Here is a 72,089-nt window from a genome sequence, read left to right on the forward strand (position 1 = left end):
ATTAATGTTCATAATGTCCAAAATTCATGTTCATAATACATAAAATTCATGTTTATTGTATCGTGTTTATGTGTATGTGTATTATGAACATGAATTCTGTGTATTGGACCCGAGTCCACGATATAACGATTGCAAGAGATATTAGAAAATCTGTTAACATATTCCCCCAATCGTTATGCGTTGGACCCGTGTCCAGCATGCTTGCTGGACACGGGTAACAGTGCCGTTAGGCACTGTTATCTCTTTTTTTTTTTTTTTTTTTTTTTTTTTTTTTTTTAAATTTCAGACCGCTTCATTGTAATAGTATATGTTCATAATTTTATTACTATATGTTAATAACTATACATTCACAACTCCATAACTGTACGTTCATAACTCTATAACTGTACATTCATAACTCCATAACTGTACATTCATAACTCCATAACTGTATATTCATAACTCCTTAATTGTACATTCATAATTTTCGAAGCTCTATGTTCACAATTTTAGAGCTCTATGTTCATAATTTTATCACTATATGTTCATAATTGTAAGTTCATAATGTTAGAGCTCTTTGTTCATAATTCGATCAATAACTGTACATTCATAATTCCATACTGTAGATTCATAATCTCATAACTGTAGATTCATAACTCCATAACTGTAGATTCATAACTCTATAACTGTACATTCATAACTCCATAACTGTACATTCATAATCTTCGAAGCTCTATATTCACAATTTTAAAGCTCCATGGTCATAATTTTATCACTATATATGTTCATAATTGTAAGTTCATAATGTTAGAGCTCTGTGTTCATAATTTCATAATTGTATAACTGTATATTCATAACGGCATAACTGTACATTCATAACGGCATAACTGTACATTCATAATCAAAAAAAAAAAATAACGCCGTTAACGGCAAAACGCGCGCGATTTTTTTTTTTTAACTAAATGACGCTGCCCGTGTCCACAATTCAATGTGGACACGGGTCCAGGGCATAATTTGCCATATTCCCCCGCCCCCCATTTTCCAAAGGGAATCTCATGCTTAGGAAAGAAGTCCAAAACTCAAATTAAGAAGGTTGTGTAAATTAAATTTGTAAATATTTTCTTTCCTTTCTTTGGGCTAGCCGCCTTTATAAGTATTACCGGGAACACATTGTAAGGAGTTCGACTTTGGCTCCCTATTAATAAAGACTATTATTGCACTTTCTCTTGCATTGTTACGATAATATTGACCTGCTAACCGACTACCTAATAGTCGTAAAACCAACATCACTAAAACAAATTTCATAAAAATAAAATATACTCAGCAACTTATAAATGTAATATTAGAATTTTTCACATTTTTTGGTCACACAAGTATTGTGACACTAACAGGATTGCTCAACGACTTTCGAACCTTGCAAAATTGGTCCACGACTATCATTTTTTTTAGCACAAATGGTCCGGCTAAATCTCCGTCCACGGCTCAACCTTGCTATAAAGGAGATTTTTTTTTTCAATTACAAATGGACGAAAGTTGAGTCAAAAGGACCATTTGTGCTATAAAAAAAAAAATACTCGTGGATCAAATTTGCAAGGTTCAAAAGTCGTTGAGCAATCTGTTAGTGCCACAATACCCTGAGACCAAAAGTGCAAAAAACTTCGTAATATTATAGCTCAAAGTTTTTTGCACTTTTGGTCCCACGACTATAGTGGCACTATCAAGATTGATCCGCGACTTTCAAACCTTGCAATTTCAGTCCACGACTATTGTTTTTGTTGCAAAAATGGTCCTTCTGGTCAATTTTCTGTCAAAATCTCGCCGGAGAAAAAAAATTCCCCATTTCAAGCAGGGATAAAATAGACATTTACATTGACCTTGCAATCTCGGACCGCTATTGGCCTCTTATATTCTACTAAAGTGCGAAAAAATCAAACAAAAAAAAAACCAATTGTCATAGACCGAAAATTGGGTTTGAAAATGGCAATCGATATAGCCATTATGTTTTCCTTCAAAATAAAAAAGATGAAGATCGACAACGGATGACGTGTTGAAGATGACAATCAATGTGTTCCTCTTGTTCGGAGATGGGTTGATGAGATGAGAGCAGATTAGTGTTCGTCTCTGGCAATTGAGGTTTTTGTTTTTATATTTGATTTTTCGCACTTTAGTCAGAATAAGAGGTCAACAGCGGTCTGAGATTGCAATGTCTATTTTACCCCTGTTTGAAATTAGGAATTTTTTCTCCGGTGAAATTTTGACGAAAAATTGACTGGAAGAACCATTTTTACAACAAAAACAATAATCGTGAACTGAAATTGCAAGATTAAAAATTGTAGATCAATCCTAATAGTGCAATTATAATCATGGGACCAAAAGTGCAAAAAACTTTGCTCACATACAATTCTCAATCTATCTGTAATTCAATATTTGTCCCCAAAAAAAGTAGTGTGAATACAAAATAATAAAAAGGGGCATAAAGCCATAAGGAAAAGACAACATTAAGCATTGATACTGTGAACAGTGGTCCCTGACAAGTTGAAGGAACCAACCCGCCCACGTATCTCTCGCAGCCACGCAGTGAAACCCTAATTGAGAGCCCTTTGATGACTGATAATTGTACTTTCATTAACCGACGCCAACCCAAAACCCGAACCCTCTTTTTTCCCAATTCTTTATTTGGGGCTTTTTAGATTCTCCTACGCGCTGTAGCGGTGCATATATGCATCATCTCTGAGCCAAAAGCCAAAAGCACAGAGACCCATCAAAGGCGTTTCTCCTAAGCTGATTCCTTCAGTCTGTTTCCCTTTATACCTCTGTTTTCAAGAGGAGAGATTCAGGGTTCTGCGACCTATACACACACACATATATATTTATAGACGTGTGGAGAGGGTGACGCGGCTGCGGCGGTGAGTTGCCGGTTAAGAGGCAGAGAGAGGACGGACAGAACGGTGAATCTGTGTCGGTTGAAATGGAGGATGCCAACAACAACACCAACGCCAACGCCGCCGGTGATAAAGGGGAGCAGTGTTTCTCCTCTGTTATCCCTGGCTGGTTCTCTGAGATTAGCCCAATGTGGCCCGGTCAGTTCTCGAACCATTGATTATTAGCAGGCCCATATATGCGTTCGTTTATTTGTGTTTTTTTTTTTTTTTTTGTTCATCTCTATAGGGTTGTCTGATATGTGATGAATATTTGCATGTAGGTGCTAAGGGGTTGTTTAGAGCTTGTATTAAATTATTAATGTCTCTCAAATTCTCTATGCTTATAATTTTGTATTATGATAGTATGAATATGTTCTTTGATGAGGTGACGAGGAAAATCGAACCCGCCTTGTGATCCTAATCCGCAAAGGACCACGGGGTGGTAAATCAGCCTAGGTTGTACCAAGAGCGCTAGGATTTGCACTCGTGACCTTATGGTTACAAGCTTGTATCTTTAGCCATCGTGGCTCGGGTTACCCCTATGATTCTGTTTGGGGGAGGGGGGTGGGGTGGGGTGGAGGGAGGTTCGAGTAATGTTACTTGATGGTTCTAATTTGCAAAATATATAATTTTTTTAATGTATCTATGAAGTTTGTTCCTATGGTATCTGGATGGGTTGGAGTAGAACTAGAAAGTAACATTGTCAAGCTAATTTTATAATCTTGAATGACTAAGAAATATGTTCTTAGTATGTTGAAGAAACAGTGTCTATTTTTTTAAAGGAAAGTTTACATATTGTTTATTGTTTGACTTGTGGATACAGTTCTTCTATCAGGATGCTGCTCTGTTGCCGCGATTTAAGTGTACTTTAGAAAAATATTCTTGTGATATACACTTATACAGTATTCTTTACCTGGAAGCTGAAGGCAATATTTCTGAAGCTCCAGGGCTCCAGCCTTCATGTTGGTGGCTGCGATGCATTGCTGTTTCTACTGAACAAATGATATTAAAGATCATGGGAACAATTGAAATTTTGTTGGTTGTGCTTGTTGTTTTTCCGTGGTTAAGGATTGTGTAGCATATATACTCAAAATACTCGTTAGCTTCTATAATTATTTGCTATAAATTAAGTTGCAATTTGGGTCTTGATTTTGCAAACATTATTGGCCAGTAAGTGGTTCTGAGACCTTTGCTCCAGGATTGATATTATTTGGTGTTCTTTATTGGAATTGTCACATAAACTAATAAATTTGAAAGTTTATTATTTATGAGGTCCAGGCTGTCTGCATTGTGAAATGGCACAAAGTTCTAAATTCTGCTCAATACAATATACATGTGAATGCCTTCTATGTTTATTAGATTTTTATAATTTTGATAAAGAAGTCTTCAATTAGTCATTTCCTTTCCTTTTTATTTTTTAACTAATGTTGTTTAAGGTTTATTTTATTTTAATTTTTTTACTTACTATTCTTATTGGTGCGAATTGTATAGGAGAGGCACACTCATTGAAGGTGGAAAAGCTATTGTTTAAGGGGAAGTCAGATTACCAGGATGTCATGGTGTTTCAGGTTTCAAATTCCTAAACCTTTATACACACACACACACACACACACACACACAAACACACAAACACAAACACACAAACACATCTATCAGTTAATGGTGGAATCTCTGCTCTTATGCACTGGGAGTGTCTTAACTTTCCCGGTCCTTTCTGCAGTCTTCTACTTATGGTAAGGTGCTTGTTTTGGACGGTGTGATTCAAATCACAGAGAGAGACGAATGTGCTTACCAAGAAATGATCACTCATCTCCCGCTTTGTTCAATTCCGAATCCCAAGAAGGTGTGTACCCCATCTACGACATATAATTGAATATCTGTTAGGAAGTATAAATTAGGAAGACTTTTTGGTGTCTTTCATTTTCCCTTTTCTTGTGTAATGAGTTTCCATTATAGATGTATGTGTAATGGCTCAACAATAATAAGAGGTACTACTGATATATACACTGGATATGTCTAATATCCATATGATTACCTGTGGTCATGTTTTCAAAAGTATTATTTTCAATATCTATATCCCCTGTAGTTTTCCAATCGGGAAGTAATTCCCCTTCTCCCCAGTTTGTCCTTTATTATAGGGTTTTACCGGCAATTTTTCAGGTATTGGTTATTGGAGGAGGGGATGGTGGTGTCTTGCGTGAAGTGGCTCGCCATGCTTCTGTTGATCAGATAGACATCTGTGAGATTGATAAGATGGTGGTCGATGTAAGTGAGCTGAACTTTATTATGTTTTATTGAATTGAATATATTCCTTTATTTTTGAGGTGACGAGGGAAACTCGTAGCCACTACCCGAGGGTGTGCACTGGGTAAACCCCGCCTTATGACCCTAGGCGGCAAAGGAACACAAGTAAACTAGGCTAGGTTGCTCATAGCTGACCGGCTCAAACCAAGAAGGTTGGGATTCGAACTTGTGACCTTGTGGTTACAAGTTTGTATCCTTAGCCATCTTGGCTGGGGTTACCCCCAAAAATGGGGGAGTGATGGGTGGCTAGTTTTCAATTTTGCATTGGGCATTATCCCTTTCTCATCTGGTTTTCTTTATGCAAATTGCAATCTTAAAAATCACAATATCCTTTTTGTTCCCCAGGTTGCCAAACAATTTTTCCCTGATGTAGCTGTTGGGTATGAGGATCCCCGTGTAACTCTCCACATAGGCGATGGTATCATAAAAACGCATTTTGTTTTGTTTTGTTTTGTTTTGTTTTTGTTTTTGTTTTGTTTTGTTTTGTTTTTTTTTTAAATTCTTTTTTACTTTTTTGAATTGAAATTGAACCTTTTGTTTGCGTGTAGGGGTTGCGTTCCTGAAAAATGTTGCTGAAGGAACCTATGATGCTGTTATTGTGGATTCATCCGACCCCATAGGTAAATATAACTTTGGTCTCAAATTTCACTTTTTGAAATTTTTTTATGAACGAGGGTCTACTCTTTAACGCAGGTCCTGCACAAGAGTTGTTTGAAAAGCCTTTCTTTCAAACGGTGGCAAGGGCTCTTCGCCCCGGGGGGGTTGTGTGTACACAGGCCGAGAGCATATGGCTTCACATGCACATAATTGAAAATATCGTGGCAAACTGTCGCCAAATTTTCAAAGGCTCTGTCAACTATGCATGGACTACGGTTCCTACATACCCAAGGTATTTTATTGTTTTCTTTGTCAAAGATGTATTCAAGATACCCTCGTCCCACCCAACTAACATATTGTTCTTCATCATGTGCTATTTGCATTTTAATTCTGATTGAGGCCACATTATGATGAATTTATCGGTGCATTTTTATTACAGTGGGGTTATCGGTTTCATGCTTTGCTCTACTGAGGGGCCAGCGGTTGATTTCAAGCATCCGATCAACCCAATAGATGAAGCTAATGATGCCAAATCAAAATCGCCCCTAAAGTTCTACAACTCCGAGGTATCATTCTGATCATTCAGACTATTATTATTTGCTTTCCCATTTCACAGAGGGAAGATTGAATCTGTCCCACTGTTGATCATATCATATCATATATATATAAAAGTGCAGTCCAACTATCAGCTTAGACCCTTTAAGCCCGTACCATACTCCTACTAATCTTGAACAAGGCCAGGCCCAATTAAGGGGCAAAGTGCTGGCCATATTAATTTTTCCATACGAGATGAAGTTTTGAATTCCTGACCTCTCAAGACCTTGTAATTTTTTAGTTGAAAAGGAACACACGTGAGGAAGATGCACGTTGAGCATCATATATAAAATAATCGGGCGCTCATTTCTTTTGCTTTTTGATTGTTTTTTTACCAGATTCATTCTGCGGCTTTCTGCTTGCCATCATTCGCGAAGAAGGTGATCGAATCAAAGGCGGAATGAAATGGGAGATAATGGAATGTGTTTTTAGGGGTTTTGAGTTGATGTTATAAGTATGCAGACTCTTGAGTTGCAGCTTGCAAGAAGAGTTTGTATCCATATTCATTTCATGGATTGGTTAAAGACTTGAAATATGAGTCAAGTGTCAAACTCACAAGTAGTTTTATTCCTCCATAAAAAAACAATTACATTGATGTTTTATTTTGGGCATACACTCAATTTGATTTGATTGATTACACCAATACAACATATCCACCGTCAATAAAAATTCTTCTCAATTCTGTGTCCAACTCATAATAAGATTGTTCTTAAAAGGTTGAATCACCAACTGTAAAGATCTTCACATCCTGGCTCGACAAAGCATCAGGGAGGATTACGTTAGACCTTTGTTTATTGTACATAGAGTTCTTCTCACTTTGAGAGGTTGTTTTCACATTACTGTTGGTAAGACTTGATCTCGGTTCATTGTTTTTAAACTTCATTTCTCATGCGGGCGAACTCATAATAAGATAAATAAGTGAATGACAATTTTCTTATTTTCTTCCTCTGTCTTGGGGAGTGGAACACTTTTCTTCCTTGTATTGCGAGTTTGATTTAATCTACGGGCAAATTATATTGTGCATTTGTGTGCACCATGCATGTTGCACACGGATGTAAAAACGTCATTTTAGTTAAATAAAAAAAAAATTATTTTCGATTGCCGTTAGTTACGTAAACATATGTTCATAATTTTATAATTTCACATTCTGGATTTATAGTTATGAAATTATGGATGTGTAGTTATGCAATTCTGGATTTATAGTTATGAAGTTATGAATGTATAATTATGCATGCAATTCTGAATGTATAGTTATGAAGTTATAATTTCACATTTTGAATGTATAGTTATAAAGTTATGGATGTGTAGTTATGCAATACTGAATGTATAGTTATGGAGTTATGGATGTGTAGTTATGCATGCAATTCTAAACGTATAGTTATGAAGTTATGGATGTGTAGTTATGCAATTTTGGATTTGTAGTTATGAAGTTATGGATGTGTAGTTATGCAATTTTGGATTTATAGTTATGAAGTTATGGATGTGTAGTTATGTAATTCTGGATGTATAGTTATAAAGTTATGTATGTAGTTATGCAATTCTGATTTTTTTTTTTAAATCGGACATCAAAACGACACCGTTTTTACAACCGTATGCACCATATATGGTGCACACGGTTGCACAGCATAACGATCCTAATCTATGCTTTCGTGTTTCCTTTCAGAAAAAAAAAAAAAAAAAAAAAAAAACAAACTTTAAATGTGTGTGTGTGTGTATATATTTTGTCTATCCCTTTGTAAATGTGAATTATGAATTTACATAGTCAAACAATTCATGTATAACATTTATACTACTTAGAATTAAAAAGTGACATTTATAATTGATCTATAAATGAGGAGTATAAATTATAATTTTTCTTTAACAGTATTTACAAGTATAAATTCACGAAAGTTGAAATTATAAAAGTGATCTTGAATTAAAATAATCAAACACGCACCTTCAACGGCAATATTAGCCACTTAAATAAATATTACATTTTTTTTTGAATGTTACTAGCTCTATTACATTGTAGTATCTGTTCATATACTTTCTCAACCTACTGAAACACAAAGAGCCAATAACGCCTCTACTGAGGCTTGAACTCACAACCTTCCAAACGGAAATCCAACTCGGGTACCATTAGACCACATAGTCCTGGTAAATAAATATTACATGAGGTTAAAGTAAATTACATAAAATTTGATTGTTAATAAAATAAAAGATAAATGACACTTTTAATCCCCTAATTATAGAGAAATAGTTTACTTGATTTCTCAATTATTAGGTATCCACATCTTACATCTAGTCTATCAACTATTACCTATGCAAATATAGTCCATCGATGATAGAATTGGAAAAACATTAACGTATAGAATTGTTTCAACTAACAGGCGTTTGGTTGGAAGAAGGAAATTACGTGAGAAAGAAATTGTAATTTTATAGGAGATGATTAGGAATAAAGTGGAACTTAATTTTAGTATTTGGTTTACAGGAATAAAATTACTGGAAATTTCAATTTCAATGTTTGGTATACATGAGAATTGGAAAGTAATAAGTAGTATAAAGTCCAAAATGCCTATTTTTATTGTCAGGCATCAATTTTAGGTTAAAAAAGAGGAAGGTAATTTTGTCTCATCATTATCTTTTTTTCTTCCCAAGATCCATGGAATTAAAATCACAAGAGGGAGCATGGGATTTTAATTCCATGAAAATGAGGGGAATTGCAATTCCTTCCAACCAAACTAAGGGGTGTATTCAATCATGACTTTTGTAGAGTTGTAAAGACTTTTATGAACTTTAAAAGTTTGAAGGTATTCAATTTAAACTTTAAACTTTTAGAGAGCCTTTAAAAGTCAGTTGGTATTCAATCAAGATTTTTAAATTTTTAAAGAGTCTTTAAAAGTCGTGTGGTATTCGGAAAGTTATGAACTTTTCCCTTTTTTTTGAAAGTTACTGGCTCTATTACACTGTAGTATCTTTTCATATACTTTCTCAACCTACTGAAACACAAAGAACCAATAAACGCCTCCACTAAGGCTTGAACTCATAATCTTCCAAATGGAAGTCCAACCCGGGTACCATTAGACCACATAGTCCTGGTTTTCTCTCTCTATTTAAACTATATTTTTCTCCCTATTTAAACTTTATAAACCTATCTAAATTTAATAAAATTATTTTTTTCTTTATTATCTTATATTTTCCCCATATCTAAACTCTACCATTTTTTTTCTCTCTCCTGAACTTTACAATCTTTATCTAAAAATTCAAAATAGTATTATTTTTACTTCATTATTGCTTGTTTATATTGATTTTTATTTTTTCTATAAATTTTTTATCCCTAACTTTCTCTAATTCTCCCTAAATACATGAACAAAATAAATTTTTCATCGTCAAAGTTTAGTATATGTTTCATAATATTCATATAAATACTTATATATTTTGATTTTGATTTTTTTATGTTTATATTCGTAATATATATATATATATATATATATATATATATATATATATATATATATATATATATATATATATATATATATATATATATATATATATACACACACACACACACACACACACAACAACAGGTTACTACGAATAGGGAAGTATAATTTTTTATATATATTATTAATATTAGATTTTTATTTTTTATTTTATGGAACTTGTAATTATATTTTTAAATATTTTATTTGATCAATTCTTTTAATATAATTTTTATTGTTCAATATTGTTATGAATTTCTAATGAAATAGTTTTTTTTTTGTAGATGTTTATAATAATATATATATATATATAAGTAATTAGAATATAAGTCTCAGCATACTATGGATAAAAATAATAGTGTCGAGAATGTTGATGTGAGTGAAGAACTATATAATAAGAAGAATTTTATGATATATTATAAATGTTTTCTAAGAAAATTATAAATAATAAGAATCAAAATTATTGAGAGTTTGTAAGGATGTATTTAATTTAGAATTTCAATGACTTTTGTAGACTTTTTAAAATAAAAAGTTGATAAAAGTCTATGAATGTCTTTTATATAGACTTTATAGAGTTTTATAAAGTTTAAGTCAATCAAAGTTTATTAAAATCTATCATTTTAAAAGTCTTTAAAACTCTACAAAAATTATGATTGAATACACCCCCCCCCCCCCCCCTGAAATTTATTGGCCTTTGAAATTATGTGAGAATTAAGTCGGAAAACAATTTAAATTCCCTCCAACCAAACGCCTTGTAAAAGTCAATTTATAATTGCAATTTAGATAATAATTGACCGACGAAATGTGATACACTGATTCATCTAGAAATTCCTTTTTGTTTTGTTTTGTTTTTTTTTTTGTTCTTGTTTTTTTTTTTTTTTTTTTTTTTTTTTTTTTTTCAGCAAAAATTTCTTTTTGATCTCCCACTTAGAATATCCTCACCATAAAATTTTGCTTCTTTGACATGGCATAACCGCATAATCCATGTCACTATTTATTAATTAAAATTTTCTTTTAAGTATGACGTGGCTTGCAATTCTTGCTAGATTAGAGCATCTACACCAATGAATAATACCAAGTTTATTCACAGTTTTTGAGAAAATGGATGCTTACATGGAGGAGAGAAGTGTAGGAGAGAAAAGGTTGGGGAGCTTCTGCAAAGGTTGAAGATAATTTAGAAATGTGAAACCTACACCACGTGTGGATGTTACCATTGCGTCTAGCGGGCGCGTCAAGCGCGCATGACAATTTACATTTATATTTAAAAAAAAAGTTTTGCTTTATTTTTTTTCTTTTTTTCTCCCGCCTCCCTTATTCTCTTTCCTAATCACACTTACAAAAACTCCTCAAAAACCACAAAATATCTCTTGGAAATCGTGTCCAAAGTATAATGCATTAAATATGAGAGAGAGAGAGTTTTTATTAGAGCATCCACATTTGTTGGGGAGAATTGGGGGATAATGTAAGAGTGATTAGGAAAGAGAAGATGGGTGGGGAGAGAAAAAAAGGAAAAAAAAAAGGGAAATTAAATTTTTAAAAAAAAAAAAATAAGAATGTCAGGCGCGTGCACTGCACGCGCCAGTCAGGCACTATGGTGGCTGTCACCTGTGATGGTTTATTTTAATTTTTTGGTGGGACCCACCATTGTCTGAAATCTCCCTTCATTTGTAGGAGAATTATCTCTCAAATAATTTTTCCCCACATTAGCTATTATCTTGAGTGAGGAGAATTAATGTCTGAAATATCTCCAAATAATCCACAAATGTGGATGCTCTTACTTTTATTATTTTTTAATGATGTAAATAATAATAATAATAATAATAATAATAATATTAATGAAATATAGTACATTTTTAAATGTGATGCGAAATGTAGTCTCACTTTTGAAAGTCAATTGAAATTATATGGATGTAGATGAAATAATGAACAAATTATAAATATGATTATGTGCAAGTAGGACCCACTTTTTAAAGTGTGTTAAAATTGCATGGATGTAGATAAAATAGTGAACAAATTACAAATATGATGATGTGGAAGTAGGACCCACTTTTGAAAGTGAGAAAATATTGCAGGGATAAGGATATCCTTACTAGCAAATTATTTTATGGACCATAGTCCACCTTGCAAGGTATACCCGGATCCAAATGTTCAAAATTTATCTTTTAAAAATTCACAATTTGTATACTATGAACATACAATATTAATATATATATGTAATTGCTTACCTTGTTTTGTATTCACAAGTTCCTTTCAAATACTGCAGTCACATAATATTAACATATTAGGATTTGATGACCTTGTATTGTATTTACAAATTTCCTTTTACAGCTGTTATGTGTTTTGACTTAGAAACACGATTTATATTCTAGAAATTCACAATTCCAATACTAAAATACACAATATATACATCGTTTAGGATTAGGGTTCACCTTACAAGGTGGACCTGGTCCATGGTATAACAACTCCCCCTGACTTCCCATCGTTATATCGTGGACCAGGGCCCACAATACACTGTGGACCCTGATCCTATATGATGTCGTTTTAGACTTTAATTTTTAACAAATACAGTTTGTTTTTCAGTTCGTGTTACAAAGGTTATATATATATATATATATATATATATATATATATATATATATATATATATATATATATATATATATATATATATATATATATATATATATATACACTGTAAAGTATGTTTCTGTGCATTGTGTTATGCGTTTTTGTGCATTATGTTACACAATTCTGTACATTAAGCATTTCAGCATAAAGATTCTGTACATGAAATTGATTAGTAGTTGTATACCACAAAACACATTGTATGTCTTATTTTACGAATTTATGTCTTATATTATGTAATTATGTGCCTATATGACATAAATTATTTATACAAATCAGATCCGATAATAAATAAAATAGAAAACATGTGTATGTATATCGTGTTATGTGTTTCTGTGTATCATGTTATGCATTTCTTTACATTAAGCGTAAAGATTTTGTGCATAGAATAAATTAAAATTTTGTGTGGAAAAATAAGAAACGGGAAGTTACAGAATCTGTTAAAACTTACATATCAAACGACATCGTTTTGATTTAGGGTCCACAATACTGTGTGGACCCTGGTCCACTATATAAATTGCCACTTACTTCCCCACAAGAAAAACAACCAATCATTATTGTGTGGACCATAGTCCATACAACAAGTTATATGGACCATATTTTGTATATTCTAAAATAATGTACATTGAGTACAAAAATAATGTACATCAATTAAGGGGATATATATTATTTTTGTACCGAGTGTACATTATACTATATAATGTACATATAATACAAAAATAATGTATAAAATGTACTTTTTATTATGGTCCACACAATAATTTGCCAAAAACAACAAATAGAAGATAAAATAACATTTTTTTTTTGTAAGTAGTTGGACTAGCCCAATTGTCTGATTTGCCAGTCAATTCAACAAAGCCCAAATTCATGGAAAAACAATGTCGTTGAATAAAATTTTATGGATTCGTAATCAAATATTTTATTTGTTGTATTATTATTTTATATTGATTAATGTTGGTATTCTCAACATATTTATTTTGTCTTTTTAAACATTCACGTCTCACAACTTTTATACTTAATTACATTTTGTTATCATTTAATTTTATCTCTGTTAATACGGTTTACGCTGTTCTATCACTTTTGGTTCTTCTTTTTTTATTACAAAGGAAGGAAGATACCCATACAAACTACACCTACAACGAGACTTGAAACCTGTTCTATCACTTTTGGTTCTTCTTTTTTTATTACAAAGGAAGGAAGATACCCATACAAACTACACCTACAACGAGACTTGAAACCTAGACCTCTCACATAGGGGAGCAATTCAATACCAGTGGACCACAAGCCACTTGGTTTATTTTTGGTTCCTTTGACTACTAATATAGTGAAACCATCAAAAGAATGACATTTGAAAATAAGTTAGGAGCAATTTTCATTTGAGTTTGAAAACAAATTGTCAATTAGAAGAAAAATGACCTACAATTATTTATTTAAAATTTTGCATTAATTAATATAGAATTAACAAGTAACTCGATTTAATATTGGAGGTTATGGGTTCGATCATTAATGGGGACGGTATTGACTCTTTGTGCTTCAATAAGTTGAAAAAATAGTTATGAACATATACTACATTGCAATAGAATCAGTAATACTCAAAAAATAACTCAGACTAGATATTTAAAGACTATATCAAATGTAAAAATTCAAGTATAATATTGTGTGTGTGTGTGTTTTTCCTTATATATAAAGTCGTTTGGTAGTACCCTATCCTAAAGAAAGAGGCAAGGTGGTAATAAAAGCAACACAATTATTGAACCTTGCCTTTGCTTTTAGGACAAGAAGGGTTTGTAGATTAGGACATGTATGTTGTCCTTATCATGGACACTAGATGCTCTCTACTACCCTTGGAATGATAAAATTGACAAGTAATAATGGATAATTAGAATGAATATCTTAGAGCCAACTAGTTTAAAGGCCAGATGAAGAGCCACTTCATGATATTTGTTGGGGTAATATTCCATTTGAAGGGTTAAAAATAATCTTATCAAAAAATGATTGTCGACTCATCTTATCTCGTCATTATGTTCATTTATTGCTAGACAAGTAACTAGTCATGGGGCCCTTACGAGTAGCTGAGTTATTTCCCGTGTGGCAAATAATACCCAAGAACGCATGCATGATCGAATAGTGTGGGAGTTTCACCGTACCCTCTTGCGAAGGAGACTCCTTGTGGACACCAAGTACTTGTCGTTCCACTTAAAGGGCTGTTAAATTATCGTGATTTAACTCACATCCACAATTCCTATAACGCTAAGGTGTGGGGGCACCAAAGACAAGAAATTTCGCCTTTCACCCAAGGATCTAGTCATTGGGAGAATATTTAAGGTTGTGTTTGGTTCACACATGGGAATCGAAATTGGAATGAGAATCAAATACTTTGTAATGATAATGAGTTTTAGTGAAAGTATTTTGCGTGTTTGGTAGATGGGTAGAATTTGAATGATTACTAATATTGATATTTGGTTGTGTATGACCCTATAATGTGAATAAATATTTTAAAAATAAAAAAAAAAAACAAAAAATCAAGACAATTGATCCTAATATAATGACGTCCAGAACATCAATTTATGAAAAAAAAATCAAAACAAAAATCTAAAAGTACTAATCCAAACTTAAAAATTAGATTACCAATAAGATGGAATGAAACCTTTTTTTTTTTTTTTTTTTTTTTTTTTAGAGAATGAAATTTTTAATTGAAGTAGTAATCAAAATTCATAGTTGTGTTTTAAAAAATTGTCAACTAAACACTAACTATGATTTTTGATTTCCATTCTTAATGTGTAAACTCATGAACCATGAACCAAACACACTCTTAGTGTGAATTGGTCCAACTTATTATTGGAAGCAATTTATCATTGTTTAATTAGTTGTCAAACCATTTAATGCAGATAGTCCACATCGTATCAATACATGTAAAATACCAATCGTTATGCTGTGCATCCGTTTGCACCATTCTTGGTGCATCCGGATGCACACGACGTCGTTTAGGGAGTAACAGTGCCGTTAGTGGCACCGTTTCACTCCACCAATCAGATTTTTTTTTATTTTATTTTAAATATAAAACAATGCTCCTTCGTTTCCTCTCCCATTGCATTTCACTTCCCGCACTCCCTTTCTTCTCCAACACGATACCCTCCGTAGACGCTTCAATCATCTCCATTTCCTTACCATTTCTTCAGCATTTTCTAGCTTTCACACACACTCGTCGTCGCTATTGTCGCCAGCGTCCGATCATCGCATATTCAACTGCGCTTTCTCTGTAAACCAGAGCTCATCATCATCCTATAACAGGTATAAATGCATTTTACGTTGATACATAATGCATTTACACAAAACAAGCATTAATTTTGAGTATATGTTTATGAAATTTTAAACTAGGGTTTTATACTGTTTAATCTTGTATGAATGTATAGTTATTTGATTATTAACCTGTATGGTTATGATTATGGGTTTATGAGTATATTTATAAGTTTATGGAACTGTAGTTGTACAATTTTGGAAGTATAGTTGTGCGTTTATGGAATTGTAGATATACAGTTTTGGATGTAGTACTCTGTTAACCTTACTCTGTGCACCAAACTGCATTCATGCCTTTTTAGCATAATTTGCCTTGTGGGTATACTTATGGAATTGTAGTTTTACAATTCTGGAAATATAGTTGTGTGTTTATGGAATTGTAGTTATAGAGTTTTGGATGTAGTACTCTGTGAACCTTACTCTGTGCACCAAACTGCATTCATGCCTTTTTAGCATAATTTGCCTTGTGGGAATACTTATGGAATTGTAGTTGTACAATTTTGGAAGTATAATTGTGCGTTTATGGAATTGTAGTTATACAGTTTTGGATGTATTACTTTGTGAACCTTACTCTGTGCACCAAACTGCATTCAAATCCTTTTTAGCATAACTTGCCTTGTGGGTATACTTATGAGATTATGGAATTGTAGTTATGAAGTTTTGGATATAGTACTCTGTGAACCTCACTTGATGTTTTTTGTTTGCAGAAATGGATGAGTCAACTGTGGCAGATGACGCTACGCTTGGTCAATTTGTGAAGTCTGTAAAAAAAGAGAACAACCAGAGCAGTATTGAGCTCACAAGCTGCTCTACTCACCCCTGCCCAGGAAGATCAAGCAGAGCCTTCGACAAGGCAACAACCAGCAGCTGTGAAAAGAAAGAGGGCACCACCACAAAAGCGAGAGAAAGTACAGGACCCTGATGTGGATTACTTCAGTACACGAATGGGTCCCAAGCAAATGTATGAGCTTGTCCAACGTCTAACACAGGACCAAAAGGATGCTGTGATTGATATGGGTTTTGGAGGGCTGCTGCACCTACAATTCTCAAGCAATTACTCACAACTTGTTGAGTATCTTCTGCAAAGGTTTGATGTTTTCAAATCAGACTTCATATTGGATGGTGACCATCTACATGTTGGTGAAGAGGATGTTGAATACATCTTGGGACTCCCCCGAGGGAAGAGAGATGTTGAGGAAGGTACAAAGAGTGAGGAAAATTCTACAGCTGCATATAATAAGGTCCTGACTGAGTGGAGGAAAAGATGGAATGTCAAGTCAGGGTCACCCATAACAACAAAGATGCCTGATGAAATAATCAGGAGAGGTGACCATGGAGATGCCTTCAAGAGAGACTTTGTGGTGTTTGCTGTCTCATCTCTGCTCCGGGGAAATACTGGAAGATATGCCAACTATCGAGTTCTCAAGTCATTGCTCAACATCCGGGCAATCTCAAGACTTAATTGGTGCAAGTACACGTACAGGTCTTTCATTGATTCATATGACATTTACAAAGACTCTCCTACCAGATCCTTTGGAGGTCCAATGGTATTCATCCTGGTAAGATCCCATTATACATAAACTGTTCTAATTATGGAATTATATTTATGCAATTATGTAATTGTAGATATTCAATTCTGGATGTTGTGGTTATGCACCTATGGATGTGTAGTTTTGTATTTGTGGAATTATGGTTTTGAAATTATGGAATTATTGTTTTACAATTATGGAATTATAGTTATCCAATTATGAATGTGTGGTTTTGTAATTATGGAATTATATTCATGCAATTATGGAATCATAGATATGCAATTATGTATGTGTGGTTATGCCCTTATGGATGTGTAGTTTTGTAATTATGGAATTGTGGTTTTGCAATTATGGAATAATAGTTTTACAATTATGGAATTATAGTTATGCAATTATAGATGTGTGGTTTATGGATTATGGAATTATAGTCATCCAATTATGGAATTATAGTCATGCAATTATGGAATTATAGTTATGCAATTCTGGATATGTAGTTTTATAATTATGGAATTATAGTTATGCAAATAAGAATGTGTATCCATACAATTCTAAATATGTAGTTATTCAATTCTTTAACATACTCTTCTGTAATTCTTGAAGCTCTTCTACTTTGACCGAGTAGAGCTCAGAGGCATGACTGTCAACCGAACATTCCCGGCAATCAAAGCTTGGACAAAAATGCTTGTACGCAGGCGAGTATCGGCTGAGATAAAATCATGGGGTTTTGGTAAGGGCAAAGTTATCCCTCGATTTCAGAGACCTACTGCCGTTGCATCTACATCATCACCCCGACCTGCACCTCCTCCTGCTGCAATACCAAGGCCAGTGTGCAGCCCTGTTGCTACACCATCTATTCCAACTCCATCTGTGCCTCTGACTAATGTTGACCGAGTAACACACGTGCTTCAACGGCTTACAGCAGATGTCCTTGAGTTCGGTCAGGTCATGTCTGACATTGGCAAGCAAGGGGCCCCGGTTTACATCATGAAGAGGGCTTTTTCAGGAATATCAACAATGCTGAGTGCTGCAAGCACAATTCAACCGACTCCTAGCCCAACTGCCTCGCAGTTGGATGACATCTTCTTTGGAAGTGAAAGCTTCACATCAGCAGTTGATTCTCTGGTAGCAGCTTTTGAAAAAACCAGAAAAGAAATTGAAATAAAACCCCCATCGTTTGAGCTACTTGGACGCTCTACACCAACCCCACCACCATCTCAACAGCAGCCTTTGCACACCTTGGTGGATAACATTGTGAGGAGTGTAGGAGTATCAACCTCAACGGAGAAGGAAGCAACTCCATTACTAATCAGAGTGCCATTCGAAAAATCCACCACTCCTACTACCCCTGCTGCCCAAGCTGCTGCTGAGATTGATGAATTTGATAAGTAGGTTACTGCTTTCTTATGCAGATTTAGACTATGAATATGGTTTTCAATTCATCAATAATTATGAATATTAAGTTTGATTAATATGAATATATTCTTATTCAACTATTGACATTGATTGTTACAATTATGGATATGTATTTCTCAAATTATGGACATATAGTTTATAGATTATAGAAATGTAGTTATACAATTCTGGAATTATACTTGTAGGGTTATGAACTGCCTCTGTTTTTTCTGGACAACAGAGCTATGGAAGAAAGTGAATCTGATGTTGAGGATGTTACTGTGAGAAAGAGACCTGTGCGCAAATTCAGAAACATCCCACTTTATTTGAGGTCACCATATTGGACTAAGAACAAAGGCTCCATCCATAATGCAACTCCCAAAGAAAAGGTTGTTTCAAACTACGCATTTTTGGAAGCCTCAAGTGAGCACCCGGGAGGGTATGTTTCCATCCACCTATTTTACTTAAATTTTATTCATTAATTTATGTTCTTATATTTATTTATTTACTGTATTGTAGAGAGACATTGTTCAAATATGGTGATTACTACTTGTCAAGGGATGATTTTGCAACTCTGTGCAATGGTGAGCTACTGAGCAGCTTTCTAGATGTCTGGTCCCTATGTTTTACATTGCTAAACATGTCCCGTGCGGTTGGGAAGACAAAGCGGGTCTACTTCTCCACCCTAGTACATGTAAGTGTTCACAAATTATGAATATATAGTTTTTAGATTATGGATATGTAGTTATTCAGTTCTGGATGTGTACCTGTGAGCCCCTGGTTTTATAGTTTTGTAATTCTGGAATTATAGTTATGCAATTATAGAACTATAGTTATGCAATTATGGAATTGTAGATATGCAATTATAGTTATGAAATTATGGAATTATAGTTATGCAATTATGGAACTATAGTTGTGCAATTCTGGAAGTGTATATATATAACTTTGTATGTATAACTTTAACATTTTCAACAAATATTATTTGGATTATGACTACTCATTCTTGCATTTGTGTATGCAGCTTCAAATTGATCCCAATGACCAGTGGATGAAGGATCTCCCAACTGACATAAAAATGAAGAATTTCAATGAGAGATTGAGCTATGAAATAACCAGCTTCGGAAACCTAGACATCAGTGATGCAGATCTGGTAAGTTCTATTACCCATGTCCAATTTGACTTTATCATGTCCAAAAAAATACTAACATTGCTTTAACTTTGAATTGGAATTAGATATTTTTCGCAGTTCATCGCCATGGTCACTACTTCTTGGTCTGCTTCAATGTGAAAGAACATAAAGTACAGGTCATTGACAACAAGGAGTTACCAGCTGATGTTTCAGAGAAGGACAAATATGGCAACTGCCCACACTTATTGGTAATTTTGATAAAAAAACTTGACATTCTTACCATTACCTATCTATTGACTTAAAAGCATTATCAACACTAAACTAACTTTTCTGACTATATTGAAGCATTCAGTGGTTACCTTAAGGCCGAGTGCCACACCTTGTATGTGAAATTTCAAAAAGTGATATAAAATACCTTAAGTTGGACTGGGCAAACACTGAAAATGTCACTGATTGCGGAATCTATGTACTCTGGCATATGGAGACATTCCGAGGGACTCTACAAGACTGGCAGCCAAGATTCAAGAAGAATATGCGCTTGAATGTTAGACTACAATACATATTATAGTTTCAAAATACATTTAAAAAAAAATAAAACTGCAAATGACTAATTACTTAATGTTCTTTGTTTATAGGCAAACTTCATGTGCGAACTGCGAGCGAAATATGCTGCCAACCTCATAAAGTGGAGAATGAATGCAGTCAGGGGGGAGGTTCTACAAGCGGCCAAAAGTGTTTCGAAGAAGAATTGAATGAATATTCTTCAACATGTTGACTAAATTCTAAACAATGTGAAAGTTTTTGTGAACTACACTGACAATGTGACTTGTATTTTGTGAATGCATGATGTTAATAGCTGAATAACAATTTACATCTGATCTATGCACCTCTTTCTCTTTTTTTTTTCTTTTTTTTTTTGTTTTGTTTTCAAGTATCAAATCTATAATTGCATGACTACTATAAATCCATAATTGCATAACTATAGTTCCAAAATTGCATAACTATAATTCTATAATTTCATAACTATAATTCCATAATTGCATATAAACAATTCCATAATTGCATAACTATAGTTCCATAATTTCGTAACAATAATACCATAATTGCAAAACTATACATCCATACTTGCATAACTATACACCACAATTTCGTAACTACAAATTCCATCACAATGGGAACTACACATGCATAAATGCATAACTATATTTTCATAATTGCATGACTATAATTTCATAATTGCATACCTTTCATAATTGCATGACTACAATTTCATAATTGCATAACTATAATTCCATAATTTCATAACTATAGTTCCATAATTGCAAAACTACATATCCAGAATTACAAAACTAAAAGTCCATAATTGCATAAAACAATGATAACAACTTGTATTTCTCAATCTACACCTACATTGTCATCTAAACCCTTACTAAACTGAACAAAATCTGAACTCGAAGAACTTGGATGTACAAGGTATCCATCCCCAGCAAGCTTGGATATGTTTTCCAACACCAAAGACTGAACAGCACCCTTTGTACTCAATGCAGCTTTATTTGCAGCACTCCTTCTCCCCCTTGCAAGACTATACTTCTTTTCAATAACACCACTCCTCCTTTTGTTACGCTCACCTTTCAATCTCCGGCTTGAAGGATTTTGAACACCACCACTTGAAGATGAAACACCACACTCTTTAATATGCACATGCCCAACCTCGGCTTCAACCTTTTTCTTTACATCATCAACAGCTTCGTCACACAATTTCCTAGCTACGCTACTATCTTGACTAGACACAACTAATCTTTGAAATTTCCTACTAATATCGAACACCCAAATTGATGGAGGGACACCAACATTATAAACCATAGAATCAATGTTGACATTCCTACCATCAATAACCTTTTTAGTCCATCTTTTAAGGATATATTTGTCGGGGATACTAGAAACACAATGTACATGAAGAATGCGTAGACAATGACAACATAGAATTCCCAACTCAGAAATCAACTTGCAACTACAAGAAATGTCCAAGTTAGCTGGGTTAAAACCTCATGCCTTATAATATCTATATCTGGCCGCCACACGTGATATTTCTGTTGATGGCCATCATTCACCACCATCTCTTGATGACAGGCACTGCCTTTCATGAATTGTTCTTCAAACAGAAAATATATCTCAATCGTGTATACCTCTCTAGCATGTGAAAGAAGTTTCACATGCTCCATCATCATAGCGGGTACCCCTTGAGCACACCGAAAGTTTTCACCGTTCTCTTTACTTCTCCATTCAGAAATTACGCTTACAAACGATGAATAGAAATCACAAAGACCCCCTGTCTTGGACAACCTTCTAGAAATCGAATGATTTGTAGTTTCACTCCTTTGTGATGATAGAATGCCCCCAGAAAAATAGTCCTTGTTAAATGCTGGACACCACTTCTCCCTACAGTCATATAGCTTTTCTAACCAAGTATTCTTGTGACATTTATAGTCAGTCACCAACATGAAAATGGTAAGACAAAATCCCAAATGTTTATGAAGCAGAATATTAACAAGCAGCATCACCACATCTAACACATACTCAGAATTTTTACTGCTGTATATACATAATTGGAATACTATATGCCCATAATTGATAGACTATATATCCATAATCCATACTACTACATTTCCAGACACCACCAGTAAGTTCAACTGCTATATATCCATAATCGATATACTATATATCCATAATCGGAATACTATATATCCATAATCGGAATACTATATTTCCAGGCACCACCAGTAAAGTTCAACTGCTATATATCCATAATCGAAATACTATATATCCATAATTGATGCACTATACATCCATAATCCATAAACTACATTTCCAGTGACCACCAGTCAGTTCACCTGCTATACATCCATAATTACTATACTATACATCCATAATTCATATGCATATGAAACGTAATCCAATAAAAACGACTAATTACTAACATACCTTGTCCAATAGAATTGAAATTCAGCTTCGGTCTCTGTGTATTTCAACACGTAGTTAAACATATCCAAGAAATCCTTATTGTTCCTTAACGTCTTGATATGCTTCTTTGAATTCTCACCAATATGCCATATGCAAAGACGATGACGTGATGTTGGAAACACTTTAGATATAGCAGCAGTCATAGCTGCACATTGATCTGTCATAATAGTCTGTGGAGACTTGCCACCCATCGATCTTGAAAACGCTTTAAACAACCACACAAACGATTCTATCCTCTCGTTCATCAAAAACCCGCATCCAAACATTACATTCATGCAATGGTGATTCATCCCTACGAAAGGGCCACAAATCATATCGTATTTGTTTGTGCGATATGTCGTATCATGCACTAACAAGTCCCCAAACACCTCGTAATCTCGTCTCATTTGACCATCCCTCCAAAAAAAACTGCACAACCTTGCATCCAAATCAAGTTCAAAATCAAAGAAAAAATCAGTCTCGGTAGACTGCCTCCTCCTAAAAATTTCAATTAAAGAGTTAGAATCCGTTCCATCCAATCGCTTGACAGTATCCGCAGCCATTGAATTATAAGCATCTCTACTGGTGAAACCAACTCAAGGGGACCCCCCTGATTGGTGTTTTAGGAACCTAATACCATCTGCCAATGCAACACCACTGTCCTTCAAACCTTGTAAATATAAGAGCTGATTATCTCCGACACTCCTATGTGAACGAAGTAGATGACTCTTGTTGAACACACATAACTCGTGATTGTGTACTTTCTCATGTTTTGTAACTGTCCACAACCCATCATCACCCACGTCAAATTGAACAAACGCTCCACACCCTGTCCTTGTGTCAATTTTGGAATAAGCCTTAACCCCACTGTTTGCCTTATAACCAGCCTTAGAACAACAAAATTTATTCATTTGAATTGTGTTCGTAGATCCCTTGTATCGTTGATGACCCTTCCTCACACTAAAACCAAGTCTATATGCATAACTGTTATACACCTCAAAAGCCTCATCAACATTACTTACTACCAAACCAACCAAATCTTGATCAACTGGAAATATAACACAATAATAACCATTTCCATTAACATATAATTCCTAACCATAATTTGCTAATTAAAAGGTAAACCGCTATGAATAAACCTGGAATTGATGAAGATCCATCAACATCTACATCTACTTGATCTGAACTCACTGAACCATCCACAATGCCTTCACTAACTACATAATATAGACATGGTGAACATTACTTCAAACAGTTCATCAAACAGCAAAAACAGAGTGCCTACAGATTCTGTATATATAGTTATATGATTATGGAAATATAGTTATACAGTTCTGGATACACAGTCGCAACAAACTGCCAAAACAGAGTACCCCACTAATTCTGAATATATAGACATGCAATTCTGGAAATATAGTTATGAAATTATGGAATTATTGTTTTCAAATTCTGGAATTGTTGTTATACAATTATGGAAATTACTTATTTTTTTATTTTTTTTATTTTTATAAAACACTGCGTCATTAGGCTAAAACGACGTCGTGTACATCTGTATGCACCATGCATGGTGCATACAGATGCACAGCATAATTTGCGGTAAAATACCAATCCATAGTTGTGGGCAAATTATTTTGTAAACCCTGATCGAAAGATACACAATTTACATACTAAATATTCATAATTTATCTTTTAAAATTCACAATTTGTGATAATCGTACATTGTATTGTATTTACAAATTCTCATAACTTAAAAACACAAATTATATTCCAGATATTCATAATTCCAATACTAAAAATACACAATTTAGGATCAGGGTCTACCTTGCAAGGTTGACCTAGTCCAGGTATAATAGTTGTGGGGTTTGGCTTGGCTAAATCCCATTTTTTTTTTTGTAAGTTATTCTTATTATTTCATTATATATGTCTGATTATATTATTGAGACTTGACTATAATTATTTACAATTTAATTTTTTATAATATTTAATTTACCGTTAGTAAATAAAATTTATATATTTAGAAATTAAATTAAAAATACTATTAAAAATACAACAAATTAAATTTTAAAATAATACCAAAGAAGGGATTGAAGAGTTGGTCAAAGAATAATAAATATACATATAAAATTGTACGGAGGAACTAATATTTTTCCATTTTTATTCACTTCTATATTTAATTTTACTATTTTTATTTGTGTGTAGAGCCTAAATTTGTTTTAAAAACTGTTAACTTATATAGTATCCCATGACCAGGACTATGTGGTCCAATGGTACCCGGGTTGGACTTCCATTTGGAAGGTTGTAAGTTCGAGCCTCAGTGGAGGCGTTATTAGCTCTTTGTGTTTCAGTAGGTTGAGAAAGTATATGAACAGATACTACAATGTAATAGAGCTAGTAGCATTCAAAAAAAAAATATAGTATCCCATGTTAAAAATACTTCAAAAAAAAGTTTAAGAAAAGAAAATGTAAGAAGTAGTTGGGATATTTTGAAGTATTTAAGTAAATAAAGAAGTCCCACCAATTGTATGCTTAGCTAGGAATTCAATGGTCCAAAAATCCCTTGTCATGTAACGCTTTGGATACTTTTAATTTGTAGGGTTGCTTAAAAGTTGCTTTTTTATTAAGTCTATTATATTCAAACTTATTATATATATATATATATATATATATATATATAGCGTTAGGTTCCTGTGCGGTCATGCAGCCACTCACTATTAGATATGTATAAATGCACTATAAAGTTTATTTAATTTAATCAAATTATTGTGATGATTGCATATATATTTGATAAATTTAATATTAAGATTCATGAATTGCTGTTACATATGGAAAGATGAAATTTGGTGAAATGTCTACAAGGATATGATATTTTAGACACTTTCTATTGAGTTTAGTCCATTTAACAATTTATGAGACTTGCTTTATAATAATTAAATATTATTCTGGTAAAAGTTTTCAAATTTGATTTCCTTTAAACAAGATTTCAAATTCGAGCCTTGTAATTATAAAAATAGATATTGAGAGAATCCTCTCAGAGATAGAATTTAATCGTATTGACTCAACTCAAATGATGTATATATTAAAAATGATATTAATTATAATTGTTAATTATTTTCAATAATCTAAAACATTACCAAATATCATTATAGCTTATCTAAAAAAACACATAATCAACTAGAAAGACTGATTTGCCTAATTAGGGCCATTAGATTAACCAATGCCATAAGGCATAAACATATCAAAAGGACAAGAGAGAAATTAAAAGCATTGTCCCTTAGGCCCTACAAGTTTGGCAAATTGCATAGGAAGCCCAATTTCCTTTAAAATGTCTACAAAGAGGCCATTCCCCACATTGCAATGAAAAATAGACAAAAAAAAACGAATAGTCCAAATCAATCATTAAAAATGGACCACTATCAAAACGAGTGGGACATCTTCTCATTTAATTTGATAGTCAGCCCTCCACGTGTGGTGAACCCATTTTTAGGCAAATTATTATATGGACCATGGTCCACACAGTGTTGTGTGGACCATAACAAAAAGTACATTATTTTTATACTGAATGTTCATTATTTTTGTACTGAGTGTATATTATACAATATAATGTACACTCAGTACAAAAATAATGTACATCCCCTGAATATAATGTACATTATTTTTGTACTGAATGTACATTATTTTTGTATTGAATGTACATTATTTTACAATATACAAAATATGATCCACACAACTTGTATGGACCATGGTCCACACAATAATGATTGCCATTTTTATGATGTTTGTCTATTTGTATGTGGCAAATTTATGATCCACACATTGTTGTATAAATCATAACAAAAAGAATATTTTTAATAATAATAATAATAATAATAATAATAATAATAATAATAATAATAATAATAATAATAATAATAATAATATTATTATTATTATTATTATTATTATTATTATTATTATTATTATTATAGTATATAACAAAAATAAGCTAATAATTAAAAAAGAGATTAGGTATTAACAAAAATAAATTAAACCCTATATTTATTATAGAATACATTTATAATATTTAACAAAACTAGATAAGGATAAATTATGTATTACTAAATATAGACTATTTCTGAAAATGCTAATATCAAGGTCTTTTCGGACTATTTTTTTTTTGCAAGATGAATAGATCATACTCGGAAATACTATTTCTAAGAATAAAATAACTTAATAAACAATTGGATAAATCTATTTTTGGGAATACTATTCCAATGGTAATCTATTTTATGAATTAAACATGCTATTAGATTCACCTGGTTTATTCGAACCGAAGTGTATATGATTTGTTTTGATAGCAACCCTTCCTTTCAATAAGCGTATATATACTAATCACTTATTTCCTATTTTTGTATTTGTTGATGTAAGATGTGTCAAATGTTTCATGCAGTCACATCTATACTTTGAATGCACCATATGTGCAATCAACCATTTCAACAAGCACGCTTCCATGCATTATTGTTCATGCCTAGGTGATATATAGATGAGTTCTGGTGCGGAAACTTGTTTAGGTGTAAATATGCGTTTTTATCTGAGCCGTTGAACAATGACTCAAATCAATGAAAATTATAATAATAACTAGTTTTTTACGCGCATTGCGCGATTGAGATAATGCCCAATGTTTTTCTTAAATAAGTATTTTAAAGTATATCAATGCAAGATTATATTAGAATTGTCCATGCATAGATAATTGAATGTTGAATTTGCGTATTTAAATTGGTATTTAAGTTTACATATGCAAGATAATATAGTCAAGATTGATTATAATTGTCAATAAAATAATTGTATGGGTATGGTTGAAACCAAATACGGGACATAAGGGAGAGCAAATAAAAATTAAAGCATAAAATATTAAATATATACTAATATTGTTTGAGGAGATTCCGGCAGTAGAATTTGTAGTTTGAGTTCTATTAAGACTTTAATATTATAATTAGATTAATGTTGTACTTATAATTCTATATTAGATTTTAATATTAGATTTAGACTAATGGTCATTTTTTTTACCCAATATTAAAAATTAAAATCTGAACAATCTAAACTATTCATTTGATTTAATAATTTGACGGTCATTTTTTCTACCCAATGTTTATAATTAAATAAATATTTGAAAGTATATAAATGCAAGATTATATATGAGAAGTTCAACATAAGTAATTTAATGTCTAATTTGTTTATTTAAATATGTAATTCATAGTATATGAATACAATGTAATTAATATAGGAGATTCATTATAATTTTTACTAAACTTTTTTTAAATAGTAACCAAGTATTTTTGTTGCAAAGGGTTCTAATATATTTAATGAATGCACATATATATAAGATCAATGAATGAATCAACGGTACCAGTCCTTTAGGTGTTTTGCTCAGTGTTTATTTAGTTCAATCATTATTGTTAAATAAATTATTATGGATAAAGAAATTCCTAATTTAAGAATTTAGATGTAGTAAAAATTTAAATTTTTTAATTATAATGTAACCGAAATATATTAGACGATTGTTAAATATGATGTAACCCAAAGATCAAAATGCTAAAGAAAGTGTTTTGGTTATTCAACAGTTTGAAGCAACAATTTGTTCCAAACTACTGAAAATACAAACATTGCAATTTACAATATTTTTCCAAAACACATCTATATTTAAAAAAAAAATTATTATTAAAACAATTATTATTATTATTATTATTATTATTATCATTATTATTATTATTATCATTATTATTATTATTATTATTATTATTATTATTATTATTATTATTATTATTATTATTATTATTATTATTATTATTATTATTATTATTATTATTATTATTATTATTATTATTATTATTATTATTATTATTATTATTATTATTATTATACCCTTAGGTCATTTTAAATGTTAATTTAAACAGCTAATCTTTTCAAATATCTTTTTACCAACCGTTGATATAATTCGCTGGTCAAATCCGCTAATATAATCCGCTAACGCTAGCTGCTAACTGCTGATTGTCAAACAAGGACATTGCGAGGTAGTTTCTCACTTCAATTTGTTGTGTGATTTGAATACTCTCTTCGTCAACAAATCCCTCATGTAGTTAATATAATTGACTTTATTAATTTAAATTTTTAAAATTTTTCATGCTATAATAAAATATTTGGTAAATAAATATATAACATTATTTTGTATTATAACTATGATATTAATTAAAAAATTTTTATATTGGAGAGACATAAAGACAATATAACTAATGAAATTATTTTTCTTATTTAATTTATTGATAATGAATAATTTTTAATGAATAAAGACATTGTAGACACATCATTCTAAATTAAAGAAATGCATATGTATTATTTTTTGTTGTAGCTACTAAATTATTATTTTTAATTAATTTAATAAGAGTAAAATAGAGTACTAATTAACCAACTTTGATTGGGATGTAGTTCGAACCTAAGACCTTTCTTATTAAAATCAATGAGTAAGTTAACGGTGAACTAACAGAAATTAACGGAAAAGATAATATTTAACGGAAAAGTTAACGGATAATCATATTCATTAGGGATAAATTAGGAAATCTCAAGGAAAAATTAAAATCTGATCAATCTGAGCCATTCAGTTGATTAAAAAAATTGACCGCCATTTTTTCTACCCATTATAGGCCTAACTCTCTTAGGCTCTTATTAGTATATATATAGTATATATATAGTAGATAATAGATAATAATAATAATAATAATAATAATAATAATAATAATAATAATAATAATAATAAAAAGGCGCGTCCTCAATTAATAAAGAAGCAAACTGTAAAAAATGACGTACTTTAAATGGAAAACAACACACCTTAAGAAGAAAAACAAATTAAAACACCTTAAGAATGAAAATAACGCACTTTAAGAAAGAAAATCACGCACCTAAAACTTTACACCGACGCACCTTAAGAAGAAAAACAACACACCTTAAGAAAGAAAACAACACACTTAAAGCTTTCGGCCAATGCACCTTAAGTTTCAACAACTGACGCATCTTAAGCAAATCAACATGAATGCACACAATCCTACATAAATGCACCCAAATTATTTTAGGGGTAGATTCTATGAATTGTGCACTGTAATATGAGATTGTGCATATGCATTTATGTAGACGATTATGTGCATTTATGTATAAGTTCACAGGTTCTCACGTGAAGAAAGGTTCTCATTGGATCATCACTCTATATATGTCTGTGTATGCATGGGCGGACCCAGTGTTGGGGCAGCTGCCCCCACCCCCACCCCACCCCTTTATATATATATATATATATATATATATATATATATATGTATGTATGTATGTATGTATGTATGTATGTATGTATAACATGAAATATTATATAAAATCTATATTTATGTTGAAAATATTAATAGTTTGAGTATTAGTTGGTTGAACTCTAAATTTTATGTTATAAAAGGCTTATGCCATGGGTTCAAATCTTTTTTTATGAACAAATTAATGCTCTTTTAGTCTAGTTTTTAAAAATCATTTAATTAATATAGTATACAAGTTTATAATATACTTTATTGTATTTGAATTAATTTAGAAAAATCGATCTAAAAGAAATTAAAATTTAAAAGTATTTGTGAATAGATTGTTATTCAAATTCTTTTATCTAATTGATTATGTTTCATATTTTCTCATAAATATATTGTAATTTATAATGTATTTTGTATTTTAACCTTATTATGGTTGTTTGATATTTTGTCATTGACATTTCTAACGTCATTTAATATTCGACCCCACTCAGATGATTTTCTGGGCCCGTCACTCTGTGTATGTGTAATAAGCTTTTAAAATCAGCATACAGAAAAATGGTGAAATAAACCTCCTAAGTAGAGTAAATTGTGCAATTAAGCTCCCTATTTTTTTTTTAAAGACTTATTGGACCACAAGGCATTTTGAAGAGAACTGGAAAATATTCTATAATTTTTTATTTTATTTTTTATTTTTTTTTAAATTGAAGCTCTAGATGGAGACAATCACCGTGGTCTCGGTGCACCACAAGGCAGCCATGGCTGTCTTTTTGGACCCATTAATTGTCTTGTGGTGCCGTATGGACATAGCTACAACTGTCTCCGTGTGATATTTCAATTTTGATTAATTTTGTACTTTTTTAAAAAATTAAAAAAATACTTTTCAATTCACCGTATGGAGCTTGTAAACATCATTGTGAACGTATGTGTTGGATTTGTTAAAAAGGTCAGTAAATATAGTAGCTCATTATCTTATCCGAGTTGTATATTCTGTTTCTAGCTTTCAGCGAGTGGACATTGTCTCCACCTATCTTTATCAGGATGTAATTGCTACAAATTTGGTTCATTAATAAATTACTTTTATATTTCAAAAAAAAAAATGCACAAAATCATGTCAACGTCAAATCAGCGGTAACCTATTAATTAAATATATATAAAATTAGAATTTAACTGTACTATTTACTTGATGAGCTTATTTGACCATTATTTGTAAATATATTTATATTAACATCAAAATGAAATCTATAGTGTAATGGGCACGTGATTACTGATTAGAGAGAAGAGGAGTTAGTAAAATTATTATTGTGTGGTCCATATTATCAAATAATGTACATTTAGTACAAAAATAATATATTCTTAGTATATTAAAAATTTACATTATATTTAGAAAAAATACGTTATTTGAGTACTGAAAATATATTATTTTGTATAATGTATATTCAGTACATGAATAATATACTTTTAATATATTAATAATATTTTTTTATATGATCTACATAACACTGTATGAACCATGGTCAACACAATAATTGTCGAGTCAGTGGGCACTATAGTGAAAAACATTAGGTAAAGCATAATGGTATGTAGCAATCAAAATTTAGGTAGACACAACAAGGTCTCTATCAAGCAATTATAAAAGGAAAGATTGGACATTTTACTAGGTATGGATTGCCGACCAGATCCTCGTCATGGAGCATTTAGGTATGGCCGGTTAGCCATTACGCAAACAAAACAATTAAATATCAAGTTACAAGCCTAACATAAGTAAGAAAAGTAATAAATAATAATTAGATGAACAAACACAAGAGATGTAACATTTGGCATGTTCTGATGTTCACAGGAAGTAAAATTTTTATCAATTGAATAGTGAGAGTTTTTTGGTGATGGGATTTTGTATTTTTATTTTTTAAATGACATTCGTTTTTTGGGTGGCTTGTCAATGTGAGAGTTCTTTGGTGATGGGATTTTGTATTTTTATTTTTTAAATGACATTCGTTTTTTGGGTGGCTTGTCAAGGTGCATTGACATGTATGGCCTGACTGTTTTTTGTCAATCGTTATACCGTGCACTATGGCGCATATAACAATGTGCGCCCCACGCCTTCCAAAACGACGTTGTTTTGTTATGTTGTGTGGGGAGTTGACGTGACAGAGAGTGTGTATATTCTGGTATATAATTATGTACATTATGTTATACAATTATGTAAATTTTTTATACAATTATTTATATTCTTTTATACAATTATGTACATCCGAAACAACGGATTTTTTTAAGAGTTAAAAGTTTATGTTTATTATGTTAAGAGTTTATTTGTATTATGTTAAAAGTTTATGTGTATTATGTATTATGTTATATTATGTGTATTATCTTTTAAAAAAAGAGTATATGTATTCTGTTAAACAATTATGTACATTCTGTTATGCAATTATGTACATTTTCAAAACATGATTTTTTTTAAAGAAGTTAACAACAGACACGAAAAGCGAAATTTCCCAAAAAAAAAAAAGAGAGTACAAAACGACGTCGTTTTGTAGCAGAGCGCACAATGCAATGTGCGCCCTGGGGCACGATATAAATTGCCGTTTTTTGTGGGTTGAGTGATTTGTTATTGTGTTCCATCTTACTTAAAATTACAAGTTAATGTGTATAGGCCAATTGCCTTTTTTTTTTTTTTTTTTTTTTTTTTTTTTTTTTTTTTTTTTGGAATAAAGGTCTAAATTGACCACTGAATGTAACCTGAAAAAAGTACAATTACACCATTGAACACCCCAAATATATGCAATTTCACCTGATAACAGATTATCATCCATTCCATCAGGTTGCCTGCTTACGTGGATGGTGAGTTGACATTTTAAATAATTTTTAATAATAAATTTTAAATTAAAAAAAAAAAGGGCAACCACCCCTTCCCACTCCTCCTTCGTCTCCGGCGTGTTTTATATGAAAATTGTTCATATGTAAATTTTGAATAACTAAATTGTACAAGATTTGGCCCCTTTTTTTTTTTTTTTTTTTTTTTTTTTTTTTTTTTTTTTGGTAGAAAGCGTGTTTTTTCCCAACACACACATATATTCTTTATATGTATGTGTGTATTTATTTATTTATATGTATGAATGTATATCAATGCTTAAATATTAAAAAACTAAATATATAAATATACAAACATGCATATATGATTATATAAACATATATTATTATTATTATTATTATTATTATTATTATTATTATTATTATTTAACCAGGGTAAAGTTTAAATAATTCTAGGTAATCAAAGATTACCTAAGAATGTTAAAAAAAAAAAAGATTTCCTAAGAAAATGGAGGTAATCACATTACGTTTAAACATTACCGCCACATCAGTTTTGAGGTAATATAACATTACCAAGTAATTTTATAACTTAAACCAAACAAGGTAATATAACATTACCAAACTCAGATTACCTAGGTAGTCTAAGATTACTTGAACCAAACGCCGCCTTATAGAGTGCATTTAGCAATACTATAATATGCACCCAATGTGAAAGTGAAGTACACGGTTCACCTTTTAAAGTTTATAGTTTAGTTTTTTAAAGTATTGCTTAGGGGTTCACTTTTTACTACTTAAGGATTTAGTATTTGTTGATTAGTTTTGGGCTTAATTTTCAAGGTTTATCAATAGATACAAGTTGTAGTTTTGCTAAAGTGCATTCTATAGTGTTGCTAAATGTACTTTAAAGTTTTGAATTATTTACAAAAATGCCATCACATTTTTTCTCTGATTGCTTTAGATATGTTAGATCTTTTCAAATTGGCGACTCTGATGAGTTCCTAGTTTTTTTCTAGGCACCCGTTCTCACGGGATTTTGTCTAGTCCCATGAGGCAGAGCTAGATTCTCCAATTGTCTTCTCCGACACTTTTCGAGTCCAAAAACACTGCTCAAAACCTCCAAACACAACCCAATACACATCTCAAACACATTTCCCAGTTGTAAAACGTTTAGATATACATATACATAGATTTTATAGGTTAAAAATCAATACAACTTTGCTATCATCATGCTGGAGGAAAGGGAACCGCAACGGGTGACCGTTTGAGACTCCGGTGTATACTCGCTCTCCAGGTCATATCTTAGGTTCTGGAGATTAGCCGCAATGTAGTCATCAGGAGACCAGAAGACCCGATAGTCATAAAACTCCAAGGAAATCTTTGCGGCGTGGGATGTTAGGGTATGGGTCATCGTCGGGAAGGTATGTTTGCAAAATTGAGAGGGCTAGATGTTTGGGACCGGTAACTGTCACGGGTATTTCACGGATAATATCTAGTTTTTCTACCCTTTGTTGTTGTCCGGAAGGTGGCTAATACTAAAGTGATGACCCCGAGATTGAACCATCACGAAACCTCCCTTGTGCTTGGAAGGTAAGGCTCGAACAGAAAAGAGAAAGCGAAATAGCTATAGGGTGCACAAAATCTCATACCGAGCACAAATCTAAAGGAATACGCCAAAGTTTGGTGGATAGATCTGGTCAGGGCGAATCCCATTAACTCAAGGAAATAGTTGAGAAGTGGTGAGAACGGGAAGGTTAGTGGGGATTTTAGGGAATCTATATGGAACCCGAGCCAATTCCCCTAGTGGCGCTCTATAATGTTTCCCAAGCTACGCCATACATCGAAGGATACCCGACCAATCAAAAGGAAGTAGATTTCTTTGAACTCTGTATGGGTGAATAAGGGTTGGTACTGTTGGACGGCCTCACTACTCAGGTGTTTGTGTTTCCCACTTGCTAGGGTGGGGCTCGGATTTGAGGGGATGGAACCTTGGAAAGAAGGGGAATAGGAATAGTGATTGTGGCCCGGGGCCGGTAAGAAGAGGGAGTGGGGTTTGGTCTAGTGGGTTCTCGACCAAATGGCCCGGCTACATCGTGGTATGGTGGCAACGTCCTCCTCGACCGGACTTCAGCTATGCTCGATGACTTTGAATGGACGCCTAAAAATTCTTCTACTTCGTGGAGAGTCAAGTCGTTTTGAGGATATGGAGAAAGATCCTAACTCGACCTTCTGGTCATAATCTTGCACTAAGGCATTTTGGTTGTCGGTATTTGACATGTCTCCTCCTATAGGAGGGGAAAACATGTTTGAACGGGAATGATAGACCAGGCAAACACCTTAAATATGAAGAACTGGAACTTAAAAGAAATAGGATCGGGGAAAGACCCTTACTGATGATTGCAAAGGGGGGTTGCTCTACACTTTGGGTGCGAAAGGCTTCTTTAGCAATTTGCTCGGGAAGCTCTCGATTCTCTATAAAGGTAAGCGTGACTATGGCTCTCCAATACGCTCTATTTATAGATAACGAGCGGTGGGAAGAATTTTAAATTCGGACTGAATCCCTAGGCGATCTGTAGCCTGGTGGCACATGGTTGGGCATGTGGCGCGGACGGTGATCCACGCGTCATACGGTGGAGCTGAGCCGCATTCGATTTCAACTCGTAAGGACAGGTCGCTAGGGTCGCTTTGGTCGGACATAGCAGTCCGAACCCCTCCTCGCCGAACCAATGTTAGGGAATGGACTTGGAAGGGCTACTTGATAGGGAATATTTTCCGAGTATACCTTCCACTACGACCGTACACCTGCTCGGTACTCGGTCAGGTCATCGATACGAACCATACCCAACCTTAACCGACCAAAAGCTCTATCTTCCAGACTAGATTGTGTTAACCAAGTTAACTGAGGATTACAGTAATTTTCCACTGCTTAGGGGACTGACTTGACCAGTTAGGGTCGGGGCGATCGTCCCGGGTAGGTCCACTTAAGCCTTTAGATTTGGAGTTCAGGCCTCAGCCCAATCCCATTTCAGTAGACGATTAGGAATCTGTGCGCACGTGGCCACCAAGGCATTATTTCTGAGCCCACCGACTGCATGTACAACACATGTCAATCATGCCGGGGATCCAACATCTGTCCCCTTCCTTTCCATATAAATACAACATTTATAGCCATGGAGAGGAATTTTGGGCTTCTCTACCTAACATTATTTAGCTCGGGAATCTCCAACTTTACTCCATAACCTGAGCCTCTAACTTAATCGAATACTCACCCTTTGAAGGATCAATTAATCATCCGACATCACAAATTATACGAATCTATGGACCTAATCGTAATTACAACATCAACAATAATAATGTATATATTCTACATCAAGTAAATTAGTAAGATAATAATGAAAGACAAACTCTTAAGTTATGTATTTATAATTTACATAGTAATGATAGAACTGACAAAAAGTAAAATATTAAGGATCGAATTGATAAAAAAAGAAAGATATAAATGAACAATCATAAAACACTAAAGAAATGCACTAAATGTCATTTAATCATTAAATTATATATTTATAATCCTTTTGGGTGGGGGCGGTACTGACTCAGTAGGTTGAGAAAGTAGTTATGAATAGACACTACATTGTAACAAAGTCAGTAGCATCCAATATATATATAGGATCATATGAGAACATGTGCTTAGGTGAGAACGTGAGAACACATCATGTGCATCCATTTAATTTTCTTTAATAGTCTAGATTAGATTAAGTGTGTGCGAACGCGCATTAAATGTGTGCAAACGCGATTTAATGTGTTTGCACACATTTAATACGCGTTCGCACACACTTAATCTAATCTAGACCATTAAAAAATATTAGATAGATGCACATGATGTGTTCTCACGTTCTCACCAAAGCACATGTTCTCACTGGAACCCTACCATATATATATACACACACACACACACACACACACACACACACACACACACACACACACACACACACATATATATATATATATATATATATATATATATATATATATATATATATATATATATATATATATATATATATATATATCATGGTTGCAAAAATCGCGCCTAGGTGCCGATTAATTGGCGCCTAGGCGTTAGGCGGCCGCTGCGAGGAAGGTTGGAATCGGCCTCCTCCACGGCCGGCCGGCCGGTTCGGCCGTATATTTTAATTTTTTTTAAGTGTTAAAAGTTCGGGGACTTTTGACTCGGTTGTCCGTTTTGAATTTTTTTTAAATCGCGTATTTTTTTAACAAATGCTTCTAATTTCTCCGTTTAGGCGGTTTGTCCCTCTAATTTCTCCAAAAAAAATGCTTCTTTTGCTCTTAATTTTAATTTTTTTTTATGTATTTAGATGATTTCAACAATATTCAAAACGATTTTACAACCACTTATGTAAGTAATTTGTAAGAAAAAACTAGGGCAACCTTATATTTTATTAGTGAATTTCACAATTTTCAATTTTAATTTTTTTAAAAAAAATAAAAAAAATTAAATAAATCGACGCCTAACGTGTTTTGCAACCTTGATATATATATATATATATATATATATATATATATATATATATATATATATATATATATATATATATATATATATATATATGTACATATATGGAGAGCAACTATGTCAAGAAGTATATATATTTATATACTTTCAGAAGTTAGGGTTAAACTGATTGAAGCCCCAGCTCTCAATATTAAAAGATATACATCTCTTGTTTTTATGCTTCTTCTCAAGACCTAAAATTCATGGTGATTACGAAGATGAACTTAAGAAGAATCAACTGTGCTTAAACAATGGACACGAAGATCACTCAGTTGTGGGAACAACGTAGGACTGCGTCAGTGAAGCGGACTGCATCAGAGTTAGCTCTCCATTGAAGGGATTTCATTAGACCTCTGGATGCATGGCTCTCCGACTTCAACAATCCACTAAACCTTTGTAGACTGGGCACTGACCTTGTGTGGGGCCCTTGGTGAGATTATTCTTCTCTACCTTTGTACATTGGATTCTGAGTTAGTGGATTGGACGCATCGGTGATCGTCCCCCAGACGTAGATACACATTGTATTGAACTGGGTAAACAAACCTGTGTGTTGCTTTTATTTTCTACCTTAGTCTTCCGCATTACGCTATCTGTTTATCTATCTGAATGAGTGTCTGATCATAAGTCTGTATTAATCATTTCACTATCCAGTTGGCAAGAAAGTAAATCAAATATCATAGATTAAGAGAATATGCAAAATTACATGTGGTATTAGATCTTTTAAGTCTACATACTGACTTGATCTATACGGGAAAAACTTTTTGCAGTACTCTTAATAATCTGTTTGCTTGGTTATCTGTTGGGGTGTCTGGTCAATTATCTGCCTGTGTGTTCTGGCTGGCTTCCTGACTGTATCAGGATGGACACAAATATGAAACCACCAGAATTGGATGGTCACAACTACTCACTGATTTTGAAGCCCTCAAAATGAATGAAGAAGAAACCATATCTAACTTCCACAGTCGCATTCAGGATCTGATGAACAGAGCTTCTGTTCTAGGGGAGCCGCCGTTTACTAAAGAAAGGGTTGTCAAGAAAATCCTTCGTTCCTTACCCAAAAGGTTCAGGATGAAAGTTACTGTAATTCAGGAAAATACTGGCTTGGAAAAGAAAAGTGTAGGTGAACTTATGGGGAATATACACACCTATGAACTTCAATGATGAATCCCTTGCTCTACTGACAAAAAATTTCAAGAAAATTCTGAAAGGATTCAATCAAAGGAGTCAAGGACAATCTAATAGGATTCAATCCAAAGGTGGAAACCCCGTATATCAGAAATCAGGATCTTCTTCCTCTAAAAAAGACTGGTCAGTCCTAGTCTGGTCGATCAGGTCAATTCAGAAACGCATCCACTGATTCTGGGAAAACCTTGAATCGATCAGTTGAATGCCGAAAGTGTGAAGGGTTTGGACATATACAGACTAAATGTGCAAGCTACCTGAAAAGAAAGAAATCCATGTCTGTGGCTACACTAAGTGATGATGAAGAGGAAACGACAAATCACATGTCTGATGAAAATATTGGAAACTTTGTTGCATTCTTTATAGCAACAGAAATTCACTCAGATGACGAAAACAATGATGAGTCCTACATATCATTAGATGATTTTGAAGAACGACTTATTCAACTAGAGATGGAATTTGCCAAACTTGTTGCTAGTTGGGAACAACTGGTGAAAGCCAACAAAAATATGAATGAAGATCTGAAACAACGTGATGAACAACTGAAGAAACTGAATACTGATCTAGTCATGAAGGATGATCTTATTGCTCATATCAGATCTCGAGAGTGAAAGCTGATAAAGGAGCTGGAGGATCTCAAAAAAAAAAAAAAAAAACATCAAGATGATGGGCATCACCTCAACATTAGATAAAATCCTGGATTTTGGTCGTAATCCTAACAATAGTGTTAGTGTTTTGTTTAGACAGTTAAACCCCAACTATGTAATTGGCTTTATTATTATGTCAAATTAGATTAGGCTTAGTCAGAGTCAGTCTGAAGTCTCAAGAATGAAGACCTGATTGATCAGGGAATCTATCAGAAGCATCGATGAAGACTTGAAGACGTTAGAAGACTGTTCTATGAAGAGCGTATGCGCTGGTAGAAGGCCGTTATGGCTTGAGGTCTTTTTACAAGCAAGTCCTTACTCTTTTGGACACCTCAAAATAGTATTTACGTAATCTGACTAAGAAGCTGTTTGTTGAAACTAATTACAGATACCTCCATTCAACTAGAGATATATATACATAGTGCTGATTCAGGAAGAGGTTGATCATCCATTCTACATTCTGTTGAAAGCACTTGTATTCAAAATCTCATTCTCTGGTTACATCTTTTTCTCAAGACTGGAACTTAATGGTGATTTGAGTTGATGAACTTGAGAAGAAAACAGCGTGCTTAAACTAGTGGACGCGAAGATCACGCAACTGTGGGAGACAGTAAAGGACTACGTCAGTGACGCGGACTGCATCAGAGATTGATCTCCATTGGAAGGACTCCATAGACCTCTGACTGCCTGGATCTCCGTCTTCAACAATCCACTAAATCCAAGTACACTGGGTACTTACCTTGTGTAGATCACTCGGGTGAGATTGTATCTTTCTCCACCTTTGTAATTTGGAAGTTGAGTTAGTGGATTGGACGCATCGGTGTTCGTCCCCCAGATGTAGATACACACTGTATCGAACTGGGTAAACAAATCTTGCGTTGATTTGCTTTCCATATTTACCTTTCCTCACTTTATCTTATCTGGTGGTATATCTGATTGATTATCTATTCTATCGTCTATGTTATATTTGAACACCAACTGTTTGACAAGAAAAGTAGGTAAAAGTCATTAGTCTACCAATTCACACAAAATTACAAATAGAACATGTCTTGGATTGGAGAGGGGACAATCTTCTAAGTCTGCTCCTTCGTTTGTGAAAGAGAATACATCTTACTTTAATCCAGGACTTAGTTATCAAAAGGGTCAATCATCTATGTTAGCACCTGTTTTTGTGAAAGGAAGTTCATCTGCCTCTGCTACTAAGCCTGAATATATATATATATATATATATATATATATATATATATATATATATATATATATATATATATATATATATATATATATAGGATCCGGATCAGGTGAGGACCTAATCTTAGGTGAGGACGTGAGGACCAATCTTGTGCGTTTGTTTTTTTTTTATTTGGATGGCCTAGATTTGAGTTCTTGAGATGACATGGATTGATCTTTTTTGTTAAAGTGGGGTAGTAGTGTCTTTTTCTATATTTTTTGTAAGTGTGAACGCATGTGTAATCCTTGGCCAAATTGGTTTCCTATTTTCTTGGATCATCACCGTTGCAATTTGGAGCCGCGATTTCTTCATCCTTGATTGAGTGTTCGCCCATGCAAACTGATCAGTATTTTTTATTTTTTTTCGCTCGTTCTTTTGAGTATAATATTGTCTATATTTGGATTGTCGTGTATATGTATAAATGCCTGGGTAGTACGATTGTGCATTCGTGTGTGCTGATTGTGCAACCTAGTGTTGTAAGTTGTGCACTATAGGCTAGAGAGTTGTGCATTATAGCACATAGTTCAGTGCATCGTAGGACATTGGGATGTCCACTGTATGATTTTTTGGCGGGGTTTGAATGCACAACAATAAAGTTATCGATGCATAACACTCAGTATAGGAATGTACAACATTTTGTATTGGAATGCACATCTTTTAATAAGACTGATTTACCCTAAATTTATATATTTTAATATTTTCAAGGGGTTTATTTTCTTAATCCGTGTGATTTTTTCCTTTTAATCTCAGCCATACATCATTCTGATTTAATGGTCTAGATTAGTCCTCATGACCTCACCTAAGATTAGGTCCTCACCTGATCCGGACCCTATATATATATATATATATATATATATATATATATATATATATATATATATATATATATATATATACTAAGTTCCAGTCTCTTCATTCAAAATCCAAAGGTAAATATGTGAAGGTCAGACAGTATGTACCTACCTGTCACTACTGTCAGACAAGAGGTCAACCTGGATGTCACTTCTTTTACAGAGATCAAAGGGAGGAAAAGTATCAAAATAAATTCATCACCCCTTTCACAAGACAAGTCTGGGTCAAAAAATCTGAGGTAATATACTATCCTACAATAGTGTTGACAGCTGCAATGACTGAAGCAAGATGGTACTTTGACTTTGGCTGTTCGAGACATATGACTAGGAATTCAAAGTATCTTATGTCTATTCAACCTAGTAGTGGATCAGTGACTTTTGGTGAAGGTCAAAAGGGTAAGATCGTTGGCAAAGGCATTCTAAATGTGCCAGGATTACCTCATCTGGATGAAGTTCTCCTGGTTAATGGTTTACGAGCTAATCTCATAAGTATTAGTCAGCCGTGTGATCAGAATTGGAATGCCTGTTTCAATCGAGACTGCTGTAGTGTTCGAGATAAGGTAGATCAAGTGATAATGGAAGGTACACGTTCGTCTGATAACTGTTATATATTAACAAATGATGCTACTTGTCTTATGACTAAAGCAGACGAATCAAAACTTTGACATCGTCGATTTGGTCACATGAACTTTCGGGTATGGACAAACTGATCAAACTTGATGTTGTTCGAGGGGTACCAAAGCTTAAGGTGGAGCATGAAGGAGTTTGTGGTGCTTGTGCTATAGGAAAACAAATCAGGGATCCTCATAAAGCAGTGAAGATGATCACTACAGAAAGATGCTTGGAATTGGTCCATATACATCTTATCGAACCAACTCAAATTGAGAGCATTGGAGGAAAGAAATACATATTTGTGTGTGTTGAGGATTACTCACATTTTTGTTGGGTATCTTTCTTGAGAGAAAAATCTGAGGCATTTGACGCATTCAAAACTTTGTGCATTTGACTTAAGAAGGAAAAAAGATAAATCCATTGTCAAAATCCTAAGATTCAAAAGTGATCATAGAAAGGAATTTGAGAATTCATTATACTCAGATTTCTGCTCAGAAAATGGGATAGCACATGAATTCTCTGCCTCACGAACAGCTCAACAGAATGGTATTGTTGAATGAAAGAATCGGACTCTACAAGAAATGGCAAGAGTAATGTTGAATGTCTCACATCTGCCGCAACGCTTCTGGGCTAAAGTAGTGCACACTGCATGACATACGATTAATTGAGTCTATCTCAGACCAGACACATCCAAGACTCCATATGAACTGGGTAAACAAACTTGTGTGTTGCTTTTACTTTTTACCTTAGTCTTCTGCATTACGCTATCTGTTTATCTATCTGAATGAGTGTCTGATCGTAAGTCTGTATTAATCAGTTCACTATCCAGTTGGCAAGAAAGTAAATCAAATATCCTAGATTAAGAGAATATGCAAAATTACAGTTAAGAAATCCACGTACAAGTTAAACTGAACTGGAAGTTCAAAAAATAATCTATTTGCGATATTAGCAAATAATCTGTCAAATACATCTATTGATCATATTGATCATAAAAGAGTGACTAGGTCCCATGTACCTTCCCCAAACTTTGAACAATAAATCTACCGATACTCCTTGAAGCCAGAAGTATAGGAGATCCATCGGTGTAAATAAAAATTGCCACTCTTAGAAAAGCTTGATTAATTTTGTCCTTGAAACGTTCATCCAGATGACGAGAAACCCTAGTTAATTCATAAGTGCACCAAACAAACATAATACTAGAGATATGGGACAACCAGATGTGATCTGAATAGTCCTAGGAAATGTCTAGAATCTGGTTGACTTAAATATTGCCATCAACAATTATAAATATGGGAGAGATTGAAGATATTTATGAAAGTATTATAGTTGTCGACAACACAATTGCCATTACAAATTGCTCCGTTATATGCTAATCTGGATCCAGAGTTAGGCACCGAAAGTGCCATGACTATTTAACGTATAAAGGAGTAATTAAGGCATAACTCGACTCGGTAAAATATATATATATATATATATATATATATATATATATATATATATATATATATATATATATATATATATATATATATATATATATATATATATATTCTCTTTATAACAATACACCGTTGAGTGTTAAACCTGAAGGTTACAAATGGGTGTGTGCACAAAAGAGAAATAAGAATAACGAGGTGATATGATATAAAGTGTGTTTGTAGCCTTATGAGTTCACGTATATACCCTTGATTGATTCTAATCAAATATACTCTCCCACGGTAAATGGCATTAAGTTCCGCTACATAATATTATTCGCAAAATGATGAACTTAGATATGCAACTAATATTGATTTCAAAAGTCCCCGAAGGATTTTAAGTTCTCAAAATGAGAAAGAGTGAAAATCGCAACATTAAAAGTATTAAGGTCTTTATATGATTTGAAACAGTTAATAATTGACTGAGTAATTTTTCCTCTTGAAGAAAAGGAATATGTATTTATTATGTGTCATTATGAACTCTTTAAAGAATTGCGAATTGAGTTATTATCCTCATGAAGAAGGAATAATATGTACCATTATGTGCTCGATAAAGGGTTCATAATGAACTTATTTATTTATTATCTCAGTCAATATTGATCGTTTAAACATCAATGAAATATCTAAAGAGCTTGATGATGTCAGTTCATGTCTAAAGACGTGAATTTTTTTTTTTAAATAAAAAGCTTAGGAAAGCTAAGTATTATCTCGACTTGAAGATCGAGGTTTTCCTTGAAGAAATTTTTATACACCAGTTAGCCAATATATCATTTTTGATTGGATACCTAGATAAGTCAATATACAATGGGCTACTTGGGTATTGGCTATTATTTTTGTATCCCCATAATGCCAAGTTCCAAAACTGTTGTACTATATTTACCCTCATTGTCCTATAAAGGGACAATAAAGATTGTGTTGCACAATTGATAAAAGGATATATAATGAAATCCTTTTGACTAGATATTATGATGTCAATTTTATACCCACGTGAGCTCCAGAAGAGTCACGGAATTATTATAAAGTATATTCATTTCATTGATAGTTGTATATATATATTTACAAAATTCCTCTATACATTTTGGAGATTTAATGTATGGGACTTAAAGATTGTTATCTGGAGGGGGAGTATCATTTTACATGAATCAATCCTGAAGATTGGGTCTTGACAACTAACAGATGTACTCTTTTTCCTTAGTTAAGTTTTTCTCCACGGGGTTTTTTCTTAATCTAAAGTTTTTAACGAGGCAGCTAATCTAAAACATGAATACACATACATCATGCACTCTTTTCCTCAACTAATTTTTCTCCACTTGGTTTTTCTAGTGAGATTTTTAACGAGGCATGAGTATGATATAGTAATGTAAATGGGAAAAAGTTGCAAAATAATTGATTAAGTAGACAAACCCCAAAATCCTGAATATTATGCCGATTATGCCTTGAAGGTTTAGGGTTGTATTCTTTTTCCCTTAACTAAGTTGTAACACCCCTAATTTTTAAAACATTTAAAAGCTTACATAAATAACGCAATCCATCGTTAACATCCAAACAGAGCATAAACTATTCGTGAGAGTCGGGGTGCTATGCCACACCTAGGCTTGAGAACCTAGGTGCACAGGCTAAACTAACCAATACATAAAATCCATAAGTTCAAAACACAAGCCAAGGCACGCAGGCCAGCATCAGTACTAACTAAGCTAAGGCTACAAGTCCAACTAGCGCGCTCCTTAGCTACTGATTATCACCTGAAAAATATGTCGTAGCAACCGTTAGCGAATAATGCTGAGTAACTCACTCCCACACATTAAGTACAATTAATATAAATATAAGAAATCATTTTGAAACTGGAATACATATATAATCCTTAGCAACTCTAGTTTTAAAACCAGGATCAAGACTCGAGACACCATCAATATGGCAACATTTCGGATATTATAGAGATACTAGCATGCATCCTACGTTTGCAAGGCATAATAGACAAGTAAGCTCATAAATAGAAAATTAAAGCCAATAATGGGATCCAATGACAATCAATTAGCAAGTAATCATCAAAGCACACAATCAATCTTCCAACCTTATACCAAGTTCCAACCTTTACTCCTCTACATCCTTATATCAGTTCCAACCTGTACCTCCAGGTCACCCATATATCGCCTCCCTTATTGCTCCGGAGCACGCATGCCCCACACCGAAACCACCAACAAGTCCACCAACATGGTAGCACCGAAGTGCCATTCTCATGATCCATGCCTATAGCACTATAATCAAGGGGTTAGCGCATATAGCTCTGACATGGCACCGCGGCGCTTATACACTGACCTAAGCCTTTAGCCAGCAAGTCTAAGGGGTGGTCCGTGCCTTTAGCACGATAACCGAGCACTCGCTGTGCTATTCGCCAATAATTCATTTCCATCAATCACAATTTCATTATCATCGATCTCAACCATCATTGCGCAATGATCACAATACCCATCATCAATCAATCAATCAATCAATCAATCAATCATATAATCAACAATAACAATCAAGGTACAATAACAAGCGACACATGCTACATACAAATTCCTAGAACGATACTCAAAACATCATACGAGACTCATAAACATCAAACGGGGTACCACGGGACACGGGGAAACAACAAACGGGGAAAAACAGCCCACCGCACCACCATATTCCAATGGGTGGGCGGCGGGTGGAGGACCACTCGTCGGCCACCCGTCGGTGGGCAGTCAAGTTTCCAGCGGGTGCCCGGCGGGCAGTCGACTACCCGCCGACTGCCCGCTAGAATTGGGCAGTCAGGGCCGCGGGTAGGTGGTGGGGGTTCGCTTCCCCCCACCTACCCCCCACTGGTACGAAGGTAAATATTTGGTTTGGTGTTTGTTCGTGGAACCCAGAACCATGTCCAAACACATTCCAACACGTATCAACAACAACACGAATTCGATTAACAAAGATTGAATCAAGAATCTTTCCAATTACATTCTAACACGATTCCTAAACATGCCAAGACTCGACATCAATCACATAATGGTTCAGGAGCATCCGGAACCTCAAGAACATCAAGAAATCTATATGCAAAGCCCTAAAGACAAGTCCTAGACTAGAATCAACACTCGAGCATGCATAAACCAACCCAAGAATACCAAGAACATCACAACACGAGATTCACGATATAAACCCTAGGGACAAGCTCTAGACATAATTAAATACAAGATCAAACTAATAACCACACAAGGACATCAAAAATATCAAGAGTAGCAATAATTCACCATATAAACCTAAAGACATGCTCTAACAAGATATACATACAAAATCACACATTCAATCAACTAACGGAGCCAATCAATAAACAATAGCAAGGAAAATAGATTTTGTAAGACATGGGTTACCTCTTAGCCCTTAATCAAATTCCCTTGGCTACTAAGGTTCTTTTCTAAGATCTCCTCCCAATTGATTCTTCCTAGGCTCGGTAGGGGGAATTCCTTTGCTATATTACTTGAGGGAATATTTCGGGTGGCAGAGCTATTCGTGGTAGGGTTTCTAAATGCTTTCTAATCCCTATATATAGATTCAGGAATCCTAACTAGAATCAGAATAGTAAAGACCCACTATCCCTATTCCCGACGGGATTAAAGCTGTGCTAGGGATAAGGGTCCATGGTCCATTGTGAACCATATCAATTAATTAAAGGAATTCTAGTCCAATTAAATCCTTTTTAATTATATATTAACGGAGTTAATTTCATAATTAATCCGAATTTGGAGGTCGTAACACGGGGTGTTACAAGTTTTTCCCACATGATTTTCTTAAGTTAAGGTTTTTAATGAGGCAATCAGTACAAATAGGATTTTACAAATATCATGTACTCTTTTCTTCTACTAGGTTTTTTCACACGTGGTTTTCCTAGTGAAATTTTTAACGAGGCATGAATATATTTAAATATATACTTTATACTCTTTGTCTAGATTTTTCACACAGGGTTTCCTAGCAAGTTTTTACGATACAGGATCATATCAAATAATGTCTAAGGGGGAGTGTTATAAACAATATATTATTGTGGATATTATTATCTATATGGTAAGAGTTGTAGCTAATATAGTGTTTGCCTTTTATGTGTATTACCTTGTGTGTGTGTGTGTGTGTCTGTGTGTGTGTGTGTGTGTGTATATATATATATATATATATATATATATATATATATATATATATATATATATATATATATATACATTTGTAAGAGAATGACTGATGGATAAGATGATCCTTCTGCCCTCTCCATTTTTCTCGGTGTATTCCTTCTTCTTATTGATTGCAGTTTCTATGAGTTCTCAACAAGGTTAAGTTTTTTTTTTTCATTAATTAATCTTCTTTTGATTATTTAGAACAAGACTATATTTTAATTATGCATTTGTATTATTGGAAATAGGGATGGCAACGGGGCGGGGCGGGGGCGGGGGCGGGGGCGGGGAGTATACCCCCCGTCCCCGTCCCCGAATCCCCATCCCTGTCCCCGTCCCCGTCCCCATCCCCGGCGGGGAATTGAAAATAGTCCCCATCCCCGTCCCCGCGGAGAATTAGGCGGGGATGGGGATTCCCCATCCCCGTCAACTCTTAGTTAAAATTTTAAATTTTAAATTTTAAAAATAAAACTTAAATTTTAATTATATATATATATATATTTCATATATATATATATATATATATATATATATATATATATATATATATATATATATATATATATATATATATATATAATGTAATGGCCACTGTAATGCCAATACATTACATTTTATATATACGTACTGTACTACAATGAAATTCTGGAAATGTAATGGCCACTGTAATGCCAAGGCATTACATTTTATATATACAGACAGTAGTACAATGAAATTCTGGCATTACATTATATATATATATATATATATATATATATATATATATATATATATATATATATTTATTTATTTATTTATTTATTTATAAAAATTAATCGGGGAAGGGGCGGGGCGGGGAGGGGTATCCCCATCCCCGTCCCCGTCCCCGACGGGGAATTGATTACATTCCCCGTCCCCGTCCCCGTTCCCCGAAAATTTTTCTTATCCCCGTCCCCGTCGAGGCGGGGATTGGGGATCCCCGTCGGGGACGGGGCACATTGCCATCCCTAATTGGAAAGAAGCGGACAAGCATGAGACATTATGAAACATTACTAACATAAAGGAAGCGGACAACCAATGAAGACGAAGATAATGACAAACATATCCAAAAGCGAATTTGTAACACCCCTAATTTTTAAAAATTTTTAAAGCTGATGGAATAAAGGCAAATCTATTATAAATTACCCAAACAGAGCATAAACTAAACATAATAGGCGGGGTGCTATGCCACATCTGAGCTAGAGAACTCAGATGCACAAGCTAAACTATCTAACAAAGCGTAAACCACAAATAATATCCAAATACAAATCAAGGCACGCAAGCCATCTCATCAAGGCTAGAACTAACTAAACTAAGTCCATGAATCCGACTAGCGCGCTCCGAGGCTACTTAACTGATCCTGAAAAACATTCGGTGTAACAACCGTTAGCGAATAATGCTGGTAACCCACTCCAACGCGTTAAGTACAATATTGGTAGATATAAGAAATCATTTTGAAACTGGAATACGTATATACTTACGAGACTCTAGTTTAAATTCAAGATCAAGACTCAAGACACAACAACAAACCCGACATTATAGAACAATCATAAAGACTAACATGCGTCCTAAGGATACGATACAAGACACAATAGACGAATAAGCTCATAAATAGAAAATAGGGACAACAAGGGCATTCAAAGACAATCAATTAGCAAGTAATCATCAAAGCACACAATTCATCGTCCAACCTTATACCAAGTTCCAACCTTGTAGCTCCCCTCCGTCCTTATATCAGTTTCAACCTATACCTCCAGGCCACCCTTATATCGCCTCCCTTATTCCTCCGGGCAACTACATGCCCCCACCGACAAACCACCAACATATCAAGATAGCACCGCAGTGCCATTCGCATGATCCGTACCTCTAGTACCAATACCAAGGGGTTAGCGCATATAGCCCCGACATGGCACCGCAACACTTATAACCTGACCCATTCTCAATGGCAAGCAAGTCAAAGGTGGGTTTGTGCCTTTAGCATAGTAACCGCTACGCCTGTACCTTTAGTACAATGACTGGGCACTCGTTGTGCCATCCGCCAACAATTCTTTTCCACCAATCACAATCTTATCATCATTATTAGTCACACCGGTCATTGCACAATGACCACGATACTCATCATCATTCAATCAGTTAACACATAATCAACCAAGAACAATTAAAACATAACAACAACGACACGCACTACACATAAATTCCTAGAACGGTATTCAAAACATCAAACGAGGCTTATACACGACAAACCGGGTACAACGGGACACGGGGAAACAACAAATGGGGAAAAACACCGCGAGGCACCAACAAATTCTAGCGGGTAGGTGGTGGGTGGAGGACCACCCGCCAGCGGCCAACCACTATTCCAGCGGGTGGCCGACGAGCAGACCACCGCCCGCCGGCTGCCCGCTGGAATAGTGTTTCCGGGCAGCGGGTAGGTGGCGGGTACCCGTGCCCCACCTACCCCCACTGGTACATAGACAACTTTTCGGTCCCGGGATCTCTCGTGGAACCCAAAACCATGTCCAGACACATTCAAACACATAACGACAACACCACGGATTCAATTAACGGAATTAAACCAAGGATCAAACAAAATACGTTCTAACACGATTCATAAACATGCCAAGGCCTAACATTAATCATATAACGGTTCGGGAGCCTTCGGAACCACAAAAACATCAAGAAGTCTATATGCAAAGTCCCAAATACAAGTCCTAAGCTAGACTCAACACCCGATCATGCATAATCACACCCAAATATACCAAGAACATCATAACAATGAGATTCACGATATAAACCCTAGGGACGAGCTGTAGACATAATTAAAAATACAAGATCATACATATAAGCAATCACAATATCAAGAACATCAAGATTATCAAACAAACACCATATAAACCCTAATCAAAGCTCTATTAAAACTCAATCACAGAATTACACATACGATTATCAAAGGAGCCAATGAATAAGATATAGCAAGGAAAATAGGTTTTGTAAGACATGTGTTACCTCTTAGCCCTAATCAATATCCTTGGCTACTAAGGTTGTTCTCTAAGGTTTCCCTCCAATGGATTCCTCTAAGTTTGGTGGCAGGGAATCCTTTTGCTAGGTTTTCTCGGGGAATATCTCGCGTGGTAGGATTAATTGTGGTAGGGTTTCTAAATTCTTTCTAATCCCCTATATATAGATTCAGGAGTCCTAACTAGAATCTGAATAGTAAAGGCCCGACTTTTCCTATTCCTTATAGAATTAAAGACTTGGTTAAGGATAAGGGTCCATGATCCATTGTGGACCATACTAATTAATTAATGGGAATTCTAGTCTAATTAAATACGTTAACGGAATTAATTTTATAATTAGTCCGGATACGAAGGCCGTAACACGGGGTGTTACAGAATTAATAAAACTTAGAGTAATTCCAACCAAAAGTAATATTTACTACCTAATATCATGTCAACTGCAATAAGTATTTAGATAATTATTTTTTAGAAAAGTGCAAATCAAACATTAATTTTAATGTCCACTATAATGAATTTCTCCTATATAATTTTACATTGATATACTTTGAATTACTTATTTAAATACAAACATTGAGCATTTAATCAATCGCGGAATGCGCATATATATATATATATATATATATATATATATATATATATATATATATATATATATATATATATATATATATATATATATATATATATATATATACAAATCTAATAAGAGCCAATAATGTTAAGCCCTTAACTGGAACAAAAAAATGTTAATTTAACTGTTTCTTAAAATGAATGGTTTATATTATTTTGATTGTTATATTTTTAATGATTTTCCTTATTTACCCTCTATTATATTATTTACTTCCCTTAGATAACCCTAAATTCTGTTAGTATAAACTTTAGTAACGAAATATTCGGTTAATTATTTATTATTCTTAACTTACTCATTAAACATATACTACAAATATGTTAAAATATATTTTAAAAAATATATAATATAAAATTTAACATAAACTTTGGTCAAATAATTAGCCCGACTAAATACATAGCATTCAAAATTGAGTATCAAAAATTATAAATCGGGAACTTTGAAAATCATTTGATTTTCTTGCATTTTAAGAAGAAAAAAAAAAACAAATTTAGGTTAGGTTTTTTTTAAAAAAAAAAAAAAATGACATGTACCGAAGATGAAGACAATCACAATGCTACCCAAAAGAGAATTAAGAAGAATTTGAAAAATGTAAACTAAAAGTAGTATTTATTTAGACTATCGCTTTTAGACTAGCTTATTACAAACTTGCAAACATTTATTTTAGTAACAATTATAATCAATCTCTCACACACACACACATATATATATATATATATATATATATATATATATATATATATATATATATATATATATATATATGTATATATATATATATATGTATATATATATATATATATGTATGTATATATATATACATATATATATGTATATATATATATATATATATATATACACACACATATATATATATATATATATATATATATATATACATATATATATGTATATATATATACACACACACATATATATATATATATATACATATATATATATATATATATATATATTATCTTGCATTTATATACTTTAAATTACCAATTTAATAAACAAATTCAACATTTATTTACCTGTGTATGAACACCTCCTATATAATATTGCATTGATATAGTTTGTAATACTTATTTAAAAATAATCATTGGACGTTATCTTAAAAAAACTAGTATATATTAAACAGCACGAAGGATCAGAGACGGAGCCAAAGGGGGGCAGGGGGCAGCTGCACCCCTCACCCCACCTCCACCCCATATATAATATTTGTATGTATATATGTATATATAGTGCAGGTTTTAGTATTAGTATAAAAAAAAAATTTTTAAATGTCAACAAGAAATGAGTTAGATTAGTTGATAGAGGATATGATTGGTAATAATAAAGGCCAAGGGTTTGAATCCTTTGGTATCAACATAATTTTACAGTTTTTTTTGTTCCATTGATAATTATCTCTTTTGTTTTAATGTTTCACTTTTACTGGAAAAAAAATTCTGAATCTGTTCCTACTACTTCGTCCTCCCTACCCCAAATTTCTGGCTCCATCCTGCGAAGGATGCCGCCATGTTAGGTCGTCGTAGAAGGATCGATGCAATTTAATATCGCACGAAAACAATATTGTTGTTAGGTAAGACATCAACCTAGCAGTCAACAACAAACTTCCTGGCTTGCTCATACATATCTATATAGAGAATAGGATAATCCAAAAATGAGAGAATAATATCATGGCCCTTCAACAGTTCAGAAAGATTATTGCTACATTTTCTTTGAATTATTTTATTTGAGTAAATATTTTATAATTTTATTCTCATTCTAATTTGTCATTTTGGGTAACAAAGACTGGTCCTCTAGAAATTAAGATTTGGTGAGAAAGCAACTATGGTTAGTATATATTTGAACAGCTAAATGATGTGACACTATCCACAGACTTATACATTATTATATGGTTGTTTTTAAAAATTATTTTTAGGGTTAGAAGATATAATAAAATGTGTTGTTCCTTTACACTTTATTTTTTTATTTTATTTTATTTATTTATTATTATTTTTTTTATCTTTCACATTTTTTCTTTTGATTTAACTTTTTTTTTTTAGTACCTCTTGATTTAACTTTTATTTTAAACATTTTTTAACCCTTATTTGCTGGAATTTTTTTTAAAAAATTAGTAATATATGTGGCATAAAATGTGTTTTTATTTAGTATTATTTATGTTGTACATTTATAATTTTTTAACAAGTTTAATTTACTTTTAATATTTTTTTATTTTGTCAATTCTCTCCTCACTATGTAAAATACAAACATGTGTGTATATGTAATTTCTATAATATAGTTCAATTTAATAATAATTTTTTAGGAAAAACATTCAAATTAGCCATGGAACTAAATCTAAAACTGCAATTAGTCCATTGAACTTAAAAATGTGTAATAATTAGATTCCTCAAGTAGCCAAATCTGTTTAGTTATACCAAATAGTGGGTTGACCCTTCCTCAACAGGTTACCATACCACATAACTCCTACATGGATATTAAATTAAACATATTTTTTATTATATTTTAAAATTATGTTTATAAATTAAACATTATTACTTTTATTGTTAGTCTCTCCAAATCTCCTGACAGGATAATAGGGCTGGCACCCGACCTGGATCACAAATGGGCATTGACTCAGCATCACATGGGAACCCAACGGGCAGAACTCCAATGGTCAGGAATTCCAACAGGTGCCACTTTACTACCATTGAAGCCAACATTGAAGTCCCCATTGATGAGAGAGAGTTAAAGGCTAGGCTCCCCATTTATATCCCATGTTGTTACCGTTAGGACTCTAAGTATAAATGGGGCTCCCCTCAGCTAGCAATGGACACACTGTACTTTCTATACTGAGACAAAAAGCAATACAACTATTGTTACTCTCTTTTAGCATTATTATATTATTATTTACCGGTAACGTTATTACCGTCATTGGTGCTTTCATTGAGAGCCTGAGTCCAATACTCAAGCAGGCTACGACAAAAACTCATTCCTCTTTCAACAACAAGCTTGAAAGAATGGCGTCCCGCAGCTCCCACGGTTCTCGCAACGTGAACAATGGCAATGTGAACAATGACAACGCCTCAGGCGACCTCCGTGACCTACTCACCAACAATCGCGGAGGGGACCTCCGAGAACATCTCAACAACGGGAGGCCCGGGGACCTCCGAGACCAGCTCCACAATGGAGGGGCGAACCAAGTCATGAACTTCCAGGCAACCATTCAGCAAGCAGTAGCGGCGGCACTAAACCAAGTGGCGGTGGGACTACAAGGCCAAGTGCCCCCGCCGCGGCCTCAGGAAATAGAGGTAGAATCCCCACGAAGAGTGGATGCCCAGGACGCGACCCGTGCCGCGAGAGACGCAGGGCGTCGCACTAGGACCGGGGGCTCGGGAGAGGGCACCCAAAGAATCGGACCGGCCGGACGGCAACCTAGGCCCTCCCGCTCTGCCCTAGAACTGTTGGGACACGGGGCGCCCGCCCGGCAAAGGCCGGAATCGCGTGCCGAGGGGTCTTCCGCTAGAGGCCCTCATCGACACGAGGAAAGAGAAGCGGAAAGATTGCCCTCAGAAAGGATGGGCGAGTCTCGTGGGTCGGCCCCGCGCCGGCACGGTGACGAGTCGGCCCCGCGTCGACATTCGGATGAGCGACGCTTCGATGAACCGGTCCCGCGTCGGCACTCGGCGGAGCGACGCGTCGATGAGCCGGCTCCGCGTCGGCACTCAGCAGGCGAACGACGCATTGGTGAGCGGGTTCCACACCGACACCTGGAGGGACGAAACGTCGAGGAACCAGCTCCGCGTCGACACTCAGATGGACGGCGCGCCGATGAACTAGCCCCGCACATGGAGGAGCGGCAGCCGGTCCCGCGCCGACACCCTGACGAGTCGGCCCTAGTCGAAAGGCTGCAGAGAAGGATCGAGGAGCTAGCAAGAAGGGTAGAGGCACGGGAGCAGTCGCCGGAACCCGAGGTACGAATGGCAGCACCGTTCTCCCCAAGCATCATGGACGTACCTCTGCCGAGGGACTTCAGGTTACCCGCCATCAAGGCATACACAGGAGCCACTGACCCACGTGTCCACATGACTAGGTACAAGGCTGCTATGGTGATGATTGGGGCAGGGGACGCCATCGTGTGCCGAGCGTTCTTGTCCACCCTGGATGGAACGGCCCAAGATTGGTTCAACACCATCCCAGACGGGTCGATCCAAAATTTTGGAGAGTTGTCCAAAAGCTTCCTGACATACTTCTCTGGTAGCATACAGCGTAAGAAACCGTTCTCCCACCTCTGTGTGGTAAAGCAAGATAGAGGCGAGAGCCTCAAAGACTTCCTGATCAAGTGGAAAAAGGAAGTCAATAATGTCTACGATTTCGACTCCAAGGCAGCGATCCCGATATTCATCCACGCCTTGAGATCAGGGTATTTTCACAAGTAGCTGAACGCCCACCACCCCCGTTCGTACGAAGATTTGATGAGGACGGCTAGCCGCTATGCCGAAGCAGAGGACGTCGACAGGAAGAAAAATGATGAGGAGGACGGCAGGAAGAATGGGAAACCTGGGAAAGTTGGTTCGCCCAGCCAGGCGCCACGTTCGAACCACCCGGCTGCAGGAAAAGGCCGGGACCATGAACGGCCTTGCCTGGTTCCCTTGCGTAACCTAACTCCGCTTACCCATCCCGTCAGCGTCATCCTAAAACAGGCTGAGGAGATGGGAATAGTCGAGTTCCCACCGGAATGCATGAAAGTCTCCCTAAAAGGAGACCAAGCAAAGTACTGTAGGTTCCATAGGCAACCCGGGCACGACACGGACGAATGTAACGTGCTAAAGAGACAAATAGAAGAACTCATCCAGCAGGGCTACTTTCGGCATTTTGTCAAGCGATCCAAGCAGCAGCAACAGCCGCAGCGCGACCCATCAAAAAATCCACCAAAAAATGTCTGGAGGAAGGAGGATGGCGCCGAGCCATCCACCTTGAACGCCAAGAAAAGAGACCACGACCAGATATCGGAGCAGGATGATAGCGAGAAGGAAACCGAGATGGTGCCCAGACGACAAAAGAAACACACTATACATTTCATCTATGGTGGACCAGCTGGCGGCGACACACCTACAGAGAGGAGGAAGTGGAGCAGGCAGCTGTACGTGGGAGAAGTGGTGAGTCTTCCAAAAGGGAAGAAGCAGAGGCGGGAGGCCATCACTTTCTGTGACGAGGACCTTCCCGAGGGCCCCTTACCCCATCGCGACGCACTAGTGATTAAGATGGACATTAATGATATGATCGTACATCCCATCTTGGCCGACACGGGAAGCTCGGTTAACATGATGTACTACGACGCCTTCACCAAGTTGGGGCTACCTAGAGGCCAGCTCAAAGAGGTACGAACTCCATTGTCTGGGTTTACTGGGGATTCCGTGGAAACAGAAGGGTCGGTGACCCTGCCCGTGGAGATAGGCACGAGCCCCAACATTCGCAAGATGGACATGGAGTTCATCGTGGTAAGGCTCACTTGTGCGCACAACATCATACTGGGGAGGCCAGCACTAGAGGACCTCAAGGCCATAATATCAATGGAACACTTGTGCATGAAGTTCCCCACTCCGAATGGGATAGGAGTCGTCAGAGGTGACCGACGGGCGGCCCGCAGTTGCTACGTGAAGGCATGCAAAAAGATTGGCAGCAAGGACTTACAGGTCCACACGATCGCGGAGAAAATTTTCAAAAAAGAAGAGGCCTGGCCCCGCGCCGAGCCCGTGTCAGAGACGGAAGATATAGTTCTGGATCCCTCCAGACCAGACCGAGTGGCGAAGATCGGCACAGGCTTAAGCCCAGAGCTAAGGGCCCAAATAGTGGATGTAATTCGTCGTTCTCACACGGTGTTCGCATGGGGGCCAGAGGACATGCCGGGCATAGATCGAAGGATCATAACCCACAAGCTCGCGGTCGACCCCAGCGGAAAACCAGTGCATCAGCGAAAAAGGTATATGTCGGCAGAACGAAGAGAGTTCGTGAAAAAGGAGGTGACCGCATTACTCAACGTAGGGCACATCAAGGAAATTTACTACCCACAGTGGCTGAGCAACGTAGTCTTAGCTCCCAAAGGATCGACATGGAGGATGTGCGTGGACTACACGGACCTCAATAGGGCATGCCCTATGGACCGTTTTCCACTACCCAATATAGATCAATTGGTGGATGAGACGGCAGGATGTGAACTCATGAGCTTCATGGACGCCTTCCGTGGGTACCATCAGATATCCATGCATGAGGAGGATGCAGAGAAGACCGCCTTCATCACTCCTGAGGGGATATTCTGCTACTTGGTCATGCCGTTCGGATTGAAGAATGCCGGGGCCACATACACTCGCATGGTGGCAAAGCTGTTCAAGTCAGTACTGGGACGAAACATGGAAGTGTACGTGGACGACATGATCGTCAAAAGTCGCAAGGCCACTTCCCATGCCGAGGATCTCAGCGAGGTATTTTCCATTATGAAAAAATTTAATTTGCGCTTGAACCCAAAAAAATGCACCTTCGCCGTTGATGGGGGCAAATTTTTGGGCTTCATGGTCACCAGGAACGGCATTGAGCCGAATCTAGAAAAAGTAAGGACTATCCTTGACATGGAGCCTCCACGGTCCATAAAGGAAGTCCAGAGACTCAACGGGCGTCTGGCGGCCTTAGGCCGTTTTCTATCGAAATCGGCTGAACGTTCCCTCCCCTTCTTCCAAATCTTGAAAAAGAGCAAAGGGTTCGAGTGGACGCCGGACTGTCAGAAGGCCTTCGAAGAGTTGAAAAAATACTTGTTGTCCCCGCCCCTGCTAGCAAAGCCAGAGGCAGGTGAAACCCTAATCCTGTACTTGGGCGTATCACAGGGTGCGATCAGCTCCGTGCTGGTCAAAGAAGAAGGAGGGACTCAGCGTCCCATCTACTACGTAAGCAAAGCCCTTCACGACGCAGAGCTCCGGTACAGTGTGTTGGAGAAAACAGTATTTGCTATAGTCACTTCATCAAAAAGGTTAGCTCACTACTTCCAAGCTCACCCCATCCACGTACTTTCACATCAGCCGTTGGGAAGCTTCCTACGGAATACTAACAGCTCCGCCAGGATGGCACGGTGGGCCATGCACCTCAGTCAGTTTGACATAGATTTTAAACCGAGGCCCGCCATCAAAGGCCAAGCGCTTGCAGACTTTATAGTGGAGTGCACAGCTCGGGAAGTAGCGGATCAAGTAGAAACTGAAGATGGAGGGTGGTGGACTTTGTCCACAGACGGCTCTTCCAACAGCAAAGGCTGCGGCGGCGGTGTGGTGCTCGTCACTCCGGAGGGATTCCGCGCCTACTATGCCATCCGATTCCACTTCAAGTTGTCTAACAATGAGGCGGAGTACGAGGCCATCCTCAATGGACTGCGATTGGCGGCGGGACTACGAGCTGGAAAGGTCCGAATTCGATGCGACTCCAAGCTGGTTGTCAGCCAGGTGTCCGGGGAGTATGAAGCCAACGAAGGAAGCATGCAGAAATACAGAGACGCGGTGTTGAGAACCTTGCGCGAGTTCGAGGGATATGAGATACACCAGGTACCGAGAGAGCAGAACGCCGACGCCGACAAGCTCTCAAAGCTAAGTACCGGAGTCCCCGGCCACATTAGGAAGATCGCTCGACTAGAAGACCTCGAGACTTCAAGTATCGACGTCTCGTGGGTCTTCCCTGTGCAGACTAGGGAGCCATGTTGGATTGATCATATCAAGCGATACAAGGCAGATGGCACCCTACCGCAAGACGAGGCAGACGCCAAGGTAACGAAGTTACGGGCACCTAGCTACGTTGTCTCGGGCGATAAGTTGTACAAACGCTCCTACAACGGCACGTTACTGAGGTGTCTATATCCAGATGAAGCGAAGTTGGAGATAAAAGAAGTCCACGAGGGAGTATGCTCCGCGCACCAAGGGGCGTACACCATTGCGCGCCGCATCATGCTACAAGGGTATTTTTGGCCCAAAATGCTGAGGGATTGCGCCGAATATACAAAGCGATGTCCCAAGTGCCAAGAATTCCAAGCACTGCCGGGTCGATCTGCGACGAACTACACCCTGATAAGCACCGCGATTCCTTTTTCAAGATGGGGAATTGACCTGGTAGGGGCCCTTCCCACGGGGACTGGAAGCAGAAAGTACATCATCGTGGCCATTGACTATTTCACGAAATGGGTGGAGGCCGAGCCCCTAGCGAGCATCACTGCAGCAAGGTGCAAAAGGTTTGTCGAGAAAAACATCCTGTATCGTTTCGGTATCCCCCTCCAGGTAATCACAGACAATAGTCGTTAGTTCGAGGCACGAGAATTTTCAGAATTCTTAGCAGGATGGGGCGTTAAGCATAGCCGGGTAGCGGTATCTTATCCTCAGGCGAATGGGCAAGTGGAGAATGCGAATAGAACCATCCTCGACGGCCTCAAGAAAAAGCTAGAAGTAGCCGGCGGAGCCTGGGTGGAGGAACTCGATGGCATCCTCTGGGCCTATCGCACGACACCAAGAAGGGCCACCGGAGAAACCCCGTTCGCACTCGCCTATGGATTTGAAGCTCGGGCCCCGGTGGAAGTAATCATACCTAGTAGAAGGGTGGAGGAATTCGAGTCAGAACAAAATGAACTCCACCAAAGGGTGGATCTAAACTTCTTGGATGAAAAGAGAGAGGCGGCATTCTGCAAGATGGAGAACTATGGTCGTCAACTAAAGTCCTACCACGACGCAAAAGTCCGACCCCGTTACTTCCAAGTCGGCGACCTTGTGCTGCGAAGAAGGGAAGCCAGCCAACCCCTTGAAGGGGGAAAATTCGCAAAAAAGTGGGAGGGGCCTTACGTCGTGGAGGAAGTCGTTCGTCCAGGGACATACAAGTTAAGAACTACAGGGGGAAGAATGATCGATCGGGTATGGAACTCGGAACATTTGATCAAATACTTTCCTTAAAAACCTTGTAGTAGCAATCATTAGAATTAGTGCTTGGCAATCGCGGTCCGTCCGCTTTACACACTAAAAGTCCTGGGAAATAATATCTTACTTTCATGGTCCGTCCATGTTACTTAATAAAACAAGCTCGTTATCATCTTTTACAAAAAATTTTCGAAGTAATATCTTGTGCTCGTGGTCCGCCCACGTTAAAAAAAAAAAAAAAAAAAAAAAAAAAACCAAGTGGCCGAGGCGTGTGGCTAAGGCAGCGCCTCGGCCCCGATCAAAAAAAAAAAATAAAAAAATAAAAAAAAACTGAGGCCGCGCCTCAGCCAAGGCCGAGGCGCACGCCTCGGCCACAGGCTGAGGCCGAGTCCGAGGCCACAAAAAAAAAATAAAATTATAACAACATGTTTATTCCGAAGTAACTAGTTTATTTCGAATATTCTAAAAATAATAGCAAGTTGTTCAAAAACAGGAAGCAAATTGTTCAACGACATAACCAGAAAGCAAGGGAAAATCTCAAAGACTACAAACTACTCATGATCCGAGAGCTCCTCAATCATAATCTGATCCAGTGGAACATTGGAGACGTTGCTAGTGTCAATGCCGTGAAACTCGTCCACCAAAGAATCCTCCCGAGCGTCCGTGACATCATCAGTGGATTCATTCTCAGCATCAGGATCCGGATTCTTCTCTATCACAGACAAGCCAAGGGACACGGGGTCAAAATTTGGAACCTTCTCCCTCAGCACTGAAAAGATCTCCTGTTGCTTCGTGTACCGCCCAATATTAAAATCCACCTGTGCTTCAGCCTCGACCGCCTCTTGACCAGTCCTAGTCTTGAGGAACTCTCGGATAGCCTCAAGAATGCACATATAGTGCATCGCGTCCTCCCTAAACTCGGCGGAACTCTTATAGACCTCCACAGCCCGGCCGAGGGCGTCGACATGGCCAGCACGGGTCCTCTCGTGGTCCTCCCGCTCCGTCACGATGGCAAGTTTAGCCGCTTCGTGCTCCTTCCTTAGGGCCTCAAGCTCACCCTCCATCTTGCTTATAGCCTCCGCCCGAGCCAACAATGCTTGGTGTTCCTTCCTTAGCGCCCCGAGCTCGCCTTCCATCTTGCTCAAGGCCCCTTCCCGGATCGATAGCAGGCCCTTGAGGCTCTTGTTGTCCGCGTCCCTAATTTTAACATCCTCAATGAGCGAGTCCATCACCCGCCCTCGTTGGGCATGAATGATCTGTCCCTCTAGCAGGGCCTGAAAGTAAACAGAGTAAGACACACGCCAGGGCAGAGAGGGAACATTAAGTATGAAAACACTAACCTCAAAACTGTGCCTGAGATAACGCTCTTGCAGCATGTTGACATCCATGGCTACAAGGTGTTCCAAGTCCGCAGGAGGAGCGATACGGGCAGCATACTCAACCGCATCAAGACTTTTATTTATTAACGACGCTCCGGGTGGCACGTCCATTCCCAGTCGAATCAAGTTGGTCCGAACACGCGAGCCGGACTCAGTAGAAGTATCTCCTCGCACTTCGGGGGGTTGAGGGGAAAAGGTAACGGCCGTGGGCGTCCGAGCCGATGGAGGCTGCGTCACCCCCTCGTCAACCTCGGTTGGAATAGGCACACGCACCTTCGGGGCAACCTTTTTTGGGGTAGGCGTACGCTCAACGTCCTTGGATGGAGTTGGCGTGCGTGCCGGCGGAGGCGGCATCACCTCCGTGGCCTCGGCTTGACTCTTCTTTCCTTTCTCCACCTTGCTCTTCTTAGAGGGGGGATCCGGTCGCGACAAGTATCGGCTAGTCCTCGAAGATGAAGACATGGTACCTGCAATAAAAAGAAGACAAGTTAGAGTTAGTGGTTGACGAATAAAATACTGAGTGGTAACTAAAGAGTACCCGTGGGCGAAAAAACAGCCGGATGAGTCCTCACGAAGCCTAAGCCCGCGAGCTTCCACTCGGTAGTATAATCAACGATCGATAAGAGACCATCCCCCAGTAAATCATCTACATCTCGGCGGAGGGAGGGACTCATGTCAAGAGTAGGAGGGAAACGTAAATGGGATCCCCACGTGACACGAAACGGAAACGGACGACTCACAAGAGTGACAAAGACATATTTGGGTTTCCAATCCTTGTTATAAGTAGGACGGTCCTCAAAGAGTTTGAAATGTGGCCTGCTCGAAATCTGGACGAATCCCTTACCCTCCTGAGAAGCCCTACCAACTATGAAAAGAGCCTGGAAAAGATCTAGCGTGGGTTCTATCCCTTTGTCCTTACATATAGCAAGAAAGCCCGCAATTACCTAGTGACCATTGGGAACTAGCTGGCCGGGGACTATCTCATAGTGGTTCATAATGTAACACCCCGTGTTACGACCCCTAAGATCAATTAAATCATTTAATCAATTACCCAAAAGAAAGAATTAAATCACAATAATTAATTAGGAAGGCCCACCATAGTCCACGGGCCCTTATCCCTAAACCCAATCCTTAGTCCCAAAAGAAATAGAACTAGCAAGCCCATAATATTAGTTCCTAACTAGGACTCCTAAATATATAAATAGGGGACTTAAGAGGCACCTAGAAACCCCCCCCACAAGAATAACGCCCCACCTCCCCAAAGAGCTCCAAGAGTCCCCCTAGAAGAAATCAAGAAAGCCTAAAGAAAGACCCTTCATAGCCAAGGAATTAATTAAGGCTAAGAGGTAACCCATGTCTCAACAAAACCTATTTTCGTAGCTATGATTTCCCCCGTAAGATTTCCCCATATTATTGTGTATTAATGACTTGTGATGATTATGATTGATGATTGAGGTGATGATCCCATGGGGGATCTTGATAGTCTTGATATTGGGAGATTCTTGATAATTATGATGTTCTTGATGATTATATGGAGTTCTTGATGATTATGTTTTGTTCTTGATAATTGTGTGATGCCCTTGATGCTTATGTGTTATTCTTACCGAATCTTGCAATTAGAAGGCGAATCGTATTCTTGTTGATATAAAAGTGATTAGAACCCTAGGTTGTATCGTATGATATTATTCTTGGATTATCGGGTGGGGTAATCGCATGTTTGGGTGTTGATTATGTTTAGAAAAGCATGATAGGTTATGTGCCGTTCGTTTCTCGTATTTGATCCGTTAATTGTCTACGTGTTGTCGTTGATTGCGTTGTAAAGTGTCTAAGCATGGTTTCGGGTTCCACAATCGTTCCCGGGGCGAAATTGTGTGATAAGAGTCAGTGGGGGGTAGGGGACCCGCCACCTACCCACGGCCGGAATGGTGATCCCGGCAGCGGGCAGCCGGCGGGCGGGCAGCTGCCCGCCGGCGACCCGCTGCCCGGAATAGTGAATCCGGCGGGTGGCCCCCCACCCACCGGCTACCCGCTGGAATTTTCCCCATCTTGGGTTCCCGGCTTCCCCGTTTGATGTTTCCTCGTCCCCCGTGGTGTCCCAACGGACTCCGTTTATCGTGCCTATGTCTAGTTTGATATTTCGGGTACCGTTCGTAGGTTTATGAGTCTATTATATTGCATGCTAGTTGAATTGGTGTCCCATTGACCTAGGTGGAAGAAGTATGAACCCCTTAGGACTATTCTTAGTATGTGATGGATCACGCATAGGTTTTGTTATACGTTTTCTCCCCCTTCCCAATGTGTTAATGTGGGTTGCATGTACTTTCTATGTGTTATGTGTGCATGTAACCCCGAGTTGGTTAAGATCAATCGGGCTATACGGGCAGTCGGGTGGGCTGAGAACCATACCGGCTGTTAACCAGGCTGGTAGAGACCGGTCAGGTATATAAATATTATATAGGACTAAGTTCCACTATACGGGCAGTCGGATGGGCTGAGAACCATACCGGCTGTTAACTAGGCTGGTAGAGACCGGTCAGGTATATAAATATTATATAGGACAAAGGTCCACTATACGGGCAGTTGAATGGGCTGAGAACCATCCCAACTGTTAACCAGGCTGGTAAAGACCGGTCAGGTATATAAATATTATGTAGGACAAAGGTCCATCAGTCGGTTGCGATCGGCTCCTCCGTAATGTGAGACGGGGCAGGGTGCTGCGGGGCTGTGTCAGAGCTATATGCGCTGACCCTCATGTATGGGCATGCGATTGGTCCTGTGGCGCCAACAAAGTATGCTATATGATGAGATATGGAGGAGTTGTGTTTATGAGTATATTGGGGGATGTGACTAAGGGATTTATGCTGGGGATTGTTTATGTTGGGTTATGATTATTAATTATGCTCAGCTTTATCTGTCTTGCCTGTTGTGGATTGTATACACCTGTTATAACTGTTGCTTGTGTCTAGCCTTATCTGTCGAGTCATTCCCGGTTTTAAAAGCTATAGTCTCATAGGATATGTCTTCATGCCTTAAAATGGGTTTCGTATATCTATATATATCTCTATACGTATTGTATTTCAACGCGTTGGAGTGGGTTACCAGCATCTCTCGCTGAACAGATATATTTGGCTTTCAGGCACAGAAGATTAAGTCACTGGAGTGCGCTAGAGCTTGGAACATAGAAGTAGTTAGTTTCCCTTTCGGCCTGCGTGCCATGTTTATACATTCATATCATTGAGACATTAGTTAGTTAGCCTGTGCACCTGAGTTCTCTAGCTCAGGTGTGGCATAGCACCCCGTACACTCGTACTCTGTTTGGGATTTAATGAGATTTCACCTTTATTTTATAAGTTTTAAATATCTTGAAAATCTGGGGTGTTACACATAAAATCTACCACAAACCTATGGAGGGGAAACCGCAGCCCAACCTGTAGCGACAGAAGGTGGACCCCAAAATACTTATCCGAGGGTGGGTCGGTGATATTACCCCGAGGTTCAGGAGGGAGAGTCAGAACGTCAGGACTGAGGAGGCCTCTAATATCATCCCAATCCCGTTCCCCTAATTGAGGCTGTATGGACAAGACAAGGGACTTATCAAGAACAGAATAGGAGGCCTTGCGTTTTTTCTTCTTTTTCATTTGGGGCTTAGGTGTAGGCGAGTCAGCAACAAATGGAAGAGGGGGAAAATCTCCGAACAGAGGGGAATCATCATACTCCTCATCAAAGTCAAGTTCTCCAACATCAATTAAGGGAGTGATATCCATTATGAAGCCAAAGACACTAAATCATTGGAGAGGAGCTTGAGATAAAAAAGTTAAGTGAAGCAGGAAAAGATTGGGAAAGCACAAATCAGGGATTTGGAAGGCAAGTTAGGGATTTGGAAAACAAAACCAAATATCCTAAATCAAGTAGAATTCTACACAGGATCAAATAAAATATCCTAAATCAAGAGAATTCTACACAAGATCAAAACAGATTCAGCTTTACTCCCAAGTCAACTCAAACACATCCGTTGACTCATGAGTAGGGGGACTGGTGACAGGATAATAGGGCTGGCACCCGACCCGGATCACAAATGGGCATTGACTCAGCATCACATGGGAACCCAACGGGCAGAACTCCAACGGTCAGGAATTCCAACAGGTGCCACTTTACTACCATTGAAGCCAGCATTAAAGTCCCCATTGATGAGAGAGAGTTAAAGGCTAGGCTCCCCATTTATATCCCATGTTGTTACCGTTAGGACTCTAAGTATAAATGGGGCTCCCCTCAGCTAGCAATGGACACACTGTACTTTCTATACTGAGACAAAAAGCAATACAACTATTGTTACTCTCTTTTAGCATTATTATATTATTATTTACCGGTAACGTTATTACCGTCATCTCCAAACTTCTAACATGTTTTCCCTAAAATCTCCAAAACCTACGAACCAGAATACGTGAAATAGAATATAAGCAATATAAGCAACGAGCTTGTTTAAATTATGTTTTTAAATTAAACATTATTTTGCTTGTTGCTCGCCGCTCACTTACACGGTTTACAGGTTCGCGCACAAGTTCGCAGGTTGTGTTGCAGACATAAAATGGTTCGCATATTCACTCACAAGTTCACAAGTTTGTAGGTTCATCGTTGCAGACAAAAAAAATGAGGGATTTGAGCGATTGGAGATTTTGAGGAAAACATGCTTGTAATTTGGGGAGGCTAATAATAAAAGTAATAATGTTTACTAATACCAATGACCTTGTGGCCTAGTGATACCAAATTACTCTCCCATATGAGAAGTTATGGCTACTCAAGGGATCTAATAGCACATTTTTTAGTTCGATGGCCAATTTGAACATTTTTCATAATTTTTAATCAATAAATAATGTGTATATATTTTCATATGATTTCCTTATTTGAAAATATAACTTCTATTTATTTAACATTTTTTAAAAATTAAAATTTCGAAAAAAAAATTAAAATTTCAACTTTTTGGTAAAAAAGTTTAGTTTTTATTTGTATCTTATTATTGTGGAATATATCCATCATTGACTTATTGTCATCAAAATGTTTTTATTTAATTTATTATGGTACGGATATTAAATTCTAATTATACTAGTAGAAATTATAAGTAAAATTAATTGTATTTGCTAAAAGTTTTTTTTTTTTTTGAAATATAGTACTTAAAAAAAGTTATACTAGATAATAATAATACTTCTTATAATAATAATAAAAAATCTATATTCCAATATTTATAAAATTTATGTGTTTTTTGTTTATTTAATTATTTTAATCTTTTAATTTTACTCACTTCTTGTTAATTGATTACACATAGTGCATATTTGAGGAGAAAGCCTATTACGAAAAATTGTTAGTTGTTCATCTCTATTCTTTTGATAAAATAAAGGAAAAATTGTAATTTATGTCCCTTACAGATATGTCAATTATCAATGTCACTCATAAATTATTAGTAGTGTAAATGTTGTCCCTTAATTTTTAAAACATGATATATATTGCCCCTCTCCTAATAGGAAGAATGAAGAAACATTGTTGTCGGCGGAAGGAGAACAAACGAAGAAAGAAAAATAGAGAAAAACGTGGACTTCAAACAGAGAAAACATCAAGTAACCACATTTACACTACTAATAATTTAGGGGAGAGGTAATATATATATATGTCACATTTTGAAAATTAAAAGGTAACATTTACACCACAAATAATTCAGAAGTTACATTGATAATTGACATATTTGTGAGAGCATAAATTACAATTTTTCCTAAAGTAAAAGAAGGCTGCCAAATTAATGTTTGGAAAATGGCAAATTGGCCCCTAAGTCAAGTGGATAGTGCAATTAGGTTCCCTAAGTAAAAAATAAAAAATAAAAAATTTCATTTAGATCCACTAAGCCTGTAAAATTGTTCAACTAAGTTTAAATTTACCTATTTAGCCGGTTAGTTCTCCAAAAATTTGACACGTGTCTTTTAAAATAATTTTTATTTTAAATTTTTTAAAATTTATTTATTAAAAATTAAGAAAAAAAAGAGAAAGATTACAGCACCGGCTGTCCTCGCCGGACAGCCGATACTGTCTAATAAGCATGACGGATGGCAGCCAAGGCCGTCTGGCCGCCATGACCGTCTAAAACGAGGGTGGCGGCCATGGGCGTGGCCGCCCCCCTCGTTCCATATCTGGACCTCATGTGTTTGAGGTTTAGATCTGGAAGACGGACGGCCATGGCTATTTGAGACGGCAATGGCCGTCCGTCTTCCAGATCTGGACCTCAAACATGAGGTCTAGATATGGAACGAGGGCGGCGGCCACGCCCATGGTCGCCGCCCTCGTTCCAGACGGCCATGGGCGATAGCATCGGCTGTCCAGTGAGGACAACCGTTGCTGTAATCTTCTTCTCTTTTTTTTTTTTTTTTTTTTTTTTTTTTTTTTTTTTTTAAAAATTGTTTAAAATTTTCTTAATTTCTAATAAATAAATTCTAAAAATTTTTAAATAAAAATTATTTAAAAAGACACATGTCAAATTTTTCGAGAAGTAACTTATTAAATAAGTAAATTTGGACTTAATTGAACAATTTTACAAGTTTAGAGGATCTAAATCGAGCTTTTTTAACTTAGAGGACCCAATTGCACTATTCACGTTTTTAAGGAAGATTCTCGTGTTATAGAATCTTTTCTTGTGAAAGGATATTATGATGGACCAGAATTAGATTTAGTACTGGAAAAATATAAAAACATTATTTAAGTATGCAGGTAGAAATGAATTTGAGAAAAACCTTGTTGTCCTATGTTTAACGTGGGGACAAGTATACAACTCAAACAGCATTCTTTTCTTCTTAGGCTGATATTGACAAAATCTGACCACCGGCGGAGTCAACTAAGGCATATTGTGATTCAATGAATTTGATGGGGATATTGGGTGTGGGCCATGGACGCAGAGGGCCTATGGAATTGAGCCGACAAGGGGGGGGGGGGGGGACAAAGTTGGGCCAGAAGGCCAGGAGGAGCCGCCGGCGCCACCCGGCGCCGGCGGCCAAACCCGACCGCCGACCAGGGCGCTGGCCCCGGTCGGCCGTGGCGTGCCCAGCGTGCGCTGGGCGCGGGCCAGCGAGGCCTCAGCGCCCGGTGCGCGGGGGGCCACGGGGCACGCGCGCTGGGCGCGGGCCAGCATGGCCTCAGCGCTCGGCGCGCGTGGGGGCCACAGCCGGCCCCAGGCGGGGGCCGGCGCCGGTGGCCCAGCGACGACACCGACCGGGGCGTTGGCCCCGGTCGGGCGTGGCGTGACCAGCGCGCCCTGGGCGCGGGCCAGCGTGGCCTCGGCGCCCAGCGCGTGCTGGGGGGCCGCAAGCGGCCCGGGCGGGGGCTGGCGCCGACCGGGGCGCTGGCCCCGGCTGGCCGCGACGCGACCAGCGCGCCCGGGGCGCGGGCCAGCGTGGACGTGGCGCAACCGACGCATTTGGCGCGCGGCCCCGGCGTCCCGCGGCGTTGGGCTCGGGCGGTCTCCACAGGAGGGGGTGGGTGTGTCGAGCATGGTGAGTTGGGGGGTGGTGCGAGTGAGGTGGCAAAGGCAATAGGAGTCGGGAAAGGCGGAGAACGTGGTGTAAATGGCGAGGGACAAGCGGAGTGGGGAAGTGGGGATGGATTGCATGGGACACGTGGACGCTAATGGAGGAGGGGGGTTTTGCTATAAATAGAAGCCCTGGACCTCTGGCTAAGGGGGCACTACAGACACGACAAACACTACAGTCTAGTGGTCTTGATCTCATACTCTCAATCCAGTCGCCTGGGTTCGATTCCTATCAGTAGCATAGTCAGCTATAGCCCACCTTGTGGGCCTTGTCCTTTGTATTTGGGTCACTGTTCTTGGGCCTGTACCTCGGGCTTCTATACATATCGTGTTGGGCCTAGCGCCCTACCCCCCGTTCTGTACTCTCTGTACTCGGTTTATGGTGGACCCGGTCCTAATAAAACCATCATTGGCATCGTCTGTGGGGCTCGCTACGATTAGCCCGTGTTCGTAGTCTCTACCACTCTAAACAAAATTCCGAGGTACGCCGAGATGGTCAACCCCTCTGGAGGGCGCCCGCCTAACCCCCCACGTAGCAGAGACGGGCGGGACACCGGCCGCGAGGTGTCGGAGGAAGCACTCGCCTCGGTTCGCGCTGAGGACGGGGGACGCGGAGGTGCTGAACGAGACAACGTGATTCACTCCGAGCCGCCCCCGGTGGGCCCGATAGTGGTACCACGTGGCCGAGGGCCGCGAAGGGCTGACGCTCGCGAGGCTGGATTGGAAGAAGCCGAAGGCGAGAGTGCGTATCGGCCCCCGGGCCAGTCCTAGCCCCCCGGCGGGGTGGTTAGATGCGATTAACACCAAAATAGATGAGTTGGTGCGGTGGAAGGAACATGGTACTCACGTCGTGATCCCCCGGATTTCCCTCACTCCGCCCTTTACCCCCAGTATCATGAACGAACCTCTTCCCCCCAGCTTTAAAGCCCCTGACATGAGAAGGTATGACGGTACAGGCGACCCGCAGGATCACGTCCTGACATACCAGGCGGCCATGATGCTCATGGGGTCGTCAGACGCCTTGATGTGTCGCGCGTTCTTCTCTACGCTATCAGGGGGGGCGCAGCGATGGTTCACGAACCTGAAAGGCGGTTCGCTAGGCTCGTTCCAAGACCTGGCCACCCAGTTCATTACCCATTTCCTGAGGGGAAGGAGGCGCAAGAAGCATTTCACACATCTCGCTAGCGTCAAGAAAGGGGAGGATGAAACCCTCACCCAGTTCCTCACGCGGTGGAGAAGGGAGGAAGCCGAAGTGGAGGACATGGACGACCGGTCTGCAACGGTCATGTTCATCGCAGCCCTCCGTGCTGGGGAGCTGTACAAGAGCCTCCGCCGCAAGGCCCCCGGCTCGTACGCAGCCTTGATGATGAAGGCAGACCGGTATGCCGAAGCTGAAGAAGCCAACCGCATAAAGCGCATAGAAGAGCACGGCAGCAGTAAGAAGCCAAGGATCGAGGAACCGTCACGCCTGAAGAAGGGGGCTAGTTATTCGCGGGAAAGTCTGGAGGATAAGGTGGTTAGCGCCGGGGGGAGGGGGAGGCCCCCGGCGGGTTCACGAGCCCCCCCGCCATGGGCACCGCCGGCGCCTGCCCCGGCACGACCCACCCCGTCAGCACCCCCGGCGGCACGGCCGGCCCCGCGGGTTGCCCCTTTCACCCCACTTATCGCCCCACCCAGCGATATCTTAGCTTATGCAGAGGAGTGTCAATTGGTGAAGACATTTGGTCCCAACCAAATCCCGCCGGGTACAGACACCACGAGATACTGCAAATTTCACCGCCGCTACGGCCACGCCACCAACGATTGCCAGGCATGGAGGAAAGAGATAGAGTTCCTCATACAAGCAGGGAAGTTGACGAATTTCATAGACTGGGAGCGGCTGGCTGCGAGGAACGCTAAACGTCCGACGGTCGGGCCTGCAGGGGAGGCTAAGGGGAAATCGACTGACTCCGGGGAGGGCCCGGGGAGGCGCCCAGTGATCAATGTCATCTTTGGGGGAGGGGCCTCGAAGGTAGATGGTGGCTGTTATGTAGGTGCAGTGGACGAACACCCCCAGTTGAAAAGGCTCCGCCGGGAACCGATTTGGTTTTCGGACAATGACCTGCCAGCACGGGAGACTACTCCGAAGGACGCACTCGTAGTAGCCATGGTGGTCAACGGGGTCTGCGTCAAGCGCGTGCTTGTGGACACAGGCAGCAGTGTTAACGTAATGTATCACGACGTGTTCGTGAAATTAGGACTGAGCGAGGATCAGCTCCGACCGATGAGAACGCCACTGGCTGGTTTCACTGGGGACACGATAGAGACAGAAGGGTCGATAGTGCTTCCTGTGGAAGTTGGTAACCCCCCGCACGTGAAAAAAGTGGACATGGAATTCCTCGTGGTGAGGATAGTATGCGCCCATAACCTCATCTTAGGGAGGCCTGGGCTGGCAGCACTGGGCGGACTTATTTCGATGGAGCATTTATGTTTGAAATTCCATACCCCCGAGGGGGTGGGGACGGTACGGGGTGATCAGCATCTCGCCCGGAAGTGCTATGAGACGGCATGCGAGAGAATGCTGACGGAGGAATTACCTGTCCATACCGTGGAGAAGGAGGCTGAGAGGGAGAAAAAGGTAGGACCCGAGCCAGCTGTGGAGTTGGAGGAGATCCCCCTGGACCCAAGTCGACCAGACAAGTGCGTTAGGATAGGCAAGGGCCTTGCCCCGGGGCTACGGGAACGGGTCATCGCCGTTCTACGCGAATACTCGATGATATTCGCGTGGGGTCCCGAAGACATGCCCGGGATCGACCGATCCATCATATCGCATAGACTGGCGGTAGACCCCAATTTCAAACCCGTTAAGCAGAAAAGACGACACCTGTCAGCGGAGAGGA

The 72,089-nt window shown here is 37.5% G+C and overlaps 3 protein-coding genes across 3 annotated transcripts; 2 read left to right on the top strand and 1 right to left on the bottom strand.

Annotated features, from left to right (window-relative positions):
• The first annotated feature begins 2,513 nt into the window (after positions 1–2,513).
• Positions 2,514–7,086, top strand: LOC109154825 (spermidine synthase 1). The gene is made up of 9 exons (XM_019302568.1): positions 2,514–3,059; positions 4,392–4,468; positions 4,621–4,743; positions 5,061–5,165; positions 5,550–5,622; positions 5,753–5,824; positions 5,898–6,093; positions 6,241–6,367; positions 6,734–7,086. The coding sequence occupies exons 1-9, from the start codon at positions 2,948–2,950 to the stop codon at positions 6,797–6,799; spliced, it is 951 nt and encodes a 316-aa protein (XP_019158113.1). The 5' UTR covers positions 2,514–2,947; the 3' UTR covers positions 6,800–7,086.
• Positions 7,087–21,226: 14,140 nt separating this feature from the next.
• On the bottom strand, positions 21,227–23,394 carry LOC109154679 (protein FAR-RED IMPAIRED RESPONSE 1-like). Its single transcript, XM_019302411.1, has 4 exons — positions 22,932–23,394; positions 22,814–22,847; positions 21,884–22,423; positions 21,227–21,767 (listed from the first exon to the last, which is right to left on the bottom strand). The coding sequence occupies exons 1-4, from the start codon at positions 23,392–23,394 to the stop codon at positions 21,227–21,229; spliced, it is 1,578 nt and encodes a 525-aa protein (XP_019157956.1).
• Positions 23,395–41,702: 18,308 nt separating this feature from the next.
• On the top strand, positions 41,703–60,306 carry LOC109154680. Its single transcript, XM_019302412.1, has 3 exons — positions 41,703–41,987; positions 56,233–59,643; positions 59,746–60,306. Exons 1-3 carry the CDS (start codon positions 41,703–41,705, stop codon positions 60,304–60,306), a joined length of 4,257 nt encoding a protein of 1,418 aa, XP_019157957.1.
• The last annotated feature ends 11,783 nt before the right edge of the window (positions 60,307–72,089 follow it).

This window comes from Ipomoea nil, unplaced genomic scaffold (assembly GCF_001879475.1).
Source record: "Ipomoea nil cultivar Tokyo-kokei standard unplaced genomic scaffold, Asagao_1.1 scaffold2653, whole genome shotgun sequence".
NCBI lineage: Eukaryota > Viridiplantae > Streptophyta > Magnoliopsida > Solanales > Convolvulaceae > Ipomoea > Ipomoea nil.

What these genes read in the sequence shown, in the direction of transcription:
- LOC109154825 (XM_019302568.1), top strand. Translation starts at nt 2,948, where the DNA reads ATGGAGGATGCCAACAACAACACCAACGCCAACGCCGCCGGTGATAAA. An exon ending in CAATTCCGAATCCCAAGAAG is followed by an intron (nt 4,744 to 5,060) that starts GTGTGTACCCCA and finishes GCAATTTTTCAG; the next exon opens with GTATTGGTTATTGGAGGAGG. An exon ending in GGATTCATCCGACCCCATAG is followed by an intron (nt 5,825 to 5,897) that starts GTAAATATAACT and finishes TCTTTAACGCAG; the next exon opens with GTCCTGCACAAGAGTTGTTT.
- LOC109154679 (XM_019302411.1), bottom strand. Translation starts at nt 23,394, where the DNA reads ATGGCTGCGGATACTGTCAAGCGATTGGATGGAACGGATTCTAACTCT. An exon ending in TCTTTGCATATGGCATATTG is followed by an intron (nt 22,848 to 22,931) that starts GTGAGAATTCAA and finishes TGAAATACACAG; the next exon opens with AGACCGAAGCTGAATTTCAA. An exon ending in TTTCAATTCTATTGGACAAG is followed by an intron (nt 22,424 to 22,813) that starts GTATGTTAGTAA and finishes ATGTATATACAG; the next exon opens with CAGTAAAAATTCTGAGTATG.
- LOC109154680 (XM_019302412.1), top strand. Translation starts at nt 41,703, where the DNA reads ATGACTGAAGCAAGATGGTACTTTGACTTTGGCTGTTCGAGACATATG. An exon ending in GCTGTAGTGTTCGAGATAAG is followed by an intron (nt 41,988 to 56,232) that starts GTAGATCAAGTG and finishes CGATCCAAGCAG; the next exon opens with CAGCAACAGCCGCAGCGCGA. An exon ending in GTTTCGGTATCCCCCTCCAG is followed by an intron (nt 59,644 to 59,745) that starts GTAATCACAGAC and finishes TCTTATCCTCAG; the next exon opens with GCGAATGGGCAAGTGGAGAA.